We start from the raw sequence: 72,089 nt of genomic DNA, 5'->3' as shown, positions 1-72,089 counted from the left end.
TACAACTGTATTGTACTTGCCATCAGTCTTCTGAGCTTGTACGGCACCTATGCCAATAGAACTAGCATCAGTTGTCAGATAGAAGGGCTTAGAAAAATCTGGAAATTTCAAAATTGGAGCAGATGTTAGCTTTTCTTTTAGAGTTTGGAATGCTCTTTCTTGACTGAAGGTCCAAACGAAAGGAGCATCTTTCTTAAGCAACTCAGTTAGAGGAGCAGCTATGGAAGAAAAATTGGCAATGAAAGATCTATAAAAACCTGCTAAGCCCACAAAGGATCTTACGGCATCAGCAGTTTTGGGAGATGGAAAATTTAGTACTGCCGTTACTTTACTTTGGTCAGTCGTAACCCCTCTAGGAGTGACTACGTGACCCAGAAACTTAATTTCTGATCTGAAAAATTGACATTTAGACAGTTTGATCTTTAAATTGACTTCTTAAAGCTTACCCAGTACTACATCAAGTCTTTTCAAGTGTGTATCCACATCTTCAGAGATGAGGATTATGTCATCTAAGTACAACATAAGTGCATTACCTATGAGACCTCTAAAGATATTAGTCATGAGCCTTGAGAATGTAATAGGGGAAGATCGTAACCCAAAGGCCATATGGAGGAAGTGATAATGACCTGTAGGAGTGGAGAATGCAGTTAGCTCTTGGCTGTCCTCGTGAAGTGGGACTTGCCAAAACCCTTGTAACAAGACCAGGGTTGAAAAGACTTTGTTATCTCTGATGTTACGTAAAAGATCACCAAGTACAGGAAGTTTACCTGGAGTTTACCTGGAGAGAGTTCCGGGGGTCAACGCCCCCGCGGCCCGGTCTGTGACCAGGCCTCCTGGTGGATCAGAGCCTGATCAACCAGGCTGTTGCTGCTGGCTGCACGCAAACCAACGTACGAGCCACAGCCCGGCTGGTCAGGAACCGACTTTAGGTGCTTGTCCAGTGCCAGCTTGAAGACTGCCAGGGGTCTGTTGGTAATCCCCCTTATGTATGCTGGGAGGCAGTTGAACAGTCTCGGGCCCCTGACACTTATTGTATGGTCTCTTAACGTGCTAGTGACACCCCTGCTTTTCATTGGGGGGATGTTGCATCGTCTGCCAAGTCTTTTGCTTTCGTAGTGAGTGATTTTCGTGTGCAAGTTCGGTACTAGTCCCTCTAGGATTTTCCAGGTGTATATAGTCATGTATCTCTCCCGCCTGCGTTCCAGGGAATACAGGTTCAGGAACCTCAAGCGCTCCCAGTAATTGAGGTGTTTTATCTCCGTTATGCGTGCCGTGAAGGTTCTCTGTACATTTTCTAGGTCAACAATTTCACCTGCCTTGAAAGGTGCTGTTAGTGTGCAGCAATATTCCAGCCTAGATAGAACAAGTGACCTGAAGAGTGTCATCATGGGCTTGGCCTCCCTAGTTTTGAAGGTTCTCATTATCCATCCTGTCATTTTTCTAGCAGATGCGATTGATACAATATTATGGTCCTTGAAGGTGAGATCCTCTGACATGATCACTCTCAGGTCTTTGACGTTGGTGTTTCGCTCTATTTTGTGGCCAGAATTTGTTTTGTACTCTGATGAAGATTTAATTTCCTCGTGTTTACCATATCTGAGTAATTGAAATTTCTCATCGTTGAACTTCATATTGTTTTCTGCAGCCCACTGAAAGATTCGGTTGATGTCCGCCTGGAGCCTTGCAGTGTCTGCAATGGAAGACACTGTCATGCAGATTCGGGTGTCATCTGCAAAGGAAGACACGGTGCTGTGGCTGACATCCTTGTCTATGTCGGATATGAGGATGAGGAACAAGATGGGAGCGAGTACTGTGCCTTGTGGAACAGAGCTTTTCACCATAGCTGCCTCGGACTTTACTCTGTTGACGACTACTCTCTGTGTTCTGTTAGTGAGGAAATTATAGATCCATCGACCGACTTTTCCTGTTATCCCTTTAGCAAGTGGGAAGCAATCTGGAATAGTTTTTGCATTTAAATTCCTAAAGTCAATCACTGGGTGCCAAGTGCCATCCTTCTTAGGTACAAGGTTCAAGGGTGCATTCCAGGGTGAATTGCTAGGTGCAATAACTCTATCATCAAGCATTTGATTGATCAATTCTTCTGCAACAGCAACTTGTGAACAAGGCATTTGTGTAGTGTTGTGTAGTGTAGTGTTGTGTAGTGTTGTGTAGTATAGTGTGTAGTGTAGTGTTGTGTAGCATAGTATTGTGTAGCATAGTGTTGTGTAGTGTTGTGTAGTATAGTGTTGTGTAGTGTAGTGTTGTGTAGTGTTGTGTAGTGTTGTGTAGTGAAGTGCAGTGTTGTGTAGTGTAGTGTAGTGAAGTGCAGTGTTGTGTAGCATAGTGTTGTGTAGTGTAGTGTTGTGTACCTGGAGTTTACCTGGAGAGTGTTTTGGGGTCAATGCCCCTGCGGCCCGGTCTGAGACCAGGCCTCATGGTGGATCAGGGTCTGATCAACCATGCTGTTAGGTAAGACACATATGCAACAGTTAGGTATCTTTATTTCGAAACGTTTCGCCCACACAGCAGGCTTCTTCAGTCGAGTACAGAAAAGTTGATAGAAGCAGAAGATACTTGAAGACGATGTAATAAGCCCATCACCCTTAAAGTTTTGAGGTGGTCAGTCCCTCAGTCTGGAGAAGAGCATTGTTCCATAGAATGAAACAATATGGAGATGAAGTGACAGGATGGAGCCTTATATAGCGCCAAGAGGTGAGACGTAGGTCACTAGAAGAGGTAAGAAACCAGATGTTGGGAGGTCAGGTCCCTCTCAAATCCAGCCGTTCTCACTAGTAGAGGTTGTCGAAGTTGATTGCACCTCTCCTACCAACGGTTTATAAGCTCCTTCTCCGCACGTATGCTGTATTCTATTCAAGATTGATGGACTGACCACATCGACTCAAGATTGAGGGACTGATTACCTCATTCTCCTCCTGTTCTTCAAGATTCTCCTTTGTGTGGACTGATGAAGCCACTGTGTGGCGAAACGTTTCCTCAATAAAGATACCCAAGAGTTGCATATGTGTCTAATTTATCACACAGAGAAGCATATGTCTCAGTATATATACATTGAGAAGTGTATAGCTCAGTGTACACACTGAGAGGTGATTGTCTCAGTGCATATACACTGAGAGTGTATGGCTCTCAGTGAGTATGGCCCGGTGATGAGTATGACCCAGTGATGAGTGTGGTCCAGTGATAAGTGTGGTCCAGTGATGAGTATGGCCCAGTGATGAGTGTGGTCCAGTGATGAGTATGAATCACTGATGAATGTGGTCCAGTGATGAGTGTGGTCCTGGCCATCATGTAGACAAGGTCTAAAGCTGCCCAGGGTACTGAGACTTATAGCACTGCCTGGTCTCCAAACCTGGTCTCCAAACCTGGTCTCCAAGCCTGATCTACAAGCCTAATGTACAAGCCTGATCTACAAGCCTGATCTACAAGCCTGATCTTCAAGTTTGATCTCCAAGCCTGTTCTCCATGATATCCAAGCCTGATCTCCAAGTTTGACCTCTAAGCCTGATCTCCAAGTTTGACCTCCAAGCCTGATCTACAAGTTTGATCTCCAAGCCTGATCTACAAGTTTGATCTCCAAGCCTGATCTACAAGTTTGACCTCCAAGCCTGATCTACAAGTTTGATCTCCAAGCCTGGTCTCCAAACTTGGTCTATAGATATTGTGTACTTCTTATGTCCAGAAATTCATTTCTTATCATGAGTTGTTTGTTGTTTTATTGGAGGCCGGAGAAATTCTTTTGTCATATCCGTTATACATATATACTCCAGGTATCCTAGGATATATACTATGTGTGATATTTATTTGTAGTGGCACTACCACTACGTGATGGATGGTGCCATAACTTACATGGCACCCTGACCACATCAACTACTTACATACAGTGACCTGACTAGGTGAGTCATTGGGCTAAGCCGGAGGGTGGCATGGACCTGCTTCGCATGGGTCAGTAGGTCTGTTGCAGCGTTCCTTCTTTCTTATGTCCCTTTCTTAGATGCGACCTAATTACCTTCTATCCTCCAGGCGTTGCATAACCCGTGATTATATTAATTATATTGATAAGAAAGAACAACAGCAACGAATGATGGAGGTGGAGGCGGTGTGTTGTTCAGCTTCTGGGTTTTCCCGTAAAGTGTTTCACTTGTCTGGGAGAAGCAGGTGTGTAGGCGAGTCTCCCAGGGCACTTTTAGGCCAGGAGCTTGAGGAATTTTTCACTGTAGATGCATGAGCAACACTCCATACACCTGCTGACTCTCTTGTCAGGTGAACAGGGACAGCAGATGTAAGGTGACTAACACCCAGGTACCTACTTACTGCTAGGCGAACAGGGGCAGCAGGTGTAAGGTGACTTAACACCCAGGTACCTACTTACTGCTAGGTGAACAGGGACGACAGATGTAAGGTGACTAACATCCAGGTACCTACTAACAGCAAAGCTAACAGGGGCAGCAAGTGTATGGTGACTAACACCCAGGTACCTACTAACAGCAAAGTTAACAGGGGCAGCAAGTGTATGGTGACTAACACCTAGGTACCTACTTACCACTAAGTGACCAGGTACAGCAGCAGATGTAAACAAACGTTCCCAGTCACACGGGGGATCGATCCCGGACCCTGAGTGTGTGACTTGAGGGCGCTACCAACCAAGCCACGAGTTCTATCTACACATAATAATAGCTGAAAGTAGTAGCACTGTTTTATGCCTTAGAAATCCCACTGAAGTACACTTTTTCGTACTATAGCCCCCAGAGTACCAAAAGTACACAAGCCAGAGATAATGGACTCATTCCCTGAAGGCATAGATAATGCCATTGTCAAGTAGTAATATTAATGTTATTATTATTATTATTATTATTATTATTATTATTATTATTATTATTATTATTATTATTATTATTATTATTATTATTATCAAAATATGTCACAGTGTGTGGCTGCCCTGATTTGTATTGACGTTTTTCAAGGTCAAAGTAAGAACGAATTTTGTTTAATAGACGTAGAAATTTTGCATTCTAATTCTCCATGACGCAGGATGATCCTTATACTCTATCATACATGATGCAGGATGATCCTTATACTCTATCATACATGATGCAGGATGATCCTTATACTCTATCATACATGATGCAGGATGATCCTTATACTCTATCATACATGATGCAGGATGATCCTTATACTCTATCATACATGACGCAGGATGATCCTTATACTCTATCATACATGATGCAGGATGATCCTTATACTCTATCATACATGATGCAGGATGATCCTTATACTCTATCATACATGATGCAGGATGATCCTTATACTCTATCATACATGATGCAGGATGATCCTTATACTCTATCATACATGACGTAGGATGATCCTTATACTCTATCATACATGATGCAGGATGATCCTTATACTCTATCATACATGACGTAGGATGATCCTTATACTCTATCATACATGATGCAGGATGATCCTTATACTCTATCATACATGACGTAGGATGATCCTTATACTCTATCATACATGATGCAGGATGATCCTTATACTCTATCATACATGACGTAGGATGATCCTTATACTCTATCATACATGATGCAGGATGATCCTTATACTCTATCATACATGACGTAGGATGATCCTTATACTCTATCATACATGATGCAGGATGATCCTTATACTCTATCATACATGATGCAGGATGATCCTTATACTCTATCATACATGATGCAGGATGATCCTTATACTCTATCATACATGATGCAGGATGATCCTTATACTCTATCATACATGACGTAGGATGATCCTTATACTCTGTCATACATGATGTAGGATGATTCTTATACTCTATCACACATGACGCAGGATGATTCTTATACTATCATACATGACTCAGGATGATTCTTATACTCTATCACACATGACGCAGGATGATTCTTATACTATCATACATGACTCAGGATGATCCTTATACTCTATCATACATGATGTAGGATGATCCTTATAGTCTATTATACATGACGCAGGATAATTTTTATATCATACATGACTCAGGATGATCATTATACTCTATCATACATGACGCAGGATGATCCTTATACTCTATCATACATGACGCAGGATGATCCTTATACTCTCTCATACATGACGCAGGATGATCCTTATACTTTATCATACATGACGCAGGATGATCCTTATATTTTATCATACATGGCGCAGGATGATCCTTATACTTTATCATACATGACGCAGGATCATCCTTATACTCTATCATACATGACGCAGGATGATCCTTATACTCTATCATACATGACGCAGGATGATCCTTATACTCTCTCATACATGATGCAGGATGATCCTTATACTCTATCATACATGACGCAGGATGATCCTTATACTTTATCATACATGACGCAGGATCATCCTTATACTCTATCATACATGACGCAGGATCATCCTTATACTCTATCATACATGACGCAGGATGATTTTTATACTCTATCATACATGACGCAGGATGATCCTTATACTCTCTCATAAATGACGCAGGATGATCCTTATACTCTATCATACATGATGCAGGATGATCCTTATACTCTATCATACACGACAAAGGATGATTTTTATATCATACATGACGCAGGATGATCCTTATACTCTATCATACATGACGCAGGATGATTCTTATACTTTATCATACATGACGCAGGATGATCCTTATACTCTATCATACATGACGCAGGATGATCCTTATACTCTCTCATACATGATGTAGGATGATCCTTATACTCTATCATACATGACGCAGGATGATCCTTATACTCTATCATTCATGACGCAGGATGATCCTTATACTCTATCATTCATGACGCAGGATGATCCTTATACTCTATCATTCATGACGCAGGATGATCCTTATACTCTATCATACATGACGCAGGATGATCCTTATACTCTATCATACATGACGCAGGATGATCCTTATACTCTATCATTCATGACGCAGGATGATCCTTATACTCTATCATTCATGACGCAGGATGATCCTTATACTCTATCATTCATGACGCAGGATGATCCTTATACTCTATCATACATGACGCAGGATGATCCTTATACTCTATCATACATGACGCAGGATGATCCTTATACTCTATCATACATGACGCAGGATGATCCTTATACTCTATCATACATGACGCAGGATGATCCTTATACTCTATCATGCATGACGCAGGATGATCCTTATACTCTATCATGCATGACGCAGGATGATCCTTATACTCTATCATATATGACGCAGGATGATCCTTATACTCTATCATACATGACGCAGGATGATCCTTATACTCTATCATACATGACGCAGGATGATCCTTATACTCTATCATACATGACGCAGGATGATCCTTATACTCTATCATACATGACGTAGGATGATCCTTATACTCTATCATACATGACGCAGGATGATCCTTATACTCTATCATACATGACGCAGGATGATCCTTATACTCTATCATACATGACGCAGGATGATCCTTATACTCTATCATGCATGACGCAGGATGATCCTTATACTCTATCATGCATGACGCAGGATGATCCTTATACTCTATCATATATGACGCAGGATGATCCTTATACTCTATCATACATGACGCAGGATGATCCTTATACTCTATCATACATGACGCAGGATGATCCTTATACTCTATCATACATGACGCAGGATGATCCTTATACTCTATCATACATGACGTAGGATGATCCTTATACTCTATCATACATGACGCAGGATGATCCTTATACTCTATCATTCATGACGCAGGATGATCCTTATACTCTATCATGCATGACGCAGGATGATCCTTATACTCTATCATACATGACGCAGGATGATCCTTATACTCTATCATACATGATGTAGGATGATCCTTATACGCTATCATTCATGACGCAGGATGATCCTTATACTCTATCATACATGACGCAGGATGATCCTTATACTCTATCATGCATGACGCAGGATGATCCTTATACTCTATCATACATGACGCAGGATGATCCTTATACTCTATCATACATGACGCAGGATGATCCTTATACACGATGGTTGTCCTTAATTATCTATGACACAATAATAATAATAATAATAATAATAATAATAATAATAATAATAATAATAATAATAATAATAATAATATTAATACTACTACTAACGATAGTATTTTTTTAAAGAGCAAAATGTAATCAAAATATGTCTATTTAGGCAGTTTTTATCAATAATGTCTTTTAAACCATAAGTATCACAGCTTCAGTGAAAAAAATGGAATTTCCTAAGAAATACACGAATAAATCCAAAAATTTGAAAATATTGGATTGACCAAAGTGCATTTTGCTTCCAGGTGACCTTGTTCTGACCACTTCCACTATTACTAATACTTTCACCAATAAAAATAGCCCTAACTCTCATCAAGGAGGGTCCTTGATGCTCTTGAGGGGCTCTTGATTAAAGGAATTGGTGCTAATTTCAACTTTGTTTCTTAATTCAACTTGATTACCTCTCGTTCCTCAGGCGTTGATTCCTGTGGGTTTAGCGCTTCCACGTGAATGGAATATGTAAATAAATAGGTGAGTACACACATATAGCCAGATATGTGGTCTCGAAAAACTTGCAAGAATGGATAAATATGATTTCTTATTGCATGCAACAGGGACAACAAAAAGCCACAGTTGCAAATTGAAGAAAGAATGGAGTGGTAAGGGATACCTGGAGACCTGGAGAGAGTTCCAGGGGTCAACGCCCCCGCGGCACGGTCTGTGACCAGGAAAGCAGAAATGTTTCTTCTCCAGAAAATGTGTGAAGAGAGTATTGAAAATGGGACACAACAAGCATAAGTCTGCTTCTGTAGCTACAAATAGGTAATTACACATACACACACAGGCCTGGTCTGAGAACAGGCCTATATTAGTAAACTTCAGGTAAATGACTCGTGTGGGTGTATGATCCACTTAATATTTGTATTTATAACTCGTTACAATTGTGACCAGGTGTGGACGTGTCAGTGGTTCATTACTTTGTAACTTGTTCATGGTTGTGGTGGTAAACTCCAGGTAAATTACCTCTGTAACTTGCCATGATCGTGACCAGATCTACCTGGAGTTCATTACCTTTGTAACTAGTTCAGCTATCATAAGTTTGGGGTCCAGTCCCTGGACCCATTATGTACCTTTGTAATCTTTTGACTACCGCCCACAGGATGGGTATGGGGTAACTACCGCCCACAGGATGGGTATGGGATGACTACCGCCCACAGGATGGGTATGGGATGACTACCGCCCACAGGATGGGTATGGGATGACTACCGCCCACAGGATAGGTATGGGGTGAGTACCGCCCACGATGGGTATGGGGTGACTACCACCCACAGGATGGGAATGGGGTGCATAATAAACATATTCAAAGTTTATTCTCTATAAGGATTACAATGCTGAGTTTACAGAAATTTGGTTATTGTGTGGTTTACACGTAGTAAAATAATGATTACAGAGTGTATCACTAGAACACCTAGCATGGCTAGGCATTTCGGGCAGACTTAGTTTAATTCTTTATTTTAAAATATTACAAATTATGAGGTAAGTTGGTATTATGGCTAAGTGACTAAATACTAGTTTGTGAGTTTAGCAATGTGAATGCTTTTGTTTTGGCACAGTACATAGTTTCAGTATTGGAGTATCATAGGATTCATTATTTTAAGATTGAGATTAATATTTCTGTTTATGGTCAAATGGGTGAGTGAGTGTAAGTGTGAACCACTAGGTGGTATTCGTGTAGTTAGTTGATGGGGTGTATCAGGGAGATAAGATGTTTTCTAATGGTAGTTTTAAAGGTGATGAATGTGTCTGCAGTTCTAGAGTTCTCAGGTAGGGTGTTCCAGATTTTAGGGCCTTTGACATACATTGAATTTTTGTAAAGGTTTAGTCGGACACGGGGAATGTCATAGAGATGTTTGTGTCTGGTGTTATGCCTGTGGGTTCTGTCACAACTATCAAGAAAGCGTTTTAGGTCAAGGTTGATATTGGAGTTTAAGGTCCTGTAGATGTAGATTGCACAGTAGTAAGTGTGGATGTACTGAACAGGGAGTAAGTTTAGATCTATGAAGAGTGGGGGGGGGGTTGCCAGGGATGGGATTTAGTGATTATTCTTATTGCAGCTTTTTGTTGGATTATTGGCTTTAGGTGTGTTGCTGCAGTTGATCCCCAAGCACAAATAGCATAGGTGAGGTATGGATAAATAAGTGAGTGGTATAGTGTGAGAAGGGCATTTTGCGGCACGTAGTATCGTATCTTGGAGAGGATCCCAACCGTTTTGGATACTTTTTTGGTTATGTGCTGGATATGGGTGCTGAAATTCAGGTTGTTGTCAAGGTACAGGCCTAAGAATTTGCCCTCATTATGTCTGGTAATTAGAGTGTTGTCGATCTTAATGTTAATTTGTGCATCTCCTGCTCTGCTACCAAACATAATATAGTAGGTTTTGTCAGTGTTAAGCGTAAGTTTATTGGTTGTCATCCAAGTCGATATTTTGATCAGCTCCTCGTTAACAATGGTGTTGAGGGTGGCAAGATTAGGGTGAGAGATGACATAAGTCGTGTCGTCAGCAAAGAGAATGGGTTTCAGGTGTTGGGATACGTTTGGAAGATCATTGATGTATATGAGGAAGAGCAGGGGACCAAGGACACTTCCCTGCGGAACTCCAGTATCAAGTGGCCGTGTTGTTGATGCTGTGTCTTTAATGGTGACATACTGATACCTATTAGTAAGGTAAGATTTGAAATAAGCAAGCGCATGGCCTCTTATACCGTAATGGTCAAGTTTGTGGAGTAGAATGTCGTGGTCTACTGTGTCAAAAGCTTTTCTTAGGTACCTTGGATAACATTCTCATGTACCTCCCCCAGACTCACATCTGGCTCTTCCTCCTAAATTATTTTATTTCTCCCTGGCCAATGTATACAATCACTTTCTTTAACATTTAACACCTGAAAATATTCCACCATCTTCCTGATACTTCCAACTTCCCTATTCTGTTTTTAACTATGAAATCCATTCGTTCCATAGGCTTTCTTGACCTATTAATCTCACTCCAAAACTTTCTCTTATTCTCAAAAAAACTGCTGACAGCACCCACTCTTATTTATTCCCTTTTATATTTCATAATCACTTTCTTAATCTCTCTTTTCCTCTCCATATACTCCTCCCTCCTTATATCACTTCTGCTTTCTAAAAATCTCATGCTAACTTACATGCCCCTGTGGCCTGGTGGTTATAGCTCCCGTTTCACACACTGAGTGCCCGGGTTCGATTCCCGGCGGATGGAAACATTTCGACATGTTCCTCATACCTGTTGTCCTGTTCACCTAACAGTAAATAGGTACCTGGGTGTTAGTCGACTGGTGTGGGAGGCATCCTGGGGGACAAGATTGAGGACCACAATGGAAATAAGACAGACAGTCCTGGATGACGCACTGACTTTCTTGGGTTATCCTGGGTGGCTAACCCTCCAGGGTTAAAAATCCGAACGAAATCTTATCTTGACTCATGAAATCGTAATGACACGATTGCAAACAAACCATATCACGGGCGGGATTTGAAATCTTATCCTGTACTTCATTATTCCACCAATCACTCTCTCCTCCAGTACCCATCCTCTTATATCACAATTTTTGCTTCACTCTGATACTGCATTATTACATTTTCCCATAATTCTCCAACCTTCTTATTACCTATAGGTATATACCTTTTTATTTTGTATTTTCAGTAGCATTTTAATATTAAATTAAGTATATGCTGTATGGATAATTATGATGGCGGGTGCTGCGTCTGTTTCTGAAGGAGATCGGTTTTGTTATAAGCTATTGTAAGTCATTTTTATTTATCATCTCATAATCTCTTGCATGTGTGTTATATAATATTGTGATAATTTTATGGTTTACTTGATTAATTAAAATATATATTATTTAGAAACAGACGTCTCTCAAAATTTCCCCAAGTGACTGCCAGACGTATAAATGCTGTGATGGTGCGCCATCTACTATTTTACAGATGCTGTAACTGATGCAGCATATATATAGTGGTTAATGTGTAAGAGATGGCAGTAAACTGGTAGTGTCTTGGTTGATAAGTGAGAGGGAAGGGGGTTATGGGGGTAATATTTAGTGAAGGTAGAGTGAGGGTGATGGTCAGTGTTATAGCGACTGTGTGAAGCAGCGCCTCGCTCCCTCCCTCTCGCCTCTATCACCACTCCTTTTTCCGCCATTTATCACTACACTGACCTTCTACCCGGGAAGCACTAACGAGGAGTGATACTGAGAGAGTGATGGAGTTTGACGACTACGAGAGCTTGCCATCAGGCAGTATAGGAGTGCACATGACGGCTGGTGCTCTAGCAGGAGTCATGGAACACTCTCTCATGTTCCCCATCGACTCCGTCAAGGTAACTCAAAATACTCGTAATATACCATCAAACATCACTATTTTAAACCTAACTAACCACTCAAACGATCAACAAAATCCCCCCTTCTACCCCCTGCCCCTCCCACCCCTCAATAGACCTCCCTCTATCTATCCACCGTATGAACAGTTATCTATCGCCATCCATTATCATTATCACCATGACATTGCATTTAATATTCACACATTTATGTAACACTGGTGGTAATTAAACAGTGCTAGCAGAATTAGTCAAAAAATGGGACAAAATGGATATATTAAGTTTGGGAATTCCAGTTTACTCGTTGCTTGATAATAATAAATAAATATTTACTATAAAATAAGTCAAAAAAAATAATAATCTTTTATATTCTGTCGTTTAACAATTACCAGGCAGAACTCTTGCCTTATTTTACAATACATACTGCATTTTTTCACATGTTGTAGTGCATACTGCATTTTTTCACATGTTGTAGTGCATACTGCATTTTTTCACATGTAGTGCATACTGCATTATTTCACATGTTGTAGTGCATACTGCATTTTTTCACATGTTGTAGTGCATACTGCATTATTTCACATGTTGTAGTGCATACTGCATTATTTCACATGTTGTAGTGCATATTGCATTATTTCACATGTTGTAGTGCATACTGAATTATTTCACATGTTGTAGTGCATACTGCATTATTTCACATGTTGTAGTGCATACTGCATTATTTCACATGTAGTGCATACTGCATTATTTCACATGTTGTAGTGCATACTGCATTTTTTCACATGTAGTGCATACTGCATTATTTCACATGTTGTAGTGCATACTGCATTATTTCACATGTTGTAGTGCATGCTGCATTATTTCACATGTAGTGCATACTGCATTATTTCACATGTTGTAGTGCATACTGCATTATTTCACATGTTGTAGTGCATACTGCATTATTTCACATGTTGTAGTGCATACTGCATTATTTCACATGTTGTAGTGCATACTATATTATTTCACATGTAGTGCATACTGCATTATTTCACATGTTGTAGTGCATAGTGCATTATTTCACATGTTGTAGTGCATAGTGCATTATTTCACATGTTGCAATGCATACTGCATTATTTCACATGTTGTAGTGCATAGTGCATTATTTCACATGTTGTAGTGCATGCTGCATTATTTCACATGTTGTAGTGCATGCTGCATTATTTCACATGTTGTAGTGCATACTGCATTATTTCACATGTTGTAGTGCATACTGCATTATTTCACATGTTGTAGTGCATGCTGCATTATTTCACATGTTGCAGTGCATACTGCATTATTTCACATGTTGTAGTGCATACTGCATTATTTCACATGTTGTAGTGCATAGTGCATTATTTCACATGTAGTGCATACTGCATTATTTCACATGTTGTAGTGCATACTGCATTATTTCACATGTTGCAATGCATAGTGCATTATTTCACATGTAGTGCATACTGCATTATTTCACATGTTGCAATGCATACTGCATTATTTCACATGTTGTAATGCATACTGCATTATTTCACATATTGCAATGCATAGTGCATTATTTCACATGTTGTAGTGCATACTGCATTATTTCACATGTTGCAATGCATACTGCATTATTTCACATGTAATGCATACTGCATTATTTCACATATTGCAATGCATAGTGCATTATTTCACATGTTGTAGTGCATACTGCATTATTTCACATGTTGCAATGCATACTGCATTATTTCACATGTTGCAATGCATAGTGCATTATTTCACATGTGCATACTGCATTATTTCACATGTTGCAATGCATAGTGCATTATTTCACATGTTGCAATGCATAGTGCATTATTTCACATGTAGTGCATACTGCATTATTTCACATGTTGCAATGCATACTGCATTATTTCACATGTTGCAATGCATAGTGCATTATTTCACATGTTGCAATGCATACTGCATTATTTCACATGTTGCAATGCATAGTGCATTATTTCACGTTGTAGTGCATACTGCATTATTTCACATGTTGCAATGCATACTGCATTATTTCACATGTTGCAATGCATAGTGCATTATTTCACATGTAGTGCATACTGCATTATTTCACATGTTGCAATGCATAGTGCATTATTTCACATGTTGCAATGCATAGTGCATTATTTCACATGTAGTGCATACTGCATTATTTCACATGTTGCAATGCATACTGCATTATTTCACATGTTGCAATGCATAGTGCATTATTTCACATGTTGCAATGCATACTGCATTATTTCACATGTTGCAATGCATAGTGCATTATTTCACATGTTGCAGTGCATACTGCATTATTTCACATGTTGCAATGCATACTGCATTTCACGTTGCAGTGCATACTGTATTCAAATTTTGCAATACATTCTGCATTATTTCACATTTACAATACATATGACATTTTACAATACCTACTACATTATTGCACATTTTACAATACCTACTACATTATTGCACATTTTACAATACCTACTACATTATTGCACATTTTACAACACCTACTTCATTATTGCACATTTTACAATACCTACTACATTATTGCACATTTTACAACACCTACTTCATTATTGCACATTTTACAATACCTACTACATTATTGCACATTTTACAATACCTACTACATTATTGCACATTTTACAATACCTACTACATTATTGCACATTTTACAATACCTACTACATTATTGCACATTTTACAATACCTACTACATTATTGCACATTTTACAATACCTACTACATTATTGCACATTTTACAATACCTACTACATTATTGCACATTTTACAATACCTACTACATTATTGCACATTTTACAATACCTACTACATTATTGCACATTTTACAATACCTACTACATTATTGCACATTTTACAATACCTACTACATTATTGCACATTTTACAATACCTACTACATTATTGCACATTTTACAATACCTACTACATTATTGCACATTTTACAATACCTACTTCATTATTGCACATTTTACAATACCTACTGCATTATTGCACATTTTACAATACCTACTGCATTATTGCACATTTTACAATACCTACTACATTATTGCACATTTTACAATACCTACTACATTATTGCACATTTTACAATACCTACTACATTATTGCACATTTTACAATACCTACTACATTATTGCACATTTTACAATACCTACTACATTATTGCACATTTTACAATACCTACTACATTATTGCACATTTTACAATACCTACTACATTATTGCACATTTTACAATACCTACTTCATTATTGCACATTTTACAATACCTACTACATTATTGCACATTTTACAATACCTACTACATTATTGCACATTTTACAATACCTACTACATTATTGCACATTTTACAATACCTACTTCATTATTGCACATTTTACAATACCTACTTCATTATTGCACATTTTACAATACCTACTTCATTATTGCACATTTTACAATACCTACTACATTATTGCACATTTTACAATACCTACTACATTATTGCACATTTTACAATACCTACTACATTATTGCACATTTTACAATACCTACTACATTATTGCACATTTTACAATACCTACTACATTATTGCACATTTTACAATACCTACTACATTATTGCACATTTTACAATACCTACTACATTATTGCACATTTTACAATACCTACTACATTATTGCACATTTTACAATACCGACAATAAATTTTTATTTCCTCGTGCTGTACTAATCAAATAGTTTACATATCACAAAACACTGGTAAACACAACAGAAAGCCACTAGTATGCAATGCATAAGTTTGTATTTTGCAATACATCGTTGGTTTACATTCTGGAGTGTATACAAGCTATGGCCCCTGTAGGTTTAGTGCTCAGTTATGAAGATAATGAGAATACAACCTATGTACACCACAGAGTGTTCAGATTGTTGTTGTGGAAGATGCTAGCAAAAAGCGTACACGGTTGTGTTGATGTTTTACGGTGGTATTTTCTTGCGTGGAAACGCTCGGTATGCAGTGCAATTTAGCATTTTTCTTCTGAAATGCAGAACATGAAGTATTAGTGTAAATAAGAATATTACAATGTAAACAGTGTTAGTACTAAAGTATTACATGTAAAAGTGTTAGTGCAAACAAGTGTTAGTGCAAACAAGTGTTAGTGCAAACAAGTGTTAGTGCAAACAAGTGTTAGTGCAAACAAGTGTTAGTGCAAACAAGTGTTAGTGCAAACAAGTGTTAGTGCAAACAAGTGTTAGTGCAAACAAGTGTTAGTGCAAACAAGTGTTAGTGCAAACAAGTGTTAGTGCAAACAAGTGTTAGTACAAACAAAAGTATTACATGCAAACGAAAGTACTAGTAATAATAATAATATCTTTATTTCTACAAGTATGTGTACATGGTATACAGGCCTAGCTGACATCAATGACATACTACTGTATGGAAAACTGTTTGTTACGCAGAGCATTTCGGGCAAATTAGGTCAGTTTTGTCCCAGGATGCGACCCACACTAGTTGACTAATACCCAGGTACCCATTTTATACTGATGGGTGAACAAGGACAGCAGGTGTCTTAAACCACATAAGACAAAAATAAATCAGCAAACCTTGAATGTCTCAAACCAGGATAATAGAAGTGCAATAAAACCTGCAAGGCCATTTTTAATATCAAAAACAGCCTTTTCTTTCAAAATAAATTTTGGTTGTATGTAGACCCTAGTAAAAGTGAAACAACAAATTCTTCCCTGGCATGTTTTTCAGACCTGCTACCTAGACTGTATATGAATTGCCAAAAAGGAAATTTTCCCATTCGAATCTTTCTTACAGACACGGATGCAGAGTTTAGCGCCATCACCAGAAGCTGCATATCGATCCATTAGAGAGGGCTTGGTGAAGATGGTAAGCTCAGAAGGATTATTAAGACCAATGGGAGGTATAAATGCCGTCATTCTTGGAGCTGGTCCGGCCCATGCATTTTACTTCTCAGCATATGAAGGAATTAAATCAACCTTTGGCTCCAGTAATTCATTTCAGAACCATATTGTCAATGGTAAGTTGTAATAATACTGCATAAGTCCTTTTGATAAAAAATTTGTGATGGGCCATGCCTATTCTCTCTCATTTTTACCTATAATTGTTACATGTTTTGTACATGTACTCCAAGTGATAATGTGCTCTGTTGATGTATGGCTTTATAGCATCTACTTTGCTTGGGAATAAAGACACTAGTACCAGTGTCTTAATGCTCACTTGTCGACTTTTACCATTGTCTACCTATCTGCTTTACTTAGCAAATTCTACAGTGGCACATAGTATTTTATCTAGAGGTTAAGGTTATGCAGAACCATTAAAAGAATATGGCACAGACCGAAGAAAATAAATGACACTGAAGAACCATGAGGTGGGTGCCACTTAGAGCACAGCGTACAGTCAGTGTTTTGGCTATAGCCGCAGTTGATGACAAGATTTTTGAATTAACAGATCTCTGGGGATTCCCTTAAAGTTACTGTTAAATAGTGCATATATTAAAAATAGCTTCTTGGGAGTTTGGTTCATTGGAGGTGTTTACTGGAATGGCAGTATCCAACAATATTATTTCTTCCTGTTCATTTGGTAAAAAAAAAAAAAAAAAAAAGTATCTTTAGTTAGAATACAAAGCATTAAAGACAGTATGTACACAGTGGAGAAGCTGCTAACATGAGTGTTTTAGTGATGCACGTTCCTTTTTTTTTTTACTGTGCATCTACATGCCTTATTACGCAGTAGCCTTTAAGAACTCGTTTTGGATGGAGTGGTACATTAACTAATATGCTATTGCCAGGAATAAGAAGAAAACATTAGTGGGCAATATGACCCACTGTTAATTTTAATATAAAAGCTCAGTTGAATCTGAGTAGATACCCTCTCCCCTGACTCATGTGCCAGCTCCTGGGTCATCACCTAACCTAACTGATATGAGCAGTGACTGAGATCACTGCTCATATAAGCATGGATAAAGCTGACACTGTAGTGTTTGAGATTAGTTGATGAAGTCTTTCCTTTGCTTAACAGTAGTGTCCAAAAGGGCTGAGGTTAATTTTTGTATTAAAAGCAAGGGTTTGATTGTACCTTCTCCTGAATTTGATATCCTAAGAACAGATGAAATAAATCTTAGGTATTTTAAGACCAAGTGAAAAAAATATTGGTTGTTTGTTTCCTAGAAGCTTAGGGAAGATGTGAGAGACAGGTGTTGATGAATAGGGATTTTAACATTCACCAGATATATGTAAGAAGTTAGACTGGAGAGTGGTGGATTCTGGGATTTGATATGCCTCTTTGTGTGAGCATGTGATGGAGTTATCTATAAAGGGTATTGAAAAATAAGTAGCTGAAATTCAGTTGGGTAAGGTGTGAATTACAAAGTCTGCACTACAAAAGTGGTTTGGTATTTGATGATTTGTGGGTCAACTTTGGACTGTGATGTTTGTGTGGTGAAAGGATAGCAAGAGTGTGTGTGTGTGTGTCCGTCTCTCTCTCTGTCTCATCAAGGTGGGAAATGGCCAAGAAGGTAAAAAAAAAAAAAATATTGAATGGTTAATTTTTGTGAAATTTTATCCGATAGTAATACTGTATGTTGTGTATTTTTTGGTGATAAGTTTTACATTTCTTTCCCACAGCGGGTGCTGGCTGTGGAGCGACACTCTTTCATGATGCTGTTATGGTACCTGCTGATGGTATGATTTCCCTTTTCACCTTCATGTTTAATAGAAACAGTTTGAAAAGTATGCCCCTACACACTACAAAGCTATTAGTTGTTAAAATATTTGCCAATTTAGTGCTTAGGTTCTATTTCCTACTTTACTAGCTCACTGTAAGCAAGCAACTGCTAATTCAAATTTCTTTAACTTAACATACTAGATGTCTTCCATTGAGACAGTGACCTGAAAGAGGAAACACACTGGCTGTCACTCATTCAATCACTGTCATGCTAGAAGTGTGCCAACATCACAGTTCAATTGACCTGACAGTAAAGGCACTACTTGCACTGCCAGGACTAGTTTGTCTAATCAGTTTCCATGATTCCCTTCATTAATATTACCTTGCAAACACACTATTAGCATGGTAAGTCATAAAAACTACTTTCCACTTACTCTTATCTGTTGTGTTGTGCTCATACAAGCCTGTGTTGGATGTCCAAGCCCATGATTATTTTTATTATTATTTATTATCATTTTTATTTATTATTATTATTGTTGAAACAGTCTTTTCTTATTATTTTTAAACATATTCAAATTATTTTTAATAATACTTCCCAAATGCATATTTAAACTCTACATCTTTCCTATTCACTCTAAGAAATCTCACTTTAATTTTATCACTGGTTTTCTTTTCAGTCATCAAGCAAAGGATGCAAATGTACAACAGCCCATATAGTTCATGTTTTGATTGCTTGCGGAAACTTTACCGGAGTGAGGGTGTGAAAGCATTCTACCGCTCATTTACAACACAGATGGTTATGAATCTTCCCTTCCATGCAGTTCACATTGTCACTTATGAGAAAATCCAGAGTGTTATGAATCCTGAGAGGGTGTACAATCCTAAAGCTCATATGGTATCAGGAGCAGTTGCTGGAGCTGTGGCAGCAGCATTAACAACACCATTGGATATGTGTAAAACTGTTCTCAACACGCAGGAAACTTCTGCCCTAGTTCAGCTGCAGCAGTCTCGGGTAATTGGAATTGTGGGTGCATTACGGACTATTTACTTGATGAATGGATTTCCAGGATTCTTCAAAGGAATCCATGCTCGAATTCTGTACCAGATGCCAGGAACTGCAATATCCTGGAGTGTGTATGAACTCTTTAAACACCATATGATGAATCCTAATAAAAATGAGAGCCCATTGCCACGTTGGGACAATGATCTGATTAAGGATAGTGTAATTAGAGACAATGCAAATGATGGTGATTCTGCAAGTAAAAGTCATAGTGATGGTGACATTGATGGGAAGGGATTGGTTCAGGAAAGGTTCATAACACTTGGCACAACGACGAACAAGACTGTTGAGCGGTTAAGAACACTTCACATGCCTACCCTGACGGCAAACTGTACAGCAGCAGATGATATCTGGTTGGGCAAATAGCAATAGTGCATGCATAAAATGTGATAGAATTATTTCCATAGGATGTGCAGTGTGCCTTCAGATAGAATAATATCTGGCAGAGACATGTGAATGTATTCACCTAGAATGTGATTTCCACAAAATATTAAGAGGCAGAAGTTTTCTTAGAACACACCGAAGGAAAGACAGTAAAACCCCAGTAATGAACATTTTGTTCCTTGCACCTCAACATGTTTTCAGTCCAACAAACATTTGGTAAAATTAAGCTTAGTACCCCAGGATATTAAAAAGCATTTAATTTTTTATTTGGATGATACTTTAAGGCTTTTTAATACCTATTGATATCAAGTTGAAATATACTAGCTAATGTTCAATGCTGATAAGCATAATTACATGTGAGGTTGTGATACACATGACTGAAAAATCAAGGCATTGCTTATAAATTTATGTATACAAGGATAGTGCACATATTTAGATAGCTGTAAATTATGGTGTGCATCATCAAGGCATAGTGACAAATGTCTTGGTTTCATTCATCTGTCCTTTAATACATACTTGATATTGCTAGATTATGCCAGCTTGTCTCACATTGCTTCCAGGTTTCATTTGCCTTCCACTATCCTATTGTAGGGTGCAGTAGAGTATCCTTATGCATCCAGGACTACATAGTACATACAATGGTATACATGTCTTAAAAATTAGTCTTTGTAAGTATAAAAATATAAACTTTACTTGCACAAAGTGTTCTAAGGCACTGTATAATAAAAGTTCAGTTTTGGCAAATTTATTTGTCCATCACTAGTATTTGTGCATAGAGATTGCATGTTACTGGAGTGAAATACTTCTCTCCTATTTTTGTCTACTATATTAGTAACTTGTACAATCTACTGATGCAAAATGCTGGGGTTTTACTGTACATTGGTCAGATTAATAATATACTTCATATGCAGTCTAGTCAGCTCTTGTTTGTGAAAATAAACACCACAGTCAGATTTATTTGATGAATTTCAAATGCAGCATTGCAGTAGTGATTGGAACAAATATACGTGTGATATGTGAGGTTATGAGAGTGATAAAATGTTACTCTATTATGAAAACTAATGTGATCCAGTCTACCTAATACGTATATAAAAAAATTTCTTACAAGCTTTTAGAATGTAAATATTTTTTTATAGAAAGATGAGTTTGTGGGCAACAACCTAAAAATATTTCCAGGTGCTTTATTATTGTGATACAGTAATTGCACGTGGTTATTTCATGTAAACAAATCGGGCTCCTTTTAAATTAGTTGTGAAAGCATAGAGTTCGTGTATTAGACCTTCAAAAGCCTGTTGCCTCACACATGTGATAATATTACGTTTAATTTTTTTACAGTTTCATGTCCTTGTCTATGTCGTCAACTCTGGATTTTATAATATATATAAATAGTTACTCTATTACTAGGAAAAGGTTAAACCTCGTTCGGCATGAACATCCATGGGTAATTTTATGATCCACCATTATTTTATGCCAGATAAAAATTAAAGGGTTAGCACAGTATTTTAGTATACTGTATACAGTGTTTAAGAATTTAGGATATACTATTATACAGGGTGTTCCAAAAGAAACTCGACCCATGGAGAATCTCTTATTGTAACCCATTGTTTTTTTTAGTGTTTCGGTGATCATTTAATATGAGAATGGTGTTCACATTACATTGTGGAGTTTTTTAACACACTTGTATTCAAATCACATTCATATACTGGATGAGCTACAGGGCAACATTCATTGTACAGTAGATAGCAGATTGAAAGGAGATGTTAAAACAAATGTTGATGAGTAAGACTCGTGTGAAACATCTGGGTATCTTGACTTGTAGATATTTCATCATCTAATGGCTTTATCAGTATATTATATGGTCATAAAATGAAGACATAAGTAATATATACACAGTAGTCAGTAGAAGATGAGGTAATCAGTCCCTGAGCCTCAGGCTTCTTCCGACTGCTGTATGTTTCTAATGTCTTCATTTTATGCCCATGTAATGTATTGATAGTCACTGGACAGTGAAATGCCTACAAATAAAGATAACCAGATGTTGTTTATGTATCTAATTAATGAACTTGTCGGTAATGAATACCACTGATATACTAAAATGTTCAGTAATGTGATTTATCATGTACATTTGTGTGAAAACCTTAATAACCAACACATTCAACACTTTTTATTTAGCAATAAACGAGTATTTTCCATGGGTTGCAACTAATTTTTGAACACTATATTACATAAAACTAATTTTCACCCTTTTTTGCAGGTTCGCTTACAAAGGGGCAATTCAAATTTTTCTTTTAGTATTGCTGTAGCAGTATGACTATAACCTATCTTGTTATTTAGCTTATCATGAATACAGAAATGTACTTCTTTATTCAGATCATAACAGTGTAAGTCAATAAGGTTTTAGCCTTACAATGATAGAACAGTAATTGATAGCATAAGAAAATTATTGTAATGGAAGGCATACCTACTGTGTATACACATTCGTGTGCTTGTGCATGCAATTACCTATTTCTAGTTTTAGGAATAGAGCTTATGCTTGTATGCTGTCATCTCTTTATTATTATATTTTTTAATTCTCATAAGTGTTGGTAATTTTTTGTTCATTTCTTTCTAGCTTTCTATCCCACACTAGTTGTGAACTGTTTTTTATTATATCTTCTGCATTTTATTACATAGTTTAACCCTTTCAGTGACCTGACCTGACTAGGTTTGGTCAGTGGCTAAAGCCAGTGGGTGAACTTGGGCCTGCCTTACATGAACCAATAGGCCTGCTGCAGTGTTCCTTTTTTCTTACGTTCTTGTGTCACGTAGATCTACATCATTGAAGCCAGGGGTCCCTCACTTAGTTCTGTGTCATGCGCTCAGCTCACTTGAATAAGCCGAGTGGAAAATTTTGGTCTGCTCAGTGAGTGTACACGGTATAAAAAAAAAGTCCTACCCTACCCGGTACATGGAAAAAACAGAACTCCGACCACATGTTACGTTTAAAATAGCGACTTCAGGTTATTTTCTAGGATGGTTTCTTTGCTGTTTCTTGGTATCATTTGATAGAATGGAAAATATTCTATTAAAATAGAGATCATTTTGCTTTTAAGGACTGAAAGTAGCTTGAAATTGGGCTCAAGTAGTGGAATTATTTTTTGCCAGTACTGTATTAAATGGACAGGTAAAGCCCCTCTACACGCCAATTTTGTTTTATGGATTTTTAATAGGTTTGATTCAAGTATTGGGATACCGTAAATAATGTTCAATCATTCCTGGTATATTCCCTGGAACGCAGGAGGGAGAGATTTTATAATCCAGGAAATAGAGGAAATACCGAACTTGCACACGAAAATCACTCACTACGAAAGCAAAAGACTTGGCAGACGATGCACCATCCCCCCAATGAAAAGCAGGGGTGTCACTAGCACGTTAAGAGACCATACAATAAGTGTCAGGGGACCGAGACTGTTCAACTGCCTCCCAGCACACATAAGGGGGATTACCAACAGACCCCTGGCAGTCTTCAAGCTGGCACTGGACAAGCACCTAAAGGCAGTTCCTGATCAGCCGGGCTGTGGCTCGTACGTTGGTTTGCGTGCAGCCAGCAGCAAGATCAGGCGCTGATCCACCAGGAGGCCTGGTCACAGACCGGGCCGCGGGGGCGTTGACCTTTTATTTTGTTTGATTCAGAATTCAAGATGAAAGGCAAGTGTAATATAGGAAAGGCCTGGGAATGTGATTACTGAACAGAGGAAATGTTTTAGTGCCAAGAATGTCTACATTGTTTATTTTTCACTATTTTTAAATTGGTATTTTTTTTGAATTGTGTAAAATTGTCATTTACTGAATTCTGTGTACTTATAGGGTAGTTATAATAGTTGATAGACAGTTTCTTGTGCTCAAACAATAGAACAGAAGGCATACTAGCAAAATAGCTAAGAATTTGGTCAAAAGAGCAATAGAACTCCATAAAATAGGACTCGCCTGGCAAAATCACCACTGCATAAATTGCGCCCAGACCTCTAACTTTGTGCCAGCATAATTTTGTAAGTTTTCCATCAAATTTCATACTTTTGGTGTCATTACCTTCAGAAAAAAAGATTTTCTTCCATTTCAAAAGCTGTATAGTCCTTGTGGCTTAGCACTTCTTTTTGATTATAATAATAATTCCATTTCAAAAGAATTATTTAAAAAAAAAAAGTGGACACTGGGAGCAATATTAATTTTGGTGGTGTGGACAGTGAAAGGGTTTAAAGTTAGGACTTCCTCTTCCTATAGATAGCACAAAGAAACACTTGTCCTTGTTTTCCCACATTCTTTTATAAATTTCCATGTAGGTATTATATCTGCTTTTCTGCTCTCCAGTGAAATTTTTTTTTTATGTTCAGACTACATATTACTACAGCTGCATATTCCCATTTTGATTTAAAATAGTATTCTGCTATCCATATATTTGAAAGTTATTATAAAATAGTGAAACATTGAGTTCTCACTCTAAATTATTTTCCGGTGAGAGATGGCCGGTATATTGAAAAAAAAAAAGTTATTCATAATCATCCCAAGGTCTTTTTCACTATCTGCTGCTCTTGCTATGCCATCACCAAAAATGATATCTTTGTGTGGCCTATTTGCATTGTTACCCACTGCAGCATTTTTTGAAATTCCATTATCTGTTGTGTATCCCACTTGCTTAATTCATCAAACTCCTTCTTTAAAATTTTTGTAGTTGTTAGCCAAGAATTAGGTAGCAGGGACTATAGTGGCTCTCACCATGCCCATTCATATTTTATTCCCTCACTGCTTCCACTAAATTATAATTATTTATTAAGTTATGGGGACAACACAGCCTTCTCTTCAGCTAACATATTTAAAACACTCATTCAGTCTTCCATGACTGTTAGCACATTTTGGAATTTGCTTTGAACATTTTTAATGTTTTCAACTTAAATAAATTTTACAAATTATTGTAATTTTAAAGTTTCACTTTTTTTTTTTAAGTCATGCGCTATCAAAAGATTTTACCAAGACCAAGAATGCCACATTTAACTACTATTTTGCTAAATATTTTTGAGATAATCTTTCTATAATATTTATAAATACATCCTTCACTCTCCTTGCTCTGTCATAAATTTATTGTTAATCAGCTTGACCTTTCCTATTCCCTAGTGTGCTTAGTAAGCTAAGTTTTCCTATCTCTATGCCCGCTATACCTGACACTTTGATAAGGGTACAGTACTGTTTCAACTTTCTCATAAGCCTACAGTATGCAAAATTTAATTCTGTGGGTTTTGCAGCTAATTTTATGTTAAGCAACACTGAGGCATACTGATGCTTGATAATTTGTAAGCGCCATAAAGCATAATTGATGATCAGGGTCAAAATACTTGTTCCACACCTGTTTGGTACTGTTCCAAACCCTAAGCAGCTAAGAACTTTGTCCCAGCAGTTGCTGGGAGTTTTTTTGTAACAAGTGTATTGACTATATTCAGCCTGTCTTCCTAAGAAATTTATACTTTTAAACAGTTTAATGAACATAAAAGCAATGTCAGCACCTTTATGCATCCATTCGTTTTCAAACTTTTATTTTTCTTTGAACAAAATCTCTGATCTTAATGACAAGGGAGTATGTTATTTCAATGTAACAGCGGCTTAACAGACGCTTGAAATGGTTAAGAGTGCGTAACGTCTGGAAACCATCACTATCTTCATTAGCGAAACTGAATTTTTGCATATTTGTTTGGTAAGTTTTTTCATGATATTTTGTTTTAGGAGGATGGGTGGCTGCATTGCTTTTAATTAAAGATGACTCATTTTAATTAGGCTATACTACAACCAATCAGTTTAAAGTGTACATTTATATTTGTATGTGTGTGTGTGTGTGTGTGCATACATATACACTGACTGTCTCCCACTGAGGCAGGATGATCTGAAAAAGCAACATTCATCATCATTCACTTCATCACTGTCTTGTCAGAGACTTGCCAACACTATAGTTCAGATACCCCTCCAAACTGCAAATATCCCCATCCCTCCTTCAGTGTGCAGACACTGTATTTCCCACCTCCAGGACTCATGTCCCAATAACTGATTTCCCTGAATCCCTTTACAAAATGTTACCTTGTTCACATATATAAATAAAAGCACACCACATACTCATCCCAAACACACACACACACACACACACACACATACATATTGGTACTGTACACAGATTAGAAGACAGTAAATGTTTTGTAGCATTTTTTGTATACTATACAGGGTTTAATATTACAAGGTAAATACTGTATATTCAGGTATCCTACTTTTTATGTTGTAGATGTTTCAGGCTCATAGCAGCTGTACTAAGCTCATTCAGCCATGAACATTTAATTCCACATAAAAATCGTTATTATACTTAAGCCATAGTTCGTGCATATTTCATATATGGAATTCTGATAGAAATTTCAAATGGCATAAAGCAAGGGAAACCTGTATTTGTACTTCTCTACATAGAAAATATTAAGTAATGTATTCTGTTGGTTTAAAACCATTTCAGCTTGAATCTTGGGAGCGTTTAAAATTACAGCATGTGTAGTGTATTTTAGCTTCTCTTTAAGGTACTACAGGTATATAATTTTTCATATATGGGAATATAGCTTCATAAAATTTTGCAATTTGTATTGTTGCAATCAGTTTACACAGGATAAGAATGCAGATTTATGTCAAATTTGGCCCTACTAAAGATCTTTAGGGCCTTTTTCAAATTTGCTGTGTAGATACTGTCTTCTGTGATTGCTAGCCTTGTAATGTTTTGTTTCAGTTGGATATCTTTGTCATTTTTATGAAGTTTTGGTGATTAACACCAATTATTTTCAAATTAAATATTGTGTGAATTTATTGTGAAATTGAAGTTTGATTGCATAACTTGCATGTACAGTACTGCCACACTGAGGTTGTTTAATCTGATTATTAGTGACTGTTAATGTTGTTTGTTGAAGGAATCATCATCCATCATTGCACAGTCTTAGACCAGAGCCTGAATTGGATAAGGCATATTACAGAACCAAGAAATGCACGAGAAAGTAGAGGTACTTACTATCATCCATTTGTTCACCTGTTGTCAGTGTGAAAATAATGTTGAATGGTCTCTAGGATTTAGGATTTAAGAAGTGTTATTGCTTTTCAGAATAAGGAGTTTTTAGGAAGATAAGCATAGACACATGAGGGAGTTATAAAAAAGAAAAATGTAGCATTAGGCATAATGAATTATTTAAGGATAATTAATGAAACCACCACACCTCTTGACAGTCTCTCAGGGAACTTGCATTCCTTTAGGTCATGGTATTGTAATGCTGTGTATTATATAGCTTGTTTAGCATGAAGCATGCCTGTGGGAGTGCAAATTGTAGAATAATCCTAATTATAGGAATAATAACACCTATTTTGACACTAAAAGTATTTTTACAAGATTTTTGCTACTTGGATACAAAAATTTCAGAGATAATCTTGAAATCAAAATTTCAGATATTCTGAATTCAGAATATATATTCCTCATTTGAGACTTATGAATGAGAGAAAGATAACTCTGTTTTTAAATCTTCTCTGTACATTTCAATTGTCTTCAATTGGTGAACTTACTTTGACTAATAATGGAATGTTACAAAACTTAATCAGTTTTGTCAAGACTTGTTATAAAGGCAAATTACTGTATAATCAAGACAGGTTTTTTGAAGTAATTTTTGAGTTGGAATAGTGAGTAGGAGGGAAGAGAAAAGTCTGAGAGGGTTATTAAAATTTTAAAGAATAAAGGCAGAATATCAGATGGTCAGGCTGAAACCCTACAGTAATCAGAATGAAAGATTATGAAAGTAAAATAAGAAGCAGAAGGCTTACTGGGTCATTGGTGGCAGCTCCTATTTAATACTCGACCATTCTCACTTGTGTATTTGTGCAGTGTCTTCAAACATTCCATTGTACTGTTTTGCATAAGTGATGCCACTTAGCAACTTACTCCACACGTGGGTGACTATTTCCAAACCACTATTTAAAAACCTAATTATGTCGTGAAACTGAACTTCCCATACTTTTAACTTTTTTACATGGGGGGACATAAGTTCGCCCATCTTCTGATAACATGTTCATTTTTACCCTATAATCTACCTTGTTCATAATTACTATCCCATTTGCTTTGTCTGTTTCGTAAGGTGAAGTCTAGGATCTTCCCTTAATTCGTGGTATAACTTAAATCTTTGAGGACAATTGTTAAGTTATACCATGAATTAAGGAAAGATCCTAGACTTCGCCTTAGGAAACAGACAAAGCAAGTGTGATAATGATTATGGACAAGGTAGATGACAGGGGGAAAATAAACATGATGTTAGGAGACAGGAAAACTCGTGTGCCTCTTAATATTCCACAGAAGAAATGTAGTTAGGCATTGTTGGATATTGTATATTGAAGTTTAGTGCTTAGTTTGGGTATGTATTATTATTATTTTTTTTAACACGTCAGCCATTTCCCACTGAGGCAGGGTGACCCAAAAAGAAAGAAAAAAACTTTCATTATCATTCAACACTTTCACCATCACTCATACATAATCACTGTCTTTGCGGAGGCACCTAGATACGACAGTTTAGATGTCACTCCAAACTAATGATTATTATTATTATTATTATTATTATTGCAGTATTATTATTATTATTTTGAAGTATCCAACTAAAACAGTATGAAACATTAGTACGTTAGCTATCAGAGCAAGGCAGCATCTACACAAGATTCTTCAATACCTGTGGAGAAGCTTCAAGCCCAGGGAGGTTTAATCTTTTCCAGTATTGTTGTTAATCTCAGATGTACAGAAATATTTAATGAGAAATATATTTACATTTTATAGAAATTGTTTTAATTCCTTCATTAAGGTTTGTTGTATGACAATAGTAATAATTTTTTTTCCTGGTGAATACAGATGAAATCTAAAGGAAATACTGGCCAAAACACCCAGTGTCCTACACCCCTAAAAGATAGTTCATGACTAAGCACTAGCAGCCAAGACACGTAAGCTTATCCCCATCTGGGGAAGTTCTTTGATACTAAAAGGGTCTTGATCCAAGGAAATGGAGCTACCTTTCCCTTTAATCAAATTTGATTACCTGTTTTTTTTCTTGATTCTGTATGATGATCACTACCTCTGCAGTTTGCCAGATCAACTTGGCTTGATGTTGGTGAGGGGCTCTTGATTTAGGGAATTGGATCTGTGCTCCAGTTCCCCAAATTAAGCCTGAATGCCTTCCACATCCCCCCCCCAGGCGCTGTATAATCCTCCGGGTTTAGCGCTTCCCCTTTGATTATAATAATAATAATTGGCTGTGATGAACATGATGGCTGACATACTACCAACAGCAATAGCCTTGTTGAGAGAGTATTTAACAGGGAGGTCTGGTCACAAGAATGAGAAAAGATATGTAGGTCACAGATAAAACTGTCTAACACTTCCTAATGATTATGAAAACGATGAATTTTCACAAGGATGATCACCTTTGACATGACATAGATATATCACAAAAGATTATCACCTATTTACAAAAAAATGAAAATTATTGGTATCTTATTAATATGCCATTACCAATAGTATTTGTTTACTGTATGACCTTTTATGGGTATACAGTGAACTTAGTGTGTGTTTGTAACCCATAGCACCTTATAAAATTTCACATGGATCTGGGTTGCTGCACAATGCAGTGTAACTAATAAAAATTACAGATCAAAAAGCCTTATTTGAACAAGAGGAAACCCACTATAAATATTTACCTAAATTGCAGTCACACAAACATCAATTTCTCTCAAGGGGAGGTGCTCATCAATGGTGAGCAGCGCTGTATAGCCCTTGTGGCTTAGCGCTTCTTTTTGATTATAATAATAATCAATGGTGATCGTCTCCTTGATGCAAGGTGATGTTACTACCCTTCCTTTTCTTCCTTCCTGGGATCAAACTTTGTTGCCTGCCATTCCCAGACACTGCATCACTCATACTGCTTCAGAGCTTTAAAATTATTATAATATAAAGTGCGTATATCTTTTATTGTCAGTTGTAGGTGAACCAGGTGTCAATAAAATGAAGAAAGCCAATATAAAACTTAAGTAATTTTATAGACAGGCACACACTTCAAGGGAGTTTGTGATATTGGTGAGGGGATCTTGGCCTCCCCTTCCTTAGGCTGAATCTAATTGTCTCCTGCTCCCCAGGTGCTGTACGATTCCTGTGGGTTTAGTGCTTCCCCCTTAAATACAATTCGATAGACACACTTCAAAGGGATGGGGGTTATTTGATGCTAATGAAAGACTTGATCTAAGAAATTTGACCCCGAATTAAGCCTGAATGCCTTCCACATCCCCCCTCCCAGGCGCTGTATAATCCTCCGGGTTTAGCGCTTCCCCCTTGATTATAATAATAAAATTCACAGTGAAACTAATGTATAGTTTGAAAAGACACAGTACAGTATAAGTGCTAAATTTTATTCAGAGTATTTCAGTCTTGGAACCTTGGTGAATCCAAATGTACCCTAATGGAAATAAGTCACTTTGACTTTTTTGGGTTATCCTAGACACTTACACTGTATGATAATCGTACTTATGTTTACCTGTGCCTAAATAAACTTACTAACAGACACATAAGCTTGCATAATTGGGAAGACCCTGAATGACAGAGCTTTATAGGTTTAGTGGGGAGTCACCTGATGGCCATACCTGACTCACTCCCACGGATCAAGCTTGAATGCCTCCCATGTCCCAGGAGAGCTTTACAACCTATATGAGTTTAATGCATCCCCTTGATTAAAATAAATGAGGGGCAAAGCTTGTTCAGTGATCATGTGTAGTGGCAGTGTAACCTTTAGTTTTTTGTATGACCCTCTCTCAAGGGAGGTGTGTTGATGCTGGTGAGGGGCTCTTGAAACAAGAAATGGGTGTATTTCCCTTTCCTTCCTTTGAACCTGGTTAACTCTCATTCCTCCAAGTGATGTACAACCCCTACAGATTTAGCATTTCCCAGTGAAGGCAATAAAATAATGCGTATGAGGCTCTGTGATGATCGTGTGTTCATTACCCTAGTTCACCAGGTGCTTCCTCTGTGTTCATATGAACCACACATACTAGACATAGTTCGTGCTCAATAAAAGTCATGACTTGTACATTTGCCTTGGTACTTCTCTAAGATTGGCTCACAGAAGACGACAGATTTAATGGTGACATTAATCCGAAAGGTTAGCAATGAAAGATAGCACAAGAAAGCCATTATATCTAACATATTTCCACTGGGGTCTTTTGTTCCTCTTCCCCAGGATGCTACCCTCAGCAATCAACTAACATCCAGGTATGTACTGGTAAGTTTATTTAGGCACAGGTACACAACTATATTTATCATACAGTATAAATTACCTAGGGTAACCCATAGCAGTCAGACAAAGTGACTTACATGTATTTCCAATGGGGTCCTTATAAAATCTTATTTAAACCTTAGAAGTTAAAACAACTAAGTAACAGCTTCCCGCTGAGTGTGGTTTAGCGCTTCTTTTTGATTATAATAATAATAATTCCTGCTGAGTGAACAGAGGCATCAGGTGTAAAGAGACATTCAGCTTCAAATTTTTATTTCTCTTATTCTGTACAAAGAGGTGCTGTATGACCCTTGTGGGTTTAACACTTAGTTATGATAATAATAATATGCTGTACAAAGATAATGTAATTTACATGTAATAAAATAGTGTTAGGTACAAAAAAAAAAAACTAATATGGAAATGTATTTCAGGCAAATTAATTCTACTTATTAAAGATGTGACCTTTCTAGGGTGGTGCTCTTGATTCACAGATTTAGAGCTACCCTCCATTTCCTCAAATTAATCCTGATTACCTCCCATTATTCCTCAGGTGCTGTATGACCCCTATGGGTTTAGCTTTCCCATAAATGTATCAGCCCTTGTTCTGCGCTAGTAACAAAATGGTAAATACGTATTGAATAAAGGGCCCCTCAAGGGAGGGTCCTTGATGCTGGTGAGGGGCTCTTGATCTAGGGAATTGGATCTGTGCTCCGGTTCCCTGAATTAAGCCTGAATACCTTCCATCCCCCCCTGCAGTGCTGTATGACCCTTGTGGTTTAGTGCTTTTTTTTTATTATAATAATCCATCCCACCCACAGGCACTGTATAATCCTAGGGGTTTAGCACTTCCTCATGAATATAATAATACTGAATTAAGGGACTCCATTGAGTTCTGTGGAAATAATGGAAAAATAATGGGTGGTGAATGTTGCAACAAGGAGAAGGCTGGAGGTAGTGAAGATGCCCAGCCTAGCCTAACATATCCTAGCCTAGTGTACACTGGAAACACTAGTGTTGGCATCCAAAAAAGTGGACCCGACCTTCCCTGGGATGATGATTAATAATGATAAATGACAGAACCATGTTTGCAAAATAGTAATTTTTACTGCAATTTCAGTTGCCTTTCTCCAAGGGAGATGCCTAGACTTTCGAGGGGCTCTTGTTCCAAGGAATTGAAGTAACTCTCTACTTCCTTGGATCAAATCTGATTGCCTTTTACTCTTCCTCCCAGAAACTGCATTACCCCTACGGGTTTAACGCTCCTCAATCAATATTACAATATTACATAATTTTATTTTCTACAAAAGCATGTGTATTGTAAGTTATTTTTTAAAGACAAACATTGCTTTACAACTTTCGGGTTTAGTGCTTAACTTGCTCAATAATAATAATAATATATATTAATAAACCTTCTAGAATTTACATAAGAAAGTCAGTGCAAAAAAAAATTGTATATTGCATTTGGTATTTATTATCACTCCTAGATTAACTTGATAATTAAAAATGAACATAACTGATAATACAACGTTTCTGTAAGTGTTTATAATGTGATATGTTAGATTTAATGATGGATTTGAAGTATAAATGAAATATAAAGTTGATATATTATTATCAGCAGATGCATCAAAACACAGCTGTCAGTGGAGCCACACGGGCCGGTCTGCAAACTGCTGCATTTACACCTTATTATGGAAGTTTTACCCACATATATGGTAAATTTCTGCTACCCTATGGGATTTTTAATGTCATTTAAGTGCGGTGGATCAAGTTGAATGTTAAGTTGATGCCTGGCCTGGTTGTGTCGAGGTGAACACTAGTGTCTCCCAGCAGCTTAAACTAGTCGTGTTTGCAGATGACATAATTTATGTCATCTTATATCCATACTTCTTTCTCCTCAATAATACTGTTAGTTAAGATTGCAAAATGTTGCACAGATGTCTCATTCTTCACTTTGTCGGTTTTATAAACCATTTACTTGGAAATAAGTCACTCTGTCTTGATTTTTTTGGTTATCCTGGGTAATTTTCACATGTATTACTATGAATAACTAAAGTGTAATGAACACTTGTCAGTGCTCAGTAATAACCCACATGGAGACAGAAACTCGGAAGATTAATTGATCTGTATATTTCGACCTCCTCCTGGAAGAAGGGGGGTCAAAATATACAGATCAATTAATCTTCTTGAGTTTCCGTCTCCATGTGAGTTACTATTGAGTATATGTTACTATGTAAAAATACCACAGTGAAAATTGGAAATAAAATTTTGAGTGCTTTCATGTGCTTACACGTACATCTGAAGACGTATGTGTAAGCACATGAAGACACATGTGAAAGCGCTCTGGTTTTATTTCCTATTTTCACTGGTATTTTTACATATTTGCAATCACATGTGTTATTGTTATTTCTTCCATATTTTACTATGTATGATAATTGTGCTTACGTGGACCTGTACCTAAATGAACTTATTTACTTTGTCTGATTTTCTTGGCTTGTACTGTAATTTACCTGCAGTAAGCAGGTGATATCACAGTATGTAAAATAACCACTGTGAAAAATAGTGAAATTCCAAGCGCTTTCGTGATCTCTCTCATTATCAATGATAATAATAATATGAGAGATCATGAAATCTCTTGGGAATTTCACTATTTTTTACTGTTTATTTTGCATATGTTACTGTACCTAAGTTTATTTAGGTACAGGTACACTTATGTGTACCTGTACCTAAATAAACTTACCTACACTTTTAATGATGACCTCATAAAGATATCTACTTGAGTGTTAACCATCAAAGTCATACTCAGTTTTGATAACACCACCTACACAATGTTTGGAAATAAAGCTAAAAACATTCAGTTGAAAATAATGACAATACATATATTGATGACAATATGAGGGGAAAATAATTAGGTCTACAACTTAATGCCCCTCAAGGGAGGTTCCTTGACACTGGTGAGGGGCTCTTGATCTAGGCCATTAGATCTGTGCTCTAGTTTCCTGAATTGAGCCTGAATACCTTCCGTTTCCCCCCCCACATGTGCTGTATAGTCCTAAGGGTTGAGTGCTCCCCCATAATTATAATAATTATAATACAACTTAATGGCAAAATAAAATTCAATGCTCACATCTAGCGTATCTTTAATGAAATTTCTAAAAGTGGGTATTCTTTCAAAATAAGTTAGATTACCATGCTCAGTACTGTACAGACCTCAAACATTATCCACTCTGTGCTATTCTATGCTGGTTTAATGCTTATTTTGATTATTATTGTACTATAATTTATCCTTACCTTACCAATGTTCATGGGGATCTACAACAGATCACCTAAAGCTGATCATAACTCAACAAAAATATGCTATGGAATGATCACTCAGTCTTGTTCTGGATGACACACATCTCTTCCTTCATCCTTTTCAAAAGTCTAAATTTACTTGCCGTACAAAATAGCCCCTCAATATTACCATGCATGTCCATGGTAAAAGGCTTGTTGAAAAAGTGAATAAATGGCATGTTCAGCAGTGCTCTGTTGGGGTTAACATTTATTGTGTTTTTTTTTTTTTTTTGGGGGGGGGGGAGGTATCCTAGGTAATTTACACATGTTGCTCTGTATGATAATTGCACTTATGTGTACCTGTACCTAAATAAACTTACTTGTTTTATGCTGCATCAGCATGTCTCCAAATAAGATAAATATGATGCAGCCTCAGCTATTCATTTGCAAAATCAATTCATTCAATATTACTGATGTCATTTTTCTTTAAAACTACCCAAGACTAATGAAATAAGTTCTTTCATCCCTTCAGCTCATCTGTGTCTTCAGTTTCCACCAGTGTTTTCATGATCTAGGTCTTCTTATTCAAACAGAATGTCACTTACTGCCTTATCAGTTTCTTATAAGATTTTTGTATTTCATAACCATGTTTATCCTAGTCCTTTTCTCTGCCAAGATTGTCAGGTTCATTTCCTTTGAACTTTCCTCAGAGTGTATTTCTCTCGCTTTTGGTGCTAATCTGGTTGCAAAATTTATGACCCTTCCAAATTTCTGCATGTGTTTGAGCAGGTGTAGGCTCCATGCTTAAAGATTTTTGGAATTTTACTTTTTGCCAAATTCATTTGAATTTTTTGACTGGGAATTTGAAATCCAGCAACTTCCTAACAGCCTAAGACTGCTTATTGAATACAAAGAGATCTGGAAACATATAGTGAGGAGAGGTCAGGAGAGACAAAGTAGGTAATACCGAAACATTGCTTGCTGAAGCTGAGGGGGCATGGCTGGGTAGTTAGTGTAGCTTGATCACGGTATCCTAGTTAGGTAAAATCATCAAAGCCAGAGTTTCAGAAATGCCAAAACACCCCTTTCCCCTTTTTGTAACTGTGTTCGATATTGATATCATAACCCTGCTGCCAAATAAATACACATACAGAATGCATTCATTGTTCACATCAGGAACTGGAGAAGCATGCAGAATTCTTGAAGCAGTCTCAATATATTTAGCTGATATCAATGAACAAAACAGAATTTACATGCTAGTAAGACTCCATCACTCACACCATTGTAAGTGATTCGTATAATAAAAATGTTACCATGACTTGGTCTCTGCTTCCTCAAATTGGCATCTGATATGATCATTGTTTGCCCTCTACCTCATCTGTGACCTTCTTGCTTCGCATTTACCCTATTCCGAGCCTTACCCCAGGGTGCTCCCTTGCAATGTAGGTATTTGTGTGTTTTTGTTTGCCAGTAAAACCCAGTCCTTGATGAAACAAAAGAAAGGTGTTCTCAGCAACATAGTGTCTTTCGTACTGACTCTTCTTAACTTATTAGTTTTGGCACAAGTGAAACAAAATCAAGAGCAGATCAACCTCTGGTTTATTTTTCAAGTTTTCTCTTGATTAATTAGGGACAAGAATGCCAAAATAGATGCAGTTTTTATTTGATACACTCATGTTTTTTGTCGCCTTTTTTATGGTACATAGTCTTGCCGAGATGCTACCCCATGATTCTGCAGATATAAGTTCTCTAACTGTACAACTTCAGTAATTTGATGAAAATGGTTTTGAAAACCCACAAGTTGGAGAAAGAAACTCTTGTGCAACTTTACTGAAGAAATGTTTTGCCAGCCAGTGGCTTCTTCAATCCTCATCTTTTTCTGTTCTTCTATGTATTGGTCTGAAGAAGCCATTGGCTGGTGAAATATTTCTTCAGTAAAGATTACGTAATGTTGCACAAGTGTCTCATTCTTCGACTTCAGTAGTTGCTTCTGCAGATGAAGAAAGTTATTTTCCATAGTTTAGTAAGCTTTGTGGGAACTAGGATATGAATTATGATTCTCTAATCAGATGAGGCAGAAAGTGCTCTTGTTCCTTTTGCGCTAAAGTAAAAGATGGATTACATTTAGATTAAGATGTTTGCAAGCAACTTCACATTGAAGAATTAGTAAAATGATTTGGACATTGAAATTAAGGGAGTGGTATGGGAAAGAATTTGTCATGTTTAAATATGAGTTTAAATATGATTTCATGTTCATAAAAGTTTTTTGAATGACTTTCATGATCAAGCTGGTTTCATCTATGTGGTTCATCCTGGTTTCAACCATTTCATGGGCTAGGCTAGTCATCCATTTCATGTATTTTTGGAGCATTGTTTGCAAGGGAGAGGGAGGTTGTGGCTTCATAATTTTTGTCCTTTTACTCTACAGTAGAACTCGGGTGTTTAAATGCACCGGACCTCAAACAAACCTGAGTTTGAACAGTTTTGTTCAGAAAAAATAGACCCAGTCTTTGAATGTTTTTCTGGCGTGTGAACACACTGGCTTATTTACAATTCAGTTCAAAAAAAAAAAAAAACTTTACAGGAAAACCGTTTCAGAAGTGCTTTGAAGTGACTCCTGACAATGGCCTAACTCTGAGACTTTTGGATGAGTCAGTTCAACATCCTCCAGTGTGTGAGACTGATAATTAAAGCCTGGGGATATACTGTTTTGGACATCAAACTTCTCAGTTTGAACACCACCTAAGAACCAAATAAGTTCAAACATTGGGTTTCCACTGTATATTTTTCCACTCGCATGAGAATGTGTGTGTATTTACAGACAAATAATTTTAATTTTATTTTATTTTGCAGGATGTGGAACACAGTAGAGCTTACATCGATCAGTTGTATTCCAATGACTCACATAAATGCTTCCAGGCAGTTAGGTAAGATTAAAGCAGGTTTAAGTGTACTTGTATTTGGTATTTGTAATATTTTAGTCAATAGCAGACACAAAATTGTATCAATTTTCCTTGAAATGGACTGGAGTATTAAGGTATAGATATCATAGGTATTATACCATTAGAGATGTATTTTTTAGTTTGGGCTTTTATGTGATTTTCTGTTCATAAATTTTTAATGCCAGTAATTTTTTAATATATTTTTTGTGTGGAGGAAGAACATTTCCTTAATCCATGGCTTCTTTACAGTGAACTAAAATTTGCTGTGATTGGAAGTGTTCGTGAGAAAGGAACCATCATTGAGCAAGGAGTGGTGGTTCGACTTCTGCAGATCCTCCGTTCATCAGAATTAGATATCTTGCTCAAGACAGAAGTTGTAACAGTCCTGAATTCACTAGCTAAGGGTCTACCAGAACATGCATCATCTCTTGTACAGGCAGGATTGTTGCCAGCTCTCTGGGAACGTAAGTAATTTTCAGTGCTTCTTTACCCGATTTTCTCCAATTTTGTTTTGGTACGGTTTCATTTGTTATGTAAATGGACACAAATGCAACTAATGTGACATTTTATTGTGGCAACGTTTTGCTCTCCAGGAACTTTGTCAAGCCATTATGGCTTGACAAAGCTCCTGGAGAGCAAAATGTTGCCACAATAAAATATCACATTACTGTAGTTGCATCTGTACTTTTACCTAACACAGAATTATTAAGCATGTCAAAGAAGGTTTGTTCACAAAATGAAATTCACAACTGTACATTTCTGAATATCTACAGTGAATAGCTGGCCTGATCTCAGATTGGACTGTGGGGGTGTTGACCCCCGAAACCCCCTCCAGGTGTTTTAAAACTGATGATGATTCTTTTTAAAAAATTTTCTTTTTTGGGACTTTTTTTTTTTATGTACGCAATCTTGGCTTTCTAAAACATTATTTAATTTTTTGTCTTTGTGTTAAATACAACATTTTCTGGACTAGAAATTGAAACATGTGCTGGGGGAAGCGGCACCAGCGCTTACACTCAGATGATCCTCTGCTGCCTGAGGTCGGTGTACCGTCAGGGCTGCGCACCTCCTCCACCGTCATGGGATCACAAGCTGCTCACCACTCTCATACAACATGGTTATCATCCACCTAGCAACCAAGAGTGTGTTGCCAACATCCTTGCTCATGCCTGCAAGGTATCCAGGGTTTGTGTACCTTATGCTTTTTGTGATGCATGATATGTTAAGTTGAATTTAGGTTTGAAATATTGACCTTAAATCATGATTATACATTTGGCATTTTTATTATAATGAGTATTTTGAGTCAGTTTGAATTAGCTTCATTTATTTGTAAGTATTCAGTTACATCCTATTTTCCCTGTTAATTGTTTAGGGTGTTCTCTGATAAAAACATCTTCCCTAAATATTTCACTTACCTTTCAGTATACAGTACAGTAGTATGAAAATGTAATGCATTTACAAGCTAGCGAAGCCTTTGTATTGGAGAATTTAACACTGGCCAAAAAAATACAGTGCTTTACTGCCATACTTTTTTTTTTGCATCACATGACCATCATCCATATTATGCATTAAACAGCCATGGGGCTATTAAATAACACCGACACACTCCTATATTATTTTTTATATTTAATTGGGAATTCTTTACTTCTGTTAAGACTCCTTGCTATAGGTAACACTCTTTAATATTTATACACATGCACTGTGTATAAATTTGCACTGTGACAAAAATTACTCACCCAGAGTGTTCAGGCCAACGACCTTTCTTGCCTCTCTTTCTACCTGATTATTCATAATCTTTACACTGCTCTATCCTACCCCATTCCTTTCCCTCCCTGGTCTTGCCATCCTTATGGCCTAATGTATGATATTTATAAACCCCTGGAAAGAGCAGTACATGTTCAAATGTAGTATTATGGGTAGAACAAGCCACATGGAGTGGAAATCTTTAGCTCTAGATCTTTCACACTCGTGTGTCATCAGGAGCTATGAAATGTTACAATATTAGCTTGGTTGAGTACAAATAGGAAGCGCGTGTGTCTTGCGCCCAGTAGACAAAAGATTAAGCCTCCACCACGTTTTGCTCTGAATGACCCACATGGGTTTAGTGCCTAGAATCATTTTAACAAATAGCAACAGGTAGAAGGAGAAATTTTTTAAGGTGAGGGAGGAGCATATCACCAGTGGCCCATGACACAAAGTGTGAGAATTTCTCCTATCTGTTGTTAGTATTTCAACACTGCATAGCTCTTAATGATATACAAGTGTGAAAGATCTAGAGTTAAGGATTTCCATCCCCATGTGACTTATTCTGCATGCAAGTGTATTGCATAGTATTATGCAATTAGAAACCTGTTTAATTCCTTTAACCCTTTGAGGGTCGACAGGCCCTCTCCGAAACTCGTTCTCAGGGTCGGCCAAATTTAAAAAAAAAAAAAATTATTTTCTCTTATGAAAAGATAGAGAATCTTTTCCCGATCATAAAGACACCAAAAGTTTGAAATTTGATAGAAAACTTACGGAATTATGCTCTCGCAAAGTTAGCGGTCTCGGCGATGTTTACGCATCGGCGATTTTGCCCACTTTGAGCCCCATTTTCGGCCAATTTCACTGTACTAGTCGACAAAAAACATGAATATTTCGCTAGAACTCCATTTTTTCTATCGAATGGGTGCAAGAAACCACCCATTTATAAATTCAACTATCCAGTACAGTGGTCAGAATTTAGCAATTTTGCCAATTTCACACAAATTTCAAAAGATGCCAATTTCTGAATAGGGTCCAGAATAAACAAGATAGACATTCCTGGCACTAAAATGACATTTCCTCTAGTCATTAGTCATGTCTCAAGGCCCCTCTTATATTCTTTTGCTTTCCACTTTGAATTTTTATTTTCACAAAAAATATAAGATTTACTGTTATGCAGACTACTGCATTAGTGTAAAAAATGGTATAAATATTATTGGTGCACTTGTAAAAGAATATTAGACTCACCAGTTGATCTCAATTTCTGTAATATGTCTTCCATTCTATAAAATGAGACCAAGAAAACTAGAATACAACAATAAATACCATACGACAATACACTGCAAAGTCGCTGATTTATTAAAAAAAAATGGTCAAAGTTATTTTTTTCTCATTATGCACTGTGTGCTGCAGGATTTTTTTTTAGACTGTGCACACTGACCACATAGACCCATTCTTTCATATGAAGGCTTACCAGCTTTCTCCCACTAGATTTGAGGCCGCTAGAATTTATGAGTACTAGTACGTCAAAAACCCCTACGCATAAGACGTACTAGTACGACGAAAACCCTCAAAGGGTTAACTGACCATATCAGGACCCAGATATCACAGAGATGCTAACCATCATAGAATTAAAAAATAAAAAAAAAAATGATGCTATAAGCCATGCCATATTATGTAAAAGCTGCAAGCTATGTATATTGCATATTGACTGGTCTAAATCTTACTTGCACCCAAAATAATATACGTATATCTTTTTTTCGATCTAAGCCGGGGGTTGACATGGACTTGCCCCGCATGGGCCAGTAGGCCTGCTGCAGTGTTCCTTCTTTCTTATGTTCTTAAAGTACCAGCAGTCTCCCACTGAGGCAAGATGACCTATAAAGAAACATAAAAGTTTTTCTTTTAAATTTAGTAATTTATACAGAAAGGGTTACTAGCCCCTTGCTTCCAGCATTTTAGTTGCCTCTTATGATACACATGGCTTACAGAAGAAGGATTCTTTTCACTTTCCCATGGAGGATAATATATCTCTATCTTTTAAAAAAATACCCTATTTCACAAATTTGCAGACATGTGAACAACAGCAGCAGTTGGTGGATGCTGGTGGAGCAGATCTAGTGGCCTGCATGCTGTGTTCTCCTGTGTCCAGAGTTCAGCTACCTGCTTTACACTGCTTGGCTGCAATGTGTTACAAGTATGATTCACAACCCTCTGTGCACGTTTATATTTACCGATAAATTCTTTTTGGAGTATGTGACTAGTTAATGGTCCAAGTTGCACAGAAACATCATCAGAAGTTTCTTTCTAGAAATGTGCAGGTTATTTGTGTAGTGTTCTGGTCATTGTACTGTGTCTTCTTACAGACGGGCCCCGCTTATACAGCAGATTAGGTTCCAGGCTGCTGTTGTAATGTGAAAATTCCTGCAAAGTGAAACAGCCTTTTTTCACTTTCAAATGCATGATAACATGTTTACACTATCATATATTAAGTGACCAATAGAGCTAGGCCTTAAAAATGGATATACAGTACACGCATTACTTCCCTTAAAATATTTTCATTCTTAGCTTATAGTGAGTGGTGAATATATTTATTGTATGAAGTCAGAATAAATGAAGAATGAGTATAATTGAAAGCCGCTGCATTAGCAAAATGTTGTAAAGCAAAGTGCTGTAAAGCTGGGCCTGCCTGTATTCTTTAAATTCTCTCCACTTATGGCTTAGGGCTTGCTGCTTCCACCAGGGTTTTATGATCACTGGGTTGCTTACAAAGACCTAGAAGAAATTTTAAAGGACTTCTAATATCAGTCGTTTAATTTTTTTAACTGCTACAGGATAGTTTAGTTTTGTTAATGCTATTTGTTGTTTTAGTAAGTATGTGGAAGAGTTCTTATTCTTTGTATTAAATGCAGGATTTTAACCTCTTAGGTACATGGTACATGTGCATGTAGCTAGGAAATCTTTTATTACATAGACCACTAGTTAACTTTTTGGTCCCAGTTATCTGTAAATTTGAAGCTTCCTTCATTTCTTAGTTTTAATGTAGACATAAGCTGGGGATATTTGCTGTTTAGAGGGTTATGCAGAGCATTTCAGGCAAATTAGGACAATTTTATCCCAGGATGCAACCCACACCAGTCGACTAATACCCAGGTACCCATTTAACTAATGGGTGAACATGGACAACAGGTGTAAGGAAACATGCTTAATGTTTCCACCCTTGCCGGGAATCGAACCACAGACCCTCAGAGTGTGAAGCGAGAGCTTTGCCTACCAGGCCATGGGCCTGTGATTGATATCTGACCCCTGAATTGAAAAATAACCATAGAATTTCATTCAAAATGTGCTCATTCTTTCATATCAATGCAGGAGGGACACACACATACAGCACCTTCTTTTCGGTGTTCCACATTTTCGTTGGCTTCAAATTGAGCCATTGTTCATTATGTTCCACCTGCCGGCAATCAGTTGAAAGCCAGTGAAAATGTGGAACACTGAAAAAAAAGTGCTGTATATGTAGTACCCTCCTATTAGCAATATTTAAAGAGCTGCAGTCAAATTTTTATAAACTACTAGTGCAGCATTTTCTAATACCCAAGTTTTCATTATTCATGGAACCTCCAGGAACCTAACTTCTGAAAATTACAAGGTTCAACTGTGCTCGTACCTTTTGGTTTATTTTTCCATGTGAGTTTGTTTGTACCAATTATGTAATGCTTTTGTACCAGTTATGTAATGCTCTATTTCAGTATGTCAGTACACTGTGTGTCTTCAAAATGTAATTTAAACATATGAATAAGTACAGTCTTTTTCTTATTTTTTTCAACAGGAATGAAAGAGTGTCATCTATTCTAGCTACCAAAAGCTATGGTGGGAAAGCTGTGCCTGACCTGCTGGTGGGACTGATGGCTCGGGACCGTCCTCGAGATATGCAGCTCGCAGCTGCCACTTCACTTACGTTTCTGCATCGTGCTGGAGCACTCTCTGCCGATGACCCGAAAATCATATTTAAAACATTACAGTGTTTGGTGAGTTCGAGAATGAGCTGAGTGCTCATTGAGACAGCCTCCCGTGATCCAGGAATCACAGGTCCTATAATTTTTCTCACGGTAAAACTAATAATCCTGACTCACGAAATCAGTAATAACAGGGTTGCAAGCAGACCACAGAATGGGTGGGGTCCGAACCCATAGCGAGTGAGTCATAAAACTCCAGGCCAGTGTGTAAGCCACTGGGCCAGCTGGCTACAATAAGATTCATCTAACTAGGTATATTTCTATACATCCCATGCATTCCATCTGTTATCAGCTCCAGAGACTCCTTAAAACTGGCAAGATTTCAAAATAATTTTTTTGTGATATCTGCCAAGTACTAATGTATCTCAAAATTCAAAATGCTGGTCATAATATCTTATGACTCATGTCTTCCTTGTTCTGAGCCACTGAACTATAATTCTTCTTCTTTCAACAAACCGGCTGTATCCCACCGAAGCAGGGTGGCCCAAAAAGAAAAACGAAAGTTTCTCTTTTAAAATTTAGTAATTTCTACAGGAGAAGGGGTTACTAGCCTTGAACTATAATTATTTCTTTCTTTCAACGCACCAGCCGTATCCCACTGAGGTGGGGTGGCCCAAAAAGAAAAACAGAAGTTTCTCATTTTAAATTTAGTAATATATACAGGAGAAGAGGTTACTAGCCCATTGCTCCCGGCATTTTAGTTGCCTCTTGCAACACGCATGGCTTGCGGAGGAAGAATTCTGTTCCACTTCCCCATGGAGATAAGATGAAATAAACAAGACTAAGAACTAGAAAGAAAATAGAAGAAAACCCAGAGGGGTGTGTATATATGTGCTTGTACATGTATGTGTAGTGTGACCTAAGTGCAAGTAGAAGTAGCAAGACATACCTTAAATCTTGCATGTTCATGAAACAGAAAAAAGGACACCAGCAATCGTACCATCATGTAAAACAATTACAGGCTTTCATTTTACACTCACTTGGCAGGACGGTAGTACCTCCCTGGGCGGTTGCTGTTTACCAACCTACTTCCTAGGTTGAACTATAATTATCTGTATAATATTTTGTCCTCTAGGCTCAGCCCACGCACTTTCAAACCTCTACTCTACTCCAAGGCTTTCTCTCCACATCAGACATAATAAAGGAGGAAGGAGATTTTGTAGATGCAAATATAATTTTTTGGCATGTAAAGAGGATAGAGAGGAATAGGATGATGAAGAGGGCATATAAATCTTGCCAGAGCCAAGCCTCTGGCAAAACAGTAATAGTGAATGATGGTGAGAGTGTTTCTTCTTTTCTGGGCCACCATGCCTTGGCGGGAGATGGCCGGCATGTTAAAAAATAAAAGTAATACAGTAATAATAATAATAAAGTTGTGGAGTTCCTAAAGTTCCTCATCCTCTAGTATTGTCAAAAATTCTCTTGATTTTTTTTTAACATGCTGGCCATCTCCCACTGAGGCAGATTGACCCAAAAAAGAAACACTTTCACCATCATTTACACTATCACTGTCTTTCCAGAGGTGCGCATATATGACAATTTAGATGTCCCTCTTGATTTATTATTACTAATTACTGTAATGTCACAACCAACAGGTACGGATGTGTCGGCGAGATCGAGAAGTGTGGGAGCGGGTGGAGGCGGCCAACACTCTGGCATACCTAACAGAAGTGAGCACAGAGCTACAGAGAACAGCAGCCATGACTGACCATCTCATACACACCATGAATGATTATCTTAAAGATACTACTTCATCAGCTGGAGCCAGTGCTCCCCAGGGAATTTGTGGATCACCTATTGTGAGTTACCTTCTTGGACATTCCATCATTATTAAGTATAAAAACAAATTTGTTTTTCATGTATGCGTAAGGGAATATATATAATGGGATTTGAACCCATGGTGAGTGAGTCGTAAAACTCCTTTTGGGAATATTGGTACAGTGGAACCTCGGTTTACATTTGCCCTGGTTTTAGTCGAATTCTGCTTTCATCAGACTTTCTGGAATGAATTAATGACGAACACCGAGGTTTCACCATACTTAATCATTCTTTATTGTATTGTCTTCATTTAGCAGCAGTTGGTAGTATAATTGTAGTAATATTTATCATCATGAGCCTTGTATATATGCAAGTGCATGGTAAAGCATATCACTAATGGATTTATCTGACCATGATGAAAATAGATGTAAAATGCTATCAGTTTTTTAATGCCAGTAGTTTGCCACTTAGCTTTATTAAGAGTTTGTATACATGATGGTGCTTGATAGGATGTATAAATAATAGTAAGTGATAGAATGTGTTAAAGAAATATGATGAATAACTTTGATCTCCCACCACTCCCACTCACTGCTACTCATAACTATGTGATGCTTACCAAACTTACATCACTTTTCCTCACTAAATTACAGCAAGACAGTGATGGAGTGAGTGATGATGAAAGTGTTTCTTCTTTGTTGGGTCACCATACTGAGGTGGAAGATGGCCAGTTTATTAAAAAAAAAAATGTATGGGTAAAGATCCAGGGAAATCAGTAGTTGGACTCAAGTTCTGGAGGTAAGAAGGCAGTACCTTCACTCTGGAGGAGGTGTATGCCTTTGATGGGTTTAGAGAGTTTCTCCTACTCTCACAACCTGGTCAACCAGGCTGTTGCCACTGGCAGCGTGCCAGCAGGGTAATCTGAATTGTGATGTCAAGACATTTCTGGCAAGAGAGTGATGAATGATTGATGGTGAATGTGTTTCCTTCTCTGGGTCACCCTGCCTTGGTGGGAGACAACTCTTAAGGTAAAAATAAATCTCTGGGTAGCTGTTTGTCTAGTGTTGACTTTTGTAATGCCTGTATATTTGTACCTATTTTTGAATGAAGAATTTTTCTTGAAACTTTGGTTCATCTCAAAGAGTTATATTTTTTTCTGAGGACAAAAAAAAAAATCTGATTATCTGAAGAATGATTCCAAACTTAGTGCTTTATTGTAGTAACCTGGCCCAGAGATGGGCTGAGGAAGTAGGAAAACTCTCAAAACTATCTCCCAGCATACATAAGGGGGATTGCCAATAGACCCTTGGCTGTCTTCAAGAGAGAGCTGGATAGGTACCTAAAGCCAGTACCTGACCAACCAGGCTATGGTTCGTACATTGGATTGCATGCAGTTGGCAGTAACAACCTGGTTGATCAGGCCCTGATCCACTGCAAGGCCTGGTCATGGACAGCCTTGCAGTGGATCATAGGTAATGTATATAAGTGAGGTGTGTAAGTGGAAGAGCGACATACATGAATCATCCAAGAACGTATGTTAATAGGCAGTGAAGTGAGGAGGAAGAAAATCAAGAAAGTAACTGAGAAATATTGCAGTCCCAATACAGTTCAAGCATAAAAATTTGGAATTTGATTCTTCAGAGAATTGAACATTAATGTTGGTACCTGGCTATTGATGTCTTTGATTTGTATGGTAATTATTCCTTAAAAAATTTTCTTAGATGTTATCTCAAGTCAGATGGATCATAGGCCTGCTCTGAGCAATCTGTACTTTCAGTACTTGACTCCATTTTTTTTTTTCTAACATGCTGGCCATCTCCCACCAAGGCAGGGTGGCCCAAGAAAGGAATACTTTCACCATCATTACCTCTATCATCATCTTGTTGGAAGCATATAATGATCAAAAGAAGTTATGAAGAGCTTACACAACTGACCTTGTTTAAATTCTAAGTTTTAATTTAGTTTAAAAGAAACATTGAAATAATTTTTTGCCTCCTTTTTATATAACACTTCTATTTGCAGTCATGTCGACAATACGACAACCCAAGCACATGGCCTGAGTTGATGCTAGAAGCTGCTCTAAAGGTATATGCTTCTCTAGGAGCTAACGATGAAGATATTAGACAAAGAGTTATTAAAACTGATGGCCTGATGAACACCATAGTAACTTCCCTATCTGCAGCGTGTCCAGCAGTTCAGCTTGCAGCAGTCAGATGTCTCCACTCTCTCTCAAGATCTGTACATACACTTAGGACAACTTTTCAGGTAAAATTTTAGATGTAAAATATAAGACCTTGATATGACAGACCTTTACCCTCCCCCTCTCAAGAGAGGGGGAGGGTAAAGGAGGTTTTGTGGGCGAGGGGCTTGGACTTCCAGCAAGCATGCGTGAGTGTGTTAGATGGGAGTGAATGGAGACGAATGGTATTTGGGACCTGACGAGCTGTTGGAGTGTGAGCAAGGTAATATTTAGTGAAGTGATTCAGGGAAATCGGTAATTTTTATATAGCTGGACTTGAGTACTAGAAATGGGAAGTACAATGCCTACATTTTAAAGGAGGGATTTGGGATATTGGCAGTTTGAAGGGATATATTGTGTATCTTTATATGTACATGTATATGCTTCTAAACTGTTGTGTTCTGGGCACCTCTGCAAAAACAATGATTATGTATGAGAGAGGTGAAAGTGTTGAATGATGATGAAAGTATTTTCTTTTTGGGGATTTTCTTTATTTTTGGGTCACCCTACCTTGGTGGGAGACAGCCAACTTGCTAAAAAAAAAAAAAATGAAGATTTGACATTTGATAGCATTTTTAATCATTTTAAAAAATAGTTTTGCACTAGTCTTCATTGTTGATACACTGACTGATTTACTACTATAATTTTGGCCAGGACCACATGGTATGGAGACCTCTCATGACAGTACTGAAAACGTCCAGCAGTGAAGAGTTAGTGACAGTAGCCTCCTCCACGCTCTGCAACCTCCTCCTTGAATTTTCACCATCTAAAGAGCATATTTTGGATCAGGGAGCTGTAGAGTTTCTTTGTGGTCTTACAAGACGGCCACACCCAGGACTCAGATTAAATGCTGTGTGGGCTTTAATGAATATGGCTTTCCAAGCTGAGCATAGAGTGAAGGTTAGTGAATCATTTGTCAGTGTGTTAGTTAATGTTTTCTTAGATTGTACTGCTTGTAGTTGCCTCCTGGAGCAAGAAGCAATGGTCTGGATCAGGGGTACTTAACCTTTTTACGATTCTAGACCATCAAAAGGATAAGCAAAACACCAACAGAAACGAGTACATTGTCAACCATTTAGAGTAGTACCTAACCTTTCTCCCATTGCAGACCCCCAGTGGATTGCCCAACATGTCCCCATACCCCCTTCACCAGACTGTCAAAATCATCATCACCAATCCTATTAGGTACCAGTATGACTTCAAAAGATGTCAATAATTTGGTTTTACTTTACACATGGATAGCTAGGAGCAAAACAGCTGGTAGTTTATTCTAATCTAACAGCAAATTTTATTAAAAGTGTTCAGAGATTGAGTTCTATACCCCCCATTATATGGTTTCCATACCCCCAAGGGATATGGATACCCCTGGTTAAGAACCCTTGGTCTAGATGATCAGAAATTCATGGAAGCCTCTAATCAGATCTGGCTATGAGAGGTGAAAGTACTTGAGCCCTGCAACAGGTGATACAATACACAGGTAATACAAGTATGTTATTAGTAGACACACACTCAAAGAGAAGGTAAGAGTCAAAAGCAAATATCACTAGAACGAATGATGATGAAAGTATTTTCTTTTTGAGGATTTTCTTTCTTTTTGGGTCACCCTGCCTCGGTGGGAGACGGCCGACTTGTTAAAAAAAAAAAAAATTAATGATCCTTCCTTATTTTTGGATGAAAGATTCTAAGTCGTCGCCTTCTTTCAACATTTATATTAAAGTCCAGGTGTCTTCTTTCAAGAAGACACCTTTAGTAATGTATACAGGAGAAGGGCTTAGTATCCCCTTGCTCCTGGCATGTTAGTCGCGTCTTGCAACATGCATGGAAGATTCTACGTATCATAGTGAAAATAAGTTATATAGTGAACTTCAGGGTAAGAGAAGAGAAGTTCAAAGAAGATTAGCAGCTGTGGTAAGCAAGTGCACGATTAACCTTACTTTGGATGAGTTCCGAGAGTCTTTCTACTCCCGGAGCCCGGCCATGGGCCAGGCTCATCTGATGCTTGCCTGGTCAACCAGGCTGTTGCTGCTGGTGGCCCACTGCCCCACATATCCATCACAGCCTGGTTGCTCTGGCACCTTGGTATGAATATAGCATAAACAGTTCACGAGAAGCAGCAACGAGCAACACTGAGTGGAAGTAATGTTAGGAGGGAATGAGTGCCACTGTCTGTGACATCTCAAAAAGGCTGTACTGAACATTGAGTCAGTGAAGGGTCCAGATGCTGCAGTAGATGATGTGCTATAATATGGTATACCTGGAGAGGGTTTTGGGGGTCAACACCCCCGCGGCTCAGTCTGAGACCAGGCCTCGTGGTGGATCAGGGTCTGATAAACCAGGCTGTTACTGCTGGCCACACGCAAACCAACGTACGAACCACAACCCAGCTGGTCAGATACGTACTGACTTTAGGTGCCTATCCAGTGCCTTTTTGAAGACAGCCAGGGGTCTATTGGTAATCCCCTTTACATATGCTGGGAGGCAGTCGGTACTAATTCAGTATATTGTATAGTCTAAAGAATAGTGTAAAATGATATGTTGCTTTGAATAACTAAGCTGCTTTGTTTATGTACTGTATTACTCTTATTTTATCTAAGCAAATGGGAAGTTGATAATTATTAGGATAGTTATTAATACATATGAAGATATTAAATAATAGATCTTGGTGTTGCAGGTTTCCATTTTGCATCACCTGGGAACAGACCAAATATTCCGACTGTTGTCAGATACAGATGTACACATCCTCATGAAAACGTTGGGACTTCTTCGCAATCTGCTCTCCACCAAAGGGCACATTGACCAAATTATGCAGTGTCACGGAAAAGAAATTATGCAGGTTAGTCAGTGAGTCCTAAAATTCATAGTCTGTGAATAATATCCAGTAGACCCACATATTTTGCTTCCTTTGTTTGCATGATTTCATTATTATGCCATTCAAAAATTGTAACCCGAAAAAATTAAGTGATGCAGAAAGCCTTGTCTTTACACACCATAAATTTAAAAAATTTACGTAACAAAAAATTTGGTTACCACATACACGCTGGAGATTTTTAGTGTGTCCACTGTATAACCAGGCGACCAGTACCCCTTCAACCTAAAGTCTTTTTTTTTCAATCATGTCTATTAGACATCCTAACTTGTATCACACATTTTTCTTTTTTTCACCATACCAGTCATCTACTGAGGCAGGGTGACTCAAAAAAGAAGAAACCTTATAAAGTTTTCTTTTTATTACCTTTCAGTAATTTTTACAGAAGGGGTTACTAGCTCCTTGCTCCTGACATTTAAGTCACCTCTTACAACACACACGGGTTACAGAGGAAAGATTCTTGTCTGCTTTTCCATAGAGTATTACACACACATATGATGCTGAAATCATGTAAAATCCTTGTGTCAGAGCAGTCGGAAAGGTGTATTCAATATGCACTAACAGTTTAACAATGCATCCACAAGCGTACTGTTCATATAGTACGCTTGTAGATGCATATTTCTACGACTTCTATCTTGATGTTTCTACTTGAGATGCGATTCTACATTAATTGCACATCCTGGTGATTATAGAGAAAGTGTGAAAACAAGAACAGTACAATAAGCTTGGCAGTGAGGAAAAATTTAGTTTGGAGTGAATGTTTTCTGCTATTCTCCCTCCCTCCCTCAAACATTGCTGTGTATCTCTGGTTTCATCCTAGAGTAAAAGCAAGATTTGACAGTTTTACTCTCCAACACTTTGTTTTTGTGAATACAGCATATTAATAATTCAGCACTAATACACTTAAAATTTTGTCCAATTTTTATTTGCTGTGATTGATTGAGGCCAGTAATGCCACATAGAGGGTAAAGGTAATCTCACCCATAATATTGTTAGTAATTTCTTGTATTATTTTCTGTCCCTTACATTTACTTGTCAGATATGACTCCCTCTCTCTTTCTCCTCTCTTTAGCCTGATGAATAGCTATTCTCACTAATGTTTTCTTTATTTTCAGGCCATAATTTTGATTCTTGAAGGGGAACACTCAGCTGAAGTCAAAGAACAAGCACTTTGTATCCTGGCTAATATTGCTGATGGAGATATGGCAAAAAATGCTATTATGTCAAATGAAGATGTGCTCAAGAAGTTAATGAATTACATGGTAAGTATTGTAAAATCTTCAGATGAAACATTTTAGATAATCTTGTTGTTCTTTGCCCTTACACTTTAAACAGACATAAATGTTGAAGGAGCAAAGGGGCTACTTACCCCTCCTCCTATATAAATTACTAAATGTAAAAAGAAAAGCGTTCTTTTTTTCTGTTTTGGTCACCCTGCCTCGGTAGGATACGGCTGGTGCATTGGAAAAAAAAAATGCTAAAGCTTCTTGTTTATGTGTTTCTGTGATAGAACATTTAGTTTAAATGCATACATAAGAGAGAGTATTTTTTCAGGTTATACCAAATGTAAAACTTCAAATAGCAGCAACTTTCTGTATAAGTAACCTCATTTGGAATGTGGAAGAAGGCGCAGCAGAGAGACAAAATAAACTTCGGGACATGGGTGTTTATAAGCTACTACAAAACCTCATGACAACAACTGATACAGCACTATTTGATAAGTAAGTCCTCATAATGTTGCTATATTGAACTAGTATTATCTCAGGGAGGTACTATTGTACTCTCTTAGGAATGTGAAACAGAAGCCTAATGTTTTGCATTCTTGGAAAATTATTGATTTTTCCTTTCTGTCTCATAAACATATAAGATGAAGGGTAAATTTTACAAACTTCTACTTACATTCAGTATATACTTTATTTTCCTGTTTCCTAATATATTTTAGTTTCGTAATATTTCCTTTCCAGCTTAGAAGGCCAGATGTAAGATCGGCATGCAGGGTGAGGCATTACTGTATTCAGTTTGTCAGGACAGAAAATGGTTAATAAGGAACTTGTTTCTTTTTGATATTTTACTCACTTTTTTAAGATACTTTGACAACTACACTTGTGACTGTGATAGGTCTATAATTTTAATGTTTAATGATGCTCTATGGAGAACCTTGCTTATCCTGTGATGAGTAGTTCTTCTTTTAATATTCTTTAATATTGTCTGTATCATAAATATGCAAGATTACAGGTATGTCTTGCTACTTCTACTTACACTTAGGTCACACTACACATACATGTACACATTTATTTATACACACTCATCTGAGTTTTCTTTGATTTTATCTTAATAGTTCTTGGTCTTATTACTTTTCCTTTTATATCCATGGGGAAGTGGAATAAGAATCTTTCCTCCGTAAGCCATGCGTGTTGTAAAAGTCAACTAAAATGCCGGGAATAATGGGCTAGTAACCCCTTTTCCTGTAAAGATTACTAAAAAGAATAAGAAGAAGAAAATTGTCAAAGTGGGAAGTCTGAATGTGCATGGATGTTGTGCAAATGATAAGAAAGAGATGATTGTGGATGTTATGAATGAGAAGAAGCTGGATGTCCTGGCTTTAAGTGAAACAAAGCTGAAGGGGGTGGGAGAGTTTCAATGGAGAGGAATAAATGGGATTAGGTCAGGGGTTTCAAATAGAGTTAGAGCTAAAGAAGGAGTAGCAATAATGTTGAAGGATAAGCTATGGCAGGAAAAGAGGGACTATAAATGTATTAATTCAAGGATTATGTGGAGTAAAATAAAGATTGGATGTGAAAAGTGGGTTATAGTAAGCGTGTATGCACCTGGAGAAGAAAGAAGTGTAGGGGAGAGAGAGAGATTTTGGGAAATGTTGAGTGAATGCGTGGGGAGTTTTGAATCAAGTGTGAGAGTAATGGTGGTTGGGGATTTCAATGCTAAAGTGGGTAAAAATGTTATGGAGGGAGTAGTAGGTAAATTTGGGGTGCCAGGGGTAAATGTAAATGGGGAGCCTTTAATTGAGCTATGTGTAGAAAGAGATTTGGTAATAAGTAATACATATTTTATGAAAAAGAGGATAAATAAATATACAAGGTATAGGTCACACTACACATACATGTACACGTTTATTTATACACACTCATCTGAGTTTTCTTTGATTTTATCTTAATAGTTCTTGGTCTTATTACTTTTCCTTTTATATCCATGGGGAAGTGGAATAAGAATCTTTCCTCCGTAAGCCATGCGTGTTGTAAAAGTCAACTAAAATGCCGGGAACAATGGGCTAGTAACCCCTTTTCCTGTAAAGATTACTGAAAAGAATAAGAAGAAGAAAATTGTCAAAGTGGGAAGTCTGAATGTGCATGGATGTTGTGCAAATGATAAGAAAGAGATGATTGTGGATGTTATGAATGAGAAGAAAGTGGATGTCCTGGCTTTAAGTGAAACAAAGCTGAAGGGGGTGGGAGAGTTTCAATGGAGAGGAATAAATGGGATTAGGTCAGGGGTTTCAAATAGAGTTAGAGCTAAAGAAGGAGTAGCAATAATGTTGAAGGATAAGCTATGGCAGGAAAAGAGGGACTACAAATGTATAAATTCAAGGATTATGTGGAGTAAAATAAAGATTGGATATGAAAAGTGGGTTATAGTAAGCGTGTATGCACCTCGAGAAGAGAGAAGTGTAGAGGAGAGAGAGAGAGATTCTGGGAAATGTTGAGTGAATGCGTGGGGAGTTTTGAATCAAGTGTGAGAGTAATGGTGGTTGGGGATTTCAATGCTAAAGTGGATAAAAATGTTATGGAGGGAGTAGTAGGTAAATTTGGGGTGCCAGGGGTAAATGTAAATGGGGAGCCTTTAATTGAGCTATGTGTAGAAAGAAATTTGGTAATAAGTAATACATATTTTATGAAAAAGAGGATAAATAAATATACAAGGTATGATGTAGCACGTAATGAAAGTAGTTTGTTAGATTATGTATTGGTAGATAAAAGGTTGATGGGTAGGCTCCAGGATGTACATGTTTATAGAGGGGCAACTGATATATCGGATCATTATTTAGTTGTAGCTACAGTTAGAGTAAGAGGTAGATGGGAAAAGAGGAAGGTGGCAACAACAAGTAAGAGGGAGGTGAAAGTGTATAAACTAAGGGAGGAGGAAGTTCGGGGGAGATATAAGCGACTGTTGGCAGAAAGGTGGGCTAGTGCAAAGATGAGTAGTGGGGGGGTTGAAGAGGGTTGGAATAGTTTTAAAAATGCAGTATTAGAATGTGGGGCAGAAGTTTGTGGTTATAGGAGGGTGGGGGCAGGTGGAAAGAGGAGTGATTGGTGGAATGATGAAGTAAAGGGTGTGATAAAAGAGAAAAAGTTAGCTTATGAGAGGTTTTTACAAAGCAGAAGTGTTATAAGAAGAGCAGAGTATATGGAGAGTAAAAGAAAGGTGAAGAGAGTGGTGAGAGAGTGCAAAAGGAGAGCAGATGATAGAGTGGGAGAGGCACTGTCAAGAAATCTTAATGAAAATAAGAAAAAAATTTGGAGTGAGTTAAACAAGTTAAGAAAGCCTAGGGAAAGTATGGATTTGTCAGTTAAAAACAGAGTAGGGGAGTTAGTAGATGGGGAGAGGGAGGTATTAGGTAGATGGCGAGAATATTTTGAGGAACTTTTAAATGTTGAGGAAGAAAGGGAGGCGGTAATTTCATGCACTGGTCAGGGAGGTATACCATCTTTTAGGAGTGAAGAAGAGCAGAATGTAAGTGTGGGGGAGGTACGTGAGGCATTACGTAGAATGAAAGGGGGTAAAGCAGCTGGAACTGATGGGATCATGACAGAAATGTTAAAAGAAGGGGGGGATATAGTGTTGGAGTGGTTGGTACTTTTGTTTAATAAATGTATGAAAGAGGGGAAGGTACCTAGGGATTGGCAGAGAGCATGTATAGTCCCTTTATATAAAGGGAAAGGGGACAAAAGAGATTGTAAAAATTATAGAGGAATAAGTTTATTGAGTATACCAGGAAAAGTGTACGGTAGGGTTATAATTGAAAGAATTAGAGGTAAGACAGAATGTAGGATTGCGGATGAGCAAGGAGGTTTCAGAGTGGTTAGGGGATGTGTAGATCAAGTGTTTACATTGAAGCATATATGTGAACAGTATTTAGATAAAGGTAGGGAAGTTTATATTGCATTTATGGATTTAGAAAAGGCATATGATAGAGTGGATAGGGGAGCAATGTGGCAGATGTTGCAAGTATATGGAATAGGTGATAAGTTACTAAATGCTGTAAAGAGTTTTTATGAGGATAGTGAGGCTCAGGTTAGGGTGTGTAGAAGAGAGGGAGACTACTTCCCAGTAAAAGTAGGTCTTAGACAGGGATGTGTAATGTCACCATGGTTGTTTAATATACAGTGGACCCCCGCATAACGATTACCTCCGAATGCGACCAATTATGTAAGTGTATTTATGTAAGTGCGTTTGTACGTGTATGTTTGGGGGTCTGAAATGGACTAATTTACTTCACAATATTTCTTATGGGAACAGATTCGGTCAGTACTGGCACCTGAACATACTTCTGGAGTGAAAAAATATCGTTAACCGGGGGTCCACTGTATTTATAGATGGGGTTGTAAAAGAAGTAAATGCTGGGGTGCTCAGGAGAGGGGTGGGATTAAATTATGGGGAATCAAATTCAAAATGGGAATTAACACAGTTACTTTTTGCTAATGATACAGTGCTTATGGGAGATTCTAAAGAAAAATTGCAAAGGTTAGTGGATGAGTTTGGGAATGTGTGTAAAGGTAGAAAGTTGAAAGTGAACATAGAAAAGAGTAAGATGATGAGGGTATCAAATGATTTAGATAAAGAAAAATTGAATATCAAATTGGGGAGGAGGAGTATGGAAGAAGTGAATGTTTTCAGATACTTGGGAGTTGACGTGTCGGCGGATGGATTTATGAAGGATGAGGTTAATCATAGAATTGATGAGGGAAAAAAGGTGAGTGGTGCATTGAGGTATATGTGGAGTCAAAAAACGTTATCTATGGAGGCAAAGAAGGGAATGTTTGAAAGTATAGTAGTACCAACACTCTTATATGGATGTGAAGCTTGGGTGGTAAATGCAGCAGTGAGGAGACGGTTGGAGGCAGTGGAGATGTCCTGTCTAAGGCCAATGTGTGGTGTAAATATTATGCAGAAAATTCGGAGTGTGGAAATTAGGAAAAGGTGTGGAGTTAATAAAAGTACTAGTCAGAGGGCAGAAGAGGGGTTGTTGAGGTGGTTTGGTCATTTAGAGAGAATGGATCAAAGTAGAATGATATGGAAAGCATATAAATCTATAGGGGAAGGAAGGCGAGGTAGGGTTCGTCCTCGAAAGGGTTGGAGAGAGGGGGTAGAGGAGGTTTTGTGGGCAAGGGGCTTGGACTTCCAGCAAGTGTGCGTGAGTGTGTTAGATAGGAGTGAATGGAGACGAATGGTACTTGGGACCTGACGATCTGTTGGAGTGTGAGCAGGGTAATATTTAGTGAAGGGATTGAGGGAAACCGGTTATTTTCATATAGTCGGACTTGAGTCCTGGAAATGGGAAGTACAATGCCTGCACTTTAAAGGAGGGGTTTGGGATATTGGCAGTTTGGAGGGATATGTTGTGTATCTTTATATGTATATGCTTCTAAACTGTTGTATTCTGAGCACCTCTGCAAAAACAGTGATTATGTGAGAGTGTTGAATGATGATGAAAGCATTTTCTTTTTGGGGATTTTCTTTCTTTTTTGGGTCACCCTGCCTCGGTGGGAGACGGCCGACTTGTTGAAAAAAAAAAAATGTAAAATATTACAGAAATCTGAAAGAGGGACAAAAGAGAGTGTAAAAATTACACCAGATAAAGAGTATGGTAGAATTATTATTGAAAGAATTAAGGATAAGACGTAGAGCAGGATCGCAGATAACAGGGAGGCTTTAGGAAGGGTAGGGGATACGTGAGGTATACCTGGAGGTTTCGAGGGTCAACGCCTCAGCGGCTCGGTCTGAGACCAGGCCTTGTGGTGGATCAGGGTCTGATCAACCAGGCTGTTACTGCTGGTCAGACGCAAACTGACATACAAACCACAGCCCGGCTGGTCAGGTACTGACTTAGGTGCCTGTCCAGTGCCTTTTTGAAGACAGCCAGGGGTCTATTGATAATCCCCCTTATGTATGCTGGGGGGCAGTTTAACAGTCTTGGACCCCTGACACTTATTGTGTTGTCTCTCAGTGTACTCGTGGCACCCCTGCTTTTCATTGGGGGATGTGTAGTCCAAGTATTTACATTGAAGCATATAAGTGAACAATATTTAGATAAAGGCAAGGAAGTTATCATTGCATTAATGGATTTAGAATGTAGAATAGTCTTATAGGCTAAGACATCTGATATGTTGATATCCAGGTTTTGTATTTCTTTTTTATTGAATTCATTCTTGCAGTTTTTAAATTTACATTTTTATTGTCTATCAGTCTCATAATTTTTCAAGTGATTTTGAGTTAATATAATGCCATAAATTACAATATGTGTATATATAACAAATAATAACTAAATAACAAAAAAGGCACAATACCGTGACTGGAACGATACACAAATAACCCGCACATAAAAGAGAGAAGCTTACGACGACGTTTCGGTCCGACTTGGACCGAAACGTCGTCGTAAGCTTTTCTCTTTTATGTGCGGGTTATTTGAGTATGTGTATATACCTTTGGTGAATTCCAAGTCTTTCTACCCCTGGAGCCCAGCCATGGACCAGGCTCATCTAGTATCTCCATGGGGATGTGGAGAAGAATCCTTCCTCCATAAGCCATGTGTGTCATAAGAGGTGACTGAAATGCCAGGAGCAAGGGGCTAGTAACCCCTTCTCCTGTATAAATTACTAGATGCCTTGGTAGGAGATGGCCGGTATGTTTATAAAAATATGTGCATGGGTGTGTATAGGTATATATTTTTTTTTTTTTTTTTTTTCAACAAGTCGGCCGTCTCCCACCGAGGCAGGGTATATATTTATATGTATATATACTGAATCTAATATATACATTTTGTCTTACCCCACAGAGTGAAGACAGCATTGCAGCAGTTTCACTAAGTGTGTAGCAGCTGATCCCAAGGAGTATGGTTTTCATAATGTGTATAGCGCTTGTGGCTCCCTCTACACAAGGGATCTTTTAGGTTGTTTAACATTGAACTCAAGCTACAATAGTGAGGCCATAGTCTTAAGTAAATTATTATATTCTTATGTATAGTACTTTACTTTTCAAGGAAAGTTTCTCATTATCAAATGTGCTTTGTCATCCAATGCTCATTCTGTATGTAAACATGTATATATTTATTATTGTTAAGGAGGAAAACTAGATAATATTTAAATGATAACTTTTTTAGCTTTATTTTTGTGAATGTATGTACAGTAAAGGAAAATGGGAGTTAAATAGCAATAGATGCGTGACTAATTTCATTTTTTAACTTTCAAGGAAGTGAAATTTTTTTGTACCTCTAATGTTAAGTATACCTGTTGTTGCCTGTATATTGTGCATTTTAGCATGATTTTGTTTATTCCTGTATTGAAATTATTTAAATAGGCAATGGCACATTTATAGACCATAAAGGAAACATATATGAGTATTATAAGATTCTCATTTGATACAATGAACCTTTTGTCATTTTTCACTAAAAAAAATTGCCTCATAACTAGTCTAGTCATGACACACGCCTTTTTTGACAAACCTTGAGCTTGGTAAACTGCATAGTTTATTCATAAGTATAATAATGAAATGAAGGCAGCCCTGCATTATAGTTGTATTGGTTTCCTTAGCTTAATGCACATTAGCTGTTATGTGATATTTCATTTCCATCAGTGATATACATTTGCCATTAAGTGATTGGTGTGGTTTGCAAAGCCTTTTACAATTGACTCGTGAAATGGCAATAACACATTTCTAAACATCTTGTTGAACAAAGTGGGGTTCAAACCCATGGCAAGCCAGCCCTAAAACTACCAAGCCATTGTGTTATCCACTGTACCATACCCAGTTTATATGATTCATTCATTATATGATTCAATCATTATATGATTCAAAGGTACTTTTGCAGAATTCAATATTAATGGCCTGATTGTGTTAAACACAGTTGCCATGGGCAACATATGGGCATTCCTTCCAGAGAAACTTAGCCTTTTGGCATCATCCCATTTCATAACACTACCTTGTGTGCCTTAGCTGCAGAAAAGGTATTCCATCAATAATTGATCATTCCATTGCTGGGGAGTGACCTTGATACTAGTGAAGGACTCTTTAAGTCAAGGAATTGGAGCTACCCATAGGAGTTATACAGTGCATTTCAGGCACCATATAACTGCTATGGGTTTAGCACTTCCCAGGAATATAAAAAAAATGGCTCTGGTTGACATCAGTGTTAGGTACATTAAGGCTAAGATCATAAAATCTGAAAAGAAAAATTATTTGTTAACTGATAATCAACCTGGATTTTGTAATTAGTCTAATTTATTAGCATTCTTCAGTTGCTTTTCATATTACAAGAATTAGGACTTAAAACAAAGAATTCCACCAGTATAGGGTACCTTGATTTCCACAAAACTATCAATAACTTTCTATACTACTTAAAATAGATTATTCAGTCACATAAAGCTGCATGGTATAGGAGACAGCTTTGAGTAAGTCTTTTTTTTTTTTTTTTTTTTTTTTTTTTACCAAAAAGTAGTGTATATCCAAGTGGTTGAAATTAACATATTGTTCCTAAGGAATCAGTACTCGGTTTAATATTTTTATGTATAGCTTGCTATTTTCTGTATTATTATTACAATCCCGGTCTGGAGTTTTGAGACTCTGACCGCGGGTTCAAATCCCGCCTGTGGTATGGTTTTATTACAATCCAAACTTATGTGCTGAACCCACAAGGGACATACAGCACTATTTTCTATAATATTGATTTGTTTTCCAAACAATATTTAGTTTTGAAAACTTAGTTTTGGTTCACCACGTTTGATTGAAAAGTATTATTTGTAAGGAATAAGACCACTGAAATATATTTATGAAGTTTCGAGTTGAATGTTTTTTTCATTTAGTTTCAGGATAATCTTTATCAATGTGATTGGTTATGACCCTTGTGGGTTTAGTGCTTAGTTCTGATTTTAATAATAATGTGATTGGTATGGTTTCAGATATAAATAAAATTGGCTTCCATCATTTAGTATAAAACGCATTAAAAATCATTAAAAAAGAGAATTTTTACCATTTCTTTGTTTAAGAAATTGTTAAATGCTACAAAATAACAAGAAGTAATGATTAAGAAATTGTTACATTTACTGCATATTATGCCATTAAAAGTAATTGTTTCCATTCCACTTGATAGCAGCAGTTGAAGACTAGATGTATAATTTAACATCTGAGGAAATTAATGAGCAGATATTAGGATTTCTTTCATTCTGCTCTTTCAAATTACTTTTCCAATTGTGCATAATAAAACTACAAAAACATAACAGTAAATACTTCAAAAAGCATTGCAAAAACACTACATAAAACACTGCAAAAAAAATACAAAAAAAAAAAAAAACACTGCCCTCTGAAGTTTTGCAAATACACAATGGTGAGTTTATCATGGCTACACTAATCAATTTTCTTTGTTTGAAATGTTGCATATATCTTCCCAATTCAAACTTGTCTAGTCACAAAGGGATGATCCTCACTCATCTCTTATGCATGAAGTTAAATAACAAAAAACCAACTAGAGAGCAATTACTACGAATATAGCATTTTTTGCAGACTCGGATATAAAGCAGGACATACACAGCTAATATACCTTATATTTATTTGAATAGGGATGCCTGTGCACTTCTTGTAAAACAGCTCTTGAATGAATGAAATTGAATGCATATCCTCCTCTGAGTCACCCTACCCTGATAATAACAAACTGATGTAGAAACCAATATACGTATTATTCAAGATAAATTTCTAGACAGTAGCTATATGTGATTACATGGGCAAGTTGTCATGACAGTACTAGTGTGAGGCAGACGTTACACTGAAGATTTTTCATTCTCCCTGGTGCAGTGTTACATTAGGTGGTTTTTACATTTTTCAAGTGGATTCTGACTATAAATACATTTGCAGTCTTCCGAGTGAGCTGGAGTATCAGTGTAGGGAAGGAAGTTTGAATAAATGGTTTAGAAAACCAACAAGTTGATAAATGAGGCACTTGTGTAACATTTGTGTATCTTTATTCTGGAAATGTTTTGCCAGCCAGTGTCTTCTTCAGTCCAATGCAAAGAGCAGTGGAAGAGTAATAGTAGTAGTGTGAGGTAATCAGTTCCTCAGCCTGTAGTCGATGTGTTAAGTCCATCAAGAGTGAACACATTGACCCCAAGCTGAGGGACTGATTACCTCAAACTCTTCCTCCTCTTCTACCTTTCTCTGTACTGCAGGACCTAGTTTATACAACAGGTTAGGTTCCAGGCTACTGCTGTAAAGCAAAAATTACTGTAAAGTGAAACAGCCTTTTTCACTTTCAAATGCATGTCTGCACTATCATATATTAAGTGAGCAATAGAGCTAGGCCTGAAAAATATATATATACAGTACTCAATTTACTTACCTTAAAAATATTTTCATCCTTAGTTTATAATGAATGGTGAATATATTTATTGTAGGAAGTCTGAATAAATGAAAAATGGGTATAATTGAAAACCGCCATATTAGCGAAATGCCATAGAGCAAAGCACTGTAAAGCGGGACCTGCCTGTATTGGACTGAAGAAGCCACTGGCTGGAAAAACTTTTCCAGACTAAAATTACCCAAATGTTGCATAAGTGCCTCATTTATCAAGGAAGGAAGTGTTCTTATACCTTTCTGAGTCCGTCTTCTTCGAGCTTTTGCACATATCACTTCCACACTTGTATGATATAAAATCAGGTGTATTTTCCAATTTTGAAGTGTTAAAATGCAATATAAAACAAACAAAAGACTAATTCCTTTCAAATAAAACTAAAATCTAGGTCATTTATTTATTTTTAAATATTTGAACATTAATTTCCTTCTGTAATTTGTACCCAGTACAGCAAGTGACTCAGGTGGCTTAAGTATTATTAAACACGATTGTGACTAGATGCTTCTGTAATCTCTTATTCGACTGTATGCTGCATTTGGTTAAGAGGTTCATATTGTTTGTATTCAATATTGAAAGGTAAATTACATAGCACATGCCAGTTATTTGCTACACATCTTTCAGTAAAGTCAGGAAAAATTTGGTAAAATCAAATGGAGTATGTTGTCCCAGTTATTGGCTGAAACAATTTGGATCAGTCATGTGATTTTTTCTACCCAATTTCAAGTGCAACCATCAGCTATTCGTAGTACCCAAGACTCCTTTGAAGTATATCACATTTTTTTTAAAGACTTCCACTGGATACTTTTCATAAAAAAAAATACTGCTGTATTCATTAAAAATACTGAGTTGAAGGCTAAAATTGGGTTACTTAAGAAGCTAGAATAACATATAATGTTCTGTATTTTTCTTTCCATTATGATTATAATAATGTTTCCATTATTCATTATATTTCATAATTTTCAAGGATGCCCAAGTATGTTTATTTTTCCGTGGCAAGAACTTCAGGTATACAATTAAGAGTAAAATCGAGGTTGACAAAAATTTCCATACTAAAGGAATATTAAGGAAAAAGTTCAAATGCATTTTTAGCATTTTAGCCTTTGTTCTTGAACTGTGTATTTTTTACAAAAAATGGTACACCATACTTTAGTTCAACTAAAATATTTGAAAATAAAAAGGATTTATTGCCAGTCTCATTTCTTTATTTACTTATAAATAAGCATCAAATATACATGAAATTAAAATAATATTTAAACTTTGGTTACTGATTGCTCGTTATTTGTCCTAACATTCTTTTTTTTTTATATTAGTGTACTGTATTATATAACTGCAGTGCTGTATGACCCTGGTGGTTTAGTGCTTACTTTTGATTATAATAATAATATAAGCCATTACTTTACATGGTTTTTTTTTTTTTATAATTATGGGAAGTGCTAAACCCTTAAGGGTCATGTAGCTACTTTACATGGTTAAAGGGAGAAGGTAGAAAAGGCTTGAGCATGCAGCAGCCTTGTGTTAGATATGTGTGACTAGAAAAAAGTAGTTTTAATGAATGTGCTGTTGGAATGTGAACAAGGTAGCTTTTATGAGGGAATTCAGGGAAACCAGTTAGCTGAACTTGCACACACACACACACACATGCATTATACATGTACAGTGGACCCTCGACTAACGATATTAATTGGTACCCGAGAACGAATATCATCAGTCGAGCTTTTTTAGCGTTAGCCGAGGCAAAATGTTAGCTTTAAAATGTATTGCTAGTCGGATTTAACGTTATACGATGCCATCGTTGGTCGAGGGTCCACTGTATATTTATATATATACATACACACACTCATTCTCACTATGTATAACCTTCCCCACCCCTCCTCCAGAGTAGTCATTGTACTTCCCACCTCCAGGACTTGAGTCCAGCTAACCAATTTCCCTAAATCCCTTCATAAATGTTATCTTGATCACACTCCAACAGATTGTTGAATGAATGACTGAATGTATATGTATGCAAGTATAATGTAAGAAAACAGCCAGGGATACACAAGACAATGGCAGGTGAGGAAAGCTGGCCTTGAGAAACCTTTGATTTTTTGTCCTATTAAGTGAAAAATAGTGCATATGAAGAGAAAAGGATCAGAATGGAAAAAGAAAATAAATGGATAAAAGAGAATATTAAAGTTAAAAATTCCTGAGTAAACCTGAGGGTTGAAGTTTAGAAACTGTGGATGTAAATAAAAGATTTGTAAAACCAAGCGCACACAGTATAAAACTTAAAATAATATAAAAGCTCATTTATAATCTTCGAGATCAGTCAGTTTGAATTGGAGGAAGTAAAAAAAAATTACTCGGCCAATTAGTTTTCTTAAATTAAAATTATTTTGAAAAGTGAAAGACAGCTGTTTAATTACCAAGTCAACACAGGTAAGTAGCCCCATTATAACTACTGAGACCTTTATTCAGGGGCATCCCTCAAGGGAGGCTCCTTGATGCTGGTGAGTGGCTCTTGATCTAGGGAATTGGATCTGAATTGAGCCTGAATACCTTCCATCTCCCCCCCCACATGCGCTGTATAATCCTATGGGTTTAGCGCTCCCCCATGATTATAATAATATTCAGGGGCAGCTCCACCCCTCAAGGGAGGTTCCTTGATACTGGTGAGGGGTTCTTGATCTAGGGAATTGGATCTGTGATCTAGTTTCCTGAATTAAGCCTGAATACCTCCTATTCCCCCCTCTGGGTTTAGTGATCCCCCATGATTATAATCAGGGGCAGATCCACAAATTATTATTATCAAAACTAAGTGCTAGACATCCACAGGTTTTCTACAGAGACGTCAGGGCTTCAGTATGGTAAGAGGAGGGAGCTGGGGGACCTGTCTTGTAAGAGCTTTATCATTATTATTTTTGGAGGCTGATGGAAATTTTAAGAGAGCTTCAGCTCGCCCCTGCCTCTAATTACAATTTATTATTTAATTATAATTCATGTTAAGTGCTAAACCCATGTGGGTTATTCATTGCAAGACATGGTGGAGGCTTGATGCTCCATCTGCTGAGTGCCAGACAGATGCCCTTCCTATTTGTACTTGCCTACACATCTTTAATGTAAACATATATAAAACATGTATGGCTATACTATAGCCTAAATATGGAAATATTATGTACAGTGGACCCCCGCTTAACGATCACCTCCCAATGCGACCAATTATGTAAGTGTATTTATTTAAGTGCGTTTGTACGTGTATGTTTGGGGGTCTGAAATGGACTAATCTACTTCACAATATTCCTTATGGGAACAAATTCGGTCAGTACTGGCACCTGAACATACTTCTGGAATGAAAAAATATCGTTAACCGGTGGTCCACTGTATTACCTCCCCTCTAGTTTCCAACCACTACTAGGCTGATTTTGGCTGTTAATTGTACTGTACTGTAGTTTTAACTGTAAAATATTAAGTTGGTCCAGTACTTAAAAAGTATTTTGTTGTGCAAATGGTAAAAGAAACGTAACCTAATCTAACCCAACCTAACAAAACCCCACCTAACCTGACTCACGAAATCATAATGACACGATTGCAAACAAACCATACCACGGGCGAGGATAGGAGTTTTGAGACTCTGATTGTGGGTTCTATCCCCGCCCGTGGTATGGTTTCCCGCCTAACCTAATGTAACTTAACCTAACCTCCACCATCAGTCTTAGTTGTCTTTGGCTGGCATCTGACGTGACTCAATATAAATGATGATAGAGCATTGGTTTGGCAATTGAGTTGTAAACGAATGGAAGAAACTACCAAGTACATTGCAGCACTGTATAGCCCTTGTGGCTTAGCGCTTCTTTTTTATTATAATAATAATACCAAGTACATCGTGTAACTGAAATAAGAACTTTCGGTAGCTTTAAACAAGGTTGAGCAGCTACAGAAAGCAATGGATTTGGTTGAGTGTGCCTAGCATGGGCCAATGGGTCTATGGTAGTGTTCCAATTCTTATGCAAAGAAAACATCATATAAAAGGCCTGAGCTTGCTACCATCTGCAGCCCATAAGACTGCTATCTCTACGAGCCCCTTTGGGGCGGGGCAGATGGCAGACCAGAGGCCTAGCTTCTCCCTACGAGCCCCGTGAGGGCGGGGACTGTGGTTAGGCCTGGGGACAGTTGGTCCCACAGATGAGGGGGTACTTGTACCTCCTCCCATGGGAGACTTAGGTCTCGAGACACTCCCCAGATAGGGAGCCAAGGCCGGGTCACCACTACCTGGAAAAGACCCGGGCCGGGAGAATACTGGCGAAAAAAAAAAAAAATCAGGATATACAAGACAGTGTACAGAAATAGCATCAGATACTTAAAAAATGTAAGGAAACAAGGGATGCATTAATATAGAAAAAGACCATGAAATACACAAGATAAGTAAGGGAAACAGTATGAGGTACACTTCAAAAATATAAGGAAACTAAGCTGGGACACTAGGCAGTGGTGGCTGACCATAGGCTTACTTCAACCCCAGTAACTCTTGGCCAGCCAGTGTTGTATTTAGCGTAATTTATTAATTTAGTTTGACTTCTTTGACTTATTTTTAAATGACTATACCTGTACATGTATATCCATGGGATCATTTCTGCTCTTTGGTCACATATTAAATTTACCCCTGCAGCTCGCATATGAAGACAAAAATCATACTAGGACAAAAAAAATATCCCCAAACTAGTAGGTTACTTAAAGTATTCGTTCATTAGAAAAAATCTCATTATGCTTCCTCCAGCCTTTTTATCCTCGTCTTCAAAAACCGGACAGCCTGCAATGACAAATATGTATGTGGTACATTGTGGTATATTGATATTCTTATTAATACTGTGTACAGATAGAGATAAGTACTCAGCAGCTATTTGTACTTACAGTACATGGGTGTGCAGGGTTGAGCTCTCGCTTAGGGACTCGCCTCATTTTCTGACTACCCTAAATTAACTATTTTGCATTAGAGCCTAAGTAGGAATCAGCTTCTGCCATATCACCGTCAACTTATTTATTATGGTCACGTTGCAGTGTGTCCCATGCTAACTTCCCTATGGTGTACAGAAATATACCCAGCTGGATAAATTTTATTAGAGCCAGCTGACCCAGTGGTTAAAGCACTGGCCTGTGAGTCTTAGAACTCATTTGCTATGGGTTCAAACCCCACCCATTGCATTATTTATTAATCCCTTGACTGTCGCAACCCCCAATCCTGAGGTGTCTCCTGGTGTCGCAAAATTTAAAAAAAAAAAAAAAAAAATTCTTATGAAATGATGGAGAATCTTTTCCCAATTGTAATGACACCAAAAAAAACGAAATTTGATGGAAAACTGATGGAATTACGGTCTCGCAAAGTTAGCGACCTCGGCAATACAGTGGACCCCCGCATAACGATTACCTCCGAATGCGACCAATTATGTAAGTGTATTTATGTAAGTGCGTTTGTACGTGTATGTTTGGGGGTCTGAAATGGACTAATCTACTTCACAATATTCCTTATGGGAATAAATTCGGTCAGTACTGGCACCTGAACATACTTACGGAGTGAAAAAATATCGTTAACCGGGGGTCCACTGTATTTACAAATCAGCGATTTCGCCCACTTTGAGCCCTATTTTCTGCTAATTCCATTGTTCCTGATGACCAAACTCATAGCTATTTCTTTAGAACTCCGTTTTTTCTATCGATTGAGTACAAGAAACTGCCCATTTACCAATTTCAACTACCCAATAACGTGGTCAGAAATTTGCAATTTGGCCAATTTCACGAAAATTAAAAAATATGACAATTTCAAAATAAGGTCCAGAATGAACAATGCAGACATTCCTGGCTCTAAAATAACATTTTCTTAGTTCATCAGTCAAGTCTGCAGGCCCCTCTGGTATTACTCTTGCTTTCTATTTTGAATTTTTATTCAAACAAAAAATAGAAGATTTACTATTATGCAAACTACTGCAATACTGTAATAATTCTATAAATAACATCAACCCATTCATGACTGCATATTAGAATGGCTAGTTGGACATTTATTGGACAATGACATCATTTGTTTGCTTTTGAATATCGGCAAAAATCAAACATTTCCCCTACTATGAGCTCCATTTCCAGGTTCTTTTTATAGTAAAATCAATCAAAATCACCTCTATTTCTATAATATGTTTTCCATTCTATCAAATGAGACTAAGAAAACGAGAATACATCCATAAATACTTTATGAAAATAGACCACAAATTCGGCATTTTAATTAAAAAAAAAACGGTTGTAGTTTTTTTCTTATCATGCACTGCTTGCTCCAGGATTTTTTTTATATGGTGCACACTGACCACACAGACCCATTCTCTCACATGTGGGCCTACCAGCTTTCTCCTTCTTGATTTGAAGCCGCTAGAATTTATGAGTATGTATACGTCAAACACGGTGCCTCATAAGACGTATATATACGGCCACGACAGTCAAAGGGTTAAGCTTCCAATAAAGTAGTGCTTCCTAATGTGTCACAGACTGGGTTGTATGTTCAGCTACCATCTGTATGACCTCTGTAAGTGTATTCTCCAGCTTACAACTATTCCAAGTTACACACTTTTTTTATTATCACACTGGCTGTTTCCCACCTAGGCAGGGTGACCCGAAAAACAAGAAACACTTTCATCATCATCATTCACTCTATCACTGCCTTGCCAGAAGCATGCTTACATTACAATTCAAAAACTGCAACATATCAGCATTTATGAAATAGGCCACTTAAAAATTAAGTAAAGGTCTACAAGCTACAGTATAAACATGTGAAACCTGGCCATATTAGTACTTTCTTTGTAAGATAAGACATTAATGCTATGTGTATGCTTCAGTCACACCTATAGTGCTCCACTAGTTTGTAAACTCTTTCCTCTTAGATCACTGTGGAGCCATACAAAAAATGCATTGTAAGTCAAAACAATCAGAAACTACTTTGAAAGTTTGGAGTCTGCTAAATAAGGCAACGAGGACTTTCAAAACCAGACAAAATTAACTAGCAAAATTATAATGGCACAGTTGTAAACAATTCGCTGAATGGAGTGGGAGTCAAGTTCATGGAAAACAGTGCTGAAACTGGCAGGACAGGGCACTACTGTACCATGCTGGCCTGGTAAAGACTAACACAATGACCTACTAGTTTTAGGCCTGGCTTGCCACAAGTTCAAACCCCTCACTCCATCCAGTGAAATGGACAAAATTTGTTCTTGAAGCAACACTATGAACACCAAGTAAAAAAAAAATGTTAGGTATACAATTTGTTTCATACTACATTAGCAAATAAGAAAAGTTACACACTATATTTATAACATCTGCTCTCAAGCAAATGACCTTGGTAATCTTCATTGAATCTAAAACATTACATGACAGCTACAGGTATTCTGTACTACAGATAGCAAATTACCTTCTTATATTCCTGTATCTGAGCTTTAGCATGTGCTTCAACACTTTTAAGTAAATCTTCATAGCAACTTCCAATTTCGAACAGGAGGACTCGGCTCTTCTCCTGTTGGTGCTTTAATGCTTCACACACTACCAATGACTTCTCTCTCTCCATGGAAACTTGATAATTAAGAAGCTGCAAAAAATAAATTACACTTTAAATATTCCTTAAGAAAAATTATAGAAATAATCTACTCCCCACTGAAGAAGAATGAATACCCCCATTAATAAATAAATACACAGTAGTCCCCCCAAATCCGTAGGGATATGTTCCAAGCCCTACCTTGGATACCCGAACTGCGGAGAGTAGTGAACCCTATAGTATATGTAAGTCGTTTTTTGTTTACTACGTAATACATACCTATGATAAAATTTAATTGGTAAATTATGCACAATAAGTCAAGAATTATCACTTCACTGATGGAAAGCGCTTTACGGCTTCTCTTAGCCTTTGAAGAATTCCCACCATCACTACTCTGCGCTGTATAATCCTACGGGTTTAGCGCTCCCCCATGATTATAATAATAATAATAATAATTGTGCTTTGTGGTCATTATCAAGCAAAATTAAGGCTTATTTCCGGGTCACAGTAAACCATGGATAACTAAAACTGCAGAAACCGATATGAGGGTTCTGCTGTATATACGAGCTTTCCATTTTTTCTTAATTCTTTCAGTAATAACTCTAACATACACTTTACCTGGTATACTCGACAGTTTTTTTTTTTTTTTTTTCAACAAGTCGGCCGTCTCCCACCGAGGCAGGGTGACCCAAAAAGAAAGAAAATCCCCAAAAAGAAAATACTTTCATCATCATTCAACACTTTCACCTCACTCACACATAATCACTGTTTTTGCAGAGGTGCTCAGAGCACAACAGTTTAGAAGCATATACGTATAAAGATACACAACATATCCCTCCAAACTGCCAATATCCCAAAACCCCTCCTTTAGAGTGCAGGCATTGTACTTCCCATTTCCAGGACTCAAGTCCGGCTATATAAAAATAACCGGTTTCCCTGAATCCCTTCACTAAATATTACCCTGCTCACACTCCAACAGATCATCAGGTCCTGAATACCATTCGTCTCCATTCACTCCTATCGAACACGCTCATGCACGCCTGCTGGAAGTCCAAGCCCCTTGCCCACAAAACCTCCCTTACCCCTTCCTTCCAACCTTTTCGAGGATGACCCCTACCCCGCCTTCCTTTTCCTACAGATTTAAATGCTCTCCATGTCATTCTACTTTGATCCATTCTCTCTAAATGACCAAACCACCTCAACAACCCCTCTTCAGCCCTCTGACTAATACTTTTATTAACTCCACACCTTCTCCTAATTTCCACACTCTAAATTTTCTGCATAATATTTACACCACACATTGCCCTTAGACAGGACATCTCCACTGCCTCCAACCGCCTCCTCGCTGCTGCATTCACAACCCAAGCTTCACACCCATATAAGAGTGTTGGTACTACTATACTTTCATACATTCCCTTCTTTGCCTCCATAGATAACGTTTTTTGACTCCACATATACCTCAATGCACCACTCACCTTTTTTCCTTCATCAATTCTATGATTAACCTCATCCTTCATAAATCCATCCGCCAACACGTCAACTCCCAAGTACAGTATCTGAAAACATTCACTTCTTCCATACTCCTCCTCCCCAATTTGATATCCAATTTTTCTTTATCTAAATCATTTGACACCCTCATCACCTTACTCTTTTCTATGTTCACTTTCAACTTTCTACCTTTACACACACTCCCAAACTCATCCACTAATAGCTTACTACTCTCTTATGATGTTCCTGGCTCTTTTCCAGTTCTTCAGCATGTGTTTGTACCAAGCTTTTATTATAATTTCTTTCTTGAAGTACTTGAGCTTCTGCTTGCTCAAGCTGTGTCCTCAGTAAGGTTACTTCCTTCTCTAATGCTTCTCTTGAAGACAGAGTCTCCTTGTGGTGTGTCTCCACTTCCCGTAGATGATTGTTTTGTTCCCGTACAATCTGAATCTGAAAAGTATATCACTCTAGCTGTTAATACATCTCATGGAACATTACAAAAATTTAAAGTGGTTTCTCAATCAGTGAGCTGTTGACCTCTCTTAGCGCCATGATCTGGATAAGTTGCAAAATAGGTAAACAGGCAAACTGCAATAGGTATTTGAGACA

The 72,089-nt window shown here is 37.5% G+C and overlaps 3 protein-coding genes across 4 annotated transcripts in view; 2 read left to right on the top strand and 1 right to left on the bottom strand.

Annotated features, from left to right (window-relative positions):
* Nucleotides 1–12,235: 12,235 nt before the first annotated feature.
* Nucleotides 12,236–22,541, top strand: LOC128698609 (mitoferrin-1). Its single transcript, XM_053790942.2, has 4 exons — nucleotides 12,236–12,502; nucleotides 17,350–17,572; nucleotides 19,179–19,235; nucleotides 19,896–22,541. The coding sequence occupies exons 1-4, from the start codon at nucleotides 12,386–12,388 to the stop codon at nucleotides 20,642–20,644; spliced, it is 1,146 nt and encodes a 381-aa protein (XP_053646917.1). The 5' UTR covers nucleotides 12,236–12,385; the 3' UTR covers nucleotides 20,645–22,541.
* An 11,044-nt stretch (nucleotides 22,542–33,585) lies between these two features.
* Nucleotides 33,586–63,716, top strand: LOC128698608 (armadillo repeat-containing protein 8). Of its 2 annotated transcripts, none has more exons than XM_053790941.2 (13): nucleotides 33,586–33,704; nucleotides 38,116–38,189; nucleotides 38,454–38,668; nucleotides 39,178–39,380; nucleotides 42,020–42,144; nucleotides 43,777–43,975; nucleotides 45,559–45,762; nucleotides 47,741–47,983; nucleotides 48,612–48,857; nucleotides 50,629–50,790; nucleotides 51,939–52,085; nucleotides 52,378–52,544; nucleotides 58,892–63,716. In XM_053790941.2, exons 1-13 carry the CDS (start codon nucleotides 33,681–33,683, stop codon nucleotides 58,920–58,922), a joined length of 2,040 nt encoding a protein of 679 aa, XP_053646916.1. In that variant the 5' UTR covers nucleotides 33,586–33,680; the 3' UTR covers nucleotides 58,923–63,716. The 2 variants fall into 2 exon arrangements, with proteins under 2 accessions (XP_053646916.1, XP_053646914.1); XM_053790939.2 differs by having other exon boundaries at nucleotides 39,178–39,389.
* A 3,432-nt stretch (nucleotides 63,717–67,148) lies between these two features.
* The window catches only part of LOC128698607 (putative leucine-rich repeat-containing protein DDB_G0290503), a 19,768-nt gene continuing 14,827 nt past the window's right edge, over nucleotides 67,149–72,089 (bottom strand). The window contains exons 8-10 of the mRNA XM_070103870.1: nucleotides 71,709–71,930; nucleotides 69,873–70,046; nucleotides 67,149–67,238 (exon numbers count right to left, since the gene is read on the bottom strand). Of these exons, the coding sequence (XP_069959971.1) occupies nucleotides 67,191–67,238; nucleotides 69,873–70,046; nucleotides 71,709–71,930 (444 nt within the window). The 3' untranslated portion in view covers nucleotides 67,149–67,190. The remainder of the gene's footprint in view (nucleotides 67,239–69,872; nucleotides 70,047–71,708; nucleotides 71,931–72,089) is intronic.

This window comes from Cherax quadricarinatus, chromosome 88 (genome assembly GCF_038502225.1).
Source record: "Cherax quadricarinatus isolate ZL_2023a chromosome 88, ASM3850222v1, whole genome shotgun sequence".
NCBI lineage: Eukaryota > Metazoa > Arthropoda > Malacostraca > Decapoda > Parastacidae > Cherax > Cherax quadricarinatus.
The sequence above is the reverse complement of the archived record's forward strand: the minus strand, read 5'-3'. Positions and strand labels throughout refer to the sequence as shown.

Excerpts from the sequence above, each read along its gene's own strand:
- LOC128698609 (XM_053790942.2), top strand. The coding sequence starts at position 12,386 with ATGGAGTTTGACGACTACGAGAGCTTGCCATCAGGCAGTATAGGAGTG. Across the intron at positions 12,503-17,349 it reads TCCCCATCGACTCCGTCAAG|ACACGGATGCAGAGTTTAGC; the intron begins GTAACTCAAAAT and ends TCTTTCTTACAG. Across the intron at positions 17,573-19,178 it reads TCAGAACCATATTGTCAATG|CGGGTGCTGGCTGTGGAGCG; the intron begins GTAAGTTGTAAT and ends TCTTTCCCACAG.
- LOC128698608 (XM_053790939.2), top strand. The coding sequence starts at position 33,681 with ATGGAAGTTTTACCCACATATATG. Across the intron at positions 43,976-45,558 it reads TTAAAACATTACAGTGTTTG|GTACGGATGTGTCGGCGAGA; the intron begins GTGAGTTCGAGA and ends CACAACCAACAG. Across the intron at positions 47,984-48,611 it reads CACTTAGGACAACTTTTCAG|GACCACATGGTATGGAGACC; the intron begins GTAAAATTTTAG and ends AATTTTGGCCAG.